The sequence below is a fragment of the Pelophylax lessonae genome, assembly GCF_965119305.1.
Source record: "Pelophylax lessonae genome assembly, chromosome: 7".
Taxonomy (NCBI): Eukaryota; Metazoa; Chordata; class Amphibia; order Anura; family Ranidae; genus Pelophylax; species Pelophylax lessonae.
This window is the reverse complement of record NC_138774.1, coordinates 226,230,104-226,302,192: the sequence shown is the minus strand read 5'-3', so window position 1 is coordinate 226,302,192 and position 72,089 is coordinate 226,230,104. Positions and strand designations below refer to the sequence as shown.

Below are 72,089 nucleotides of genomic sequence, written 5' to 3'. Positions count from 1 at the left end.
AGGCCAACAAGGCCCAGGCCTAGAGTGGCACTTTGCGGGGGGGGGGGAGCAAAAAAGCCACCCCGCATGAAAAAAACCCTGACATGTCCTCTGAATCCCGGCTCCCGTGTCTGTCTCTCGCGGCCGCCTCCTGCTAACATATGGCACTTTTCCACTGCAAGTACCGGCTAGTACCGGCTCGGCTCTACTCGGCTCTACTCGGCCCTGCTTGGCCCGGTTTGCTTTTCCACTGCTGGTACCGCATGGTACAGTGTTGGAACGGTTTGGTTTGGTACGGTACGGTATGGTTTGCTTTTCCACTAAAGTTAAGTGGGTGGGATAACAACGGGGTGGGTGGGATTCTCTGACCAATCAGTGGCTAGTAGTGACTGCATGCAAAGGATTGTGGGATATGGTACCAGTTTGGTACCTGTTGGAACCACAATCGAGTAGGTACTGTTTTTTCAGAGCCGTACCGTACCGTTCGGTTCCATGCAGTGGAAAAGCAAACCTATACCGTACCGTACCGAACCGTTCCGACCCTATACCATGCGGTACCAGCAGTGGAAAAGCACAAAAGCGTGTCGAACCTGTACGGTTCCATGCAGTGGAAAAGCGCCAATACAGTCCCCGGCGGCCGGTGGCTTGCAGTGGCACTTGGTGTCGGCAGTAAGGGGCGTGCTTTGCTAGGAGGGAGGGAGGGACTGGCTCCCCCATAGAGCCACCGGTGACTGGCCAGACTGGCTGCACTTAATTCAATTGGTCGGGGCGGACACTAATGCCCCGCCTACTCTCCTCCGTGCGGCATCCTTACACACTGTAACTTCTCATGGGGTGAGAGAGGAGGACAAGGGAACCCCCAGGCCAGGACAGCAGGTAGGAATCACGATTACAGTAGATTTTCACTGAATATGAACTGTTTAATGCCTTTGCATTGATTTCAGCATGCATGGAGCACTTTCACTGAATGTGAACTGTTTAATTGAGTTTGCATTGATTTCAGCATGTGCAAAGTGCTCCATGCATGCAAGTTTTACTGCAAATTGTTCCATGCTTTAACCACTTCTGGACCAGAAGGATTTGCCCCCTTAATGACCTGGCCATTTTTTGCGATTCAGCACTGCATTACTTTAACGGACTATTGCACAGACATGCGATGCTGTACCCAAATAAAACTTTTTTTTTCCCTACAAATAGAGCTTTATTTTTGGTGGTATTTGATCACCTGTGCGATTTTTATTTTTTGCGCTATAAACAAAAAAGAGGGACAATTCTGAAAAAAAAAACAAAAAAAACACATTCTGCTGTATAACATTACCCCCCCCCCCCCCCGCAAAAAAACAAAATCCCAATAAACATATTTTGATAGGTTTGTACAAAGGTTGTCTACAAACTAGGGGAAAGATTTATGTCATTTTTATTTTTTATTTACTAGTAATGGCGGTGACTGCGATTTTTAGCGGAACTGCGACATTGCGGCAGATAGATCGGACCCCTAACTGACATTTTTGTCACTTTTGGGGGGACCAGTGACATTGCTACAGTAATCAGTGCTAAAAATATGCACTGGTACTGTAATAATGACACTGGCAGGCAAGGGGTTAACCCAAGGGCGATCAAAGGGTTAAGTGTGAGCCTAGGGTAGTGTTTTCTAACTGTATGGGGGATGGGCTTGTGAAATTAACACAGAGATATGTGATCCTATATAGGAGGATAACAGGCACTCTGTGTTCATTCCAGAGAGAACAATGGTCTGTTGTGTTTACAACAGCTGGCCGTCGTTCTCCCTCAGCGGGGAGCGATCACGGGTACCTGGCTACAATCGCGGCTGCCGGCCAATGGATTGGCATCCTCGCTGCCTAGTGGGTGGCGCTCTGGCCCCCAGGAGCGCTCCCGTGTACCGACGTACCCATACGTTGGTTCGCGCAGCCGAGGCAGCCTGCCGTAGTATATCTGCGGTAGGTGGTCGGCAAGTGGTTAATCAATACATAATAATAAACACTAATAAGCTGTGATATTTTGAAACTGATGAGGCTGCACTGAATGCCACAAAATATACCAGTAGGCACTTTGTACCCACTTTTAATGTACAGAGAGGAAGAGGTGGATCTCTAAGAGGAAAAGGTGGAGCCTAAAGAGGAAGGAGTGTGGTTTACAGATGACAGGGCAGGTCTGAAACAGGAAGGGGTGTGGCCTTGACAGAAAGGGGTGGGTCGTAGCTAAATTAGGGGATGCATGAATTTAGTCAGGCCTAGGGCAGCACAAAACCTAAATACACCAGGGTAACAGGTACTCTTTTTACGAGAAATTACAGGTCTTTTAGACCCCCAATGTCACCCTTGCCCTGCACACCATCTAACCAAGCCCAGATCGGCTTGGTTAGAGGTGCCCCCTGGTTGTGCTGGCCAGGAAAGTGTGCAAATGAAACCAGAAGTGACATCACTTTCAATTTCATTGTTTGCATGTGAGATGGAGCCATGGATTTGCCTCCGTCTCACTGCAGTCTCTCTTCCTCCGCCGGCGGATGTTTTCCCAGTTGTCTTCAAGTACGCCCAAAGAGCTGAACTGGCAAGGGATCTGAGCCCTTTGGGGCCTCCTCTTGAGGATCCAAGTGAAAGTGGTCTGGCAAGTCAAGTCCGTACTTCTCCAGACCTGCAGATAATGCCCCTTCGACAGGAAGGTGCACCCTCACCCGTATCGCTGGTTCCCAGACCCGTGGACTGGTACAAGAACAAGTGGGTCCATAAGGTCATTTGGTCTGGCTACAAGATCCAGTTTCATTCTTACCCTCCGGTAAGGTTCTTCCTTCTGACGTGCGACTGTTCCCGGTCTGCTTACAGGCTCTTCTTGGGTCGGTGCAAGACCTTTTGCTTTACGGGTGATGGTCCCTGTTTTCAGGGGTTTTACTCAAATCTGTTTACAGTCCCCAGGAAGGAAGGCAAGGTGCGTCCAATTCTGGACCTCAAGGTGCTGAACTACTTTGTGCTGGTGCAGAAGTTCAGAATGGAGTCTGTTCGCACGGTGGTGGCTTCCCTGCATCAGGGGGATTTTCTTGCCTCCATCAATATCAAGGACGCTTACCTTCACATTCCAATATGTGTCGGCCCCCAGCGCTTCTTCCGCCTCTGCTCCTCGGGTCTTCAGGAAAGTGTTGGCCCTGGTGCCAGCATTGTTGTGCCAGTGGGGGATTGCGGTACTGGGCTACTTGGACGTCCAAGTAGTTTTTTTCTGCTCTGGTGGAAAACCTGGAAATTACCATACAAGCTTGAGGAAGTTTGGCTGAATTATGAATTTTCAGAAGTCTGTTCTGGTTCCGTCCACAAGCTGGACTATCTGGGTCTGACTCTGGACTCGACCTTAGCCAGAGTGCTCCTTCCTCAGGATAAACTCCAGAAACTACAGGCTGCAAATCGTCTCCTGCTGTCCAGCAGATGGTCATCCCTCTGGACTTCTATGCGGGTCCTGGGCCTGATGGTGTCTACCTATGAGGCGGTTCTGTTTTCACAGTTCAATACGAGGTCCCTGCAAGGGAGATTCTGGCCAAATGGGACAAGAATCTGCAGTCTCTGGACAATCAGACCCTGCTAAGCCAGGGAATGAAAGAGTCCCTGAAATGGTGACTTTGTTCTTGGGCGCTTTGGCTGGGCAAATCCTTCCTCCCCTTGTATTGGACAGTGATCATCACGGATGCCAGCCTGTCTGGTTGGGGAGATATCCTCAGCAAATATTCTGTTCAGGGGATCTGGACACTTGAAGAGTCCAGACTACTGATCAATGTCTTGGAACTCCGAGCTATTAAACTGTGCCTGGAACATTGGACAGATCGTCTTCAGGGATGTCCAGTGCATATTCAAGCAGACAATGCTACACCCTTGGCTTATGTCAGTCACTAGGGGGGCACAAGTGTCCTGGCAGCCCTGGAGGTAGCCGGCATTGTAAGGTGGGCAGAAAGGTTAGTTCCAGCCCTCTCCGCCGTACACATTCCCGAGGTGGAAAACTGACCAGGCAGATTACCTCAATCGGCAGGCGTTGGACCAAGGGGAGTGGTCCCTTCATCTCATCTGGAGTTGTTGCATCAGTTGTGTCTCCGGTGGTGCATTCCCGAGGAGGATCTGTTGGCTTCCTGGCTCAACAGAAAGGTGCATAGGTTTGTGGCTCGGTCACGGGATCCTCTGGTGGAATCCACAGATGTGCTGGTGGCCCCGTGGGGTCAGTATCGTCTGATTTACGCCGTTACTCCTGTCAAGCTTCTGCCAAGACTTCTACGCAGGACCGAGGCAGAAGGGATTCTGGTCATCTTAGTGACCCTGGACTGGCTTCGCCGGGCTTGGTACGCCGGTCTGGTGCCCCGGTCTGGTGCCCCGATCTGGTGCGGCTGTTACTCGGGCCGAGACCTGGTCACATGCCACCCCGCGAGATGTTTCACTCGCAGGCCAGCCCCCATCTGGTGGGGCTACATTGCGGCCAACCTAGCGCAGAGCTGAGGTCTGCATGTGCTCGCTGGCCAGACAGGGGTGACCACTGCATTTAGATTATTCAGCCTGTCGCCCAGTCCGGCAGTTGAGTGTAGATCTCACAGGAAAAAACAGGAGAAAAAAATTCTATCTAAAAGAAAAAATTGCCAGGACCAGAGATCCCAGCAAGGAACTAGGTCCTTACTCCTGACTAAGCAGAAAAAAACTGAGTACCTATAGCAGAAAGAGGGAGTATACCCCCTGGGACTGCCCATAGGCATAGCCAGACTTTTTTTCTGACTAGTGTCCTACTCCTGTAGGGGGCAGTATAACCCAATGGTTAAGAAGATTCGGAGCTCTGTCCATCAATGAACATCAGAGAAATGGATTTTACAATAAGTCAAAAATCCAATTTTTTTACTTTCTAAAATAAAACACATTCAATAAAAAAATCGAATTTCTTCATTATTTAGGCCAATATGTATTCTGCTACATATTTTTGGTAAAAAGAATTCTAATAAGCATATATTGATTGGTTTGTGCAAACGTTATTGCGTCTACAAACTATGGGAGGTTTTTATTTATTTTTATTTATTTATTATTTTTTTACTAGTAATAGCGGCGATCAGCGACTTACGGTGGGACTGCGATTTTGTGGCGGATATTCTTACACACTAAATTACACTTCTGACACTTTTCGTAAACCAGTGACACTAATACAGTGATCAGCGCTAAAAATATGCACTGTCACTGTACTAATGACACTGGCTGGGAAAGGGTTAACATTGGGGGCAATTAACCACTTGAGGACTGAGCCCATTTTTAACACATGTTGTTCACAAGTTAAAATCAGTATTTTTGCTAGAAAACTACTTAGAACCCCCAAACATTATATATATATATTTTTTTTAGCAAAGACTCTGAAGAATAAAATGGCGGTCATTGCAATATTTTTTGTCATGCGGTACTTGCACAGCGGTCTTTCAAACGCCATTTTTTTGGAAAAATTACAAAAAAATTACATTTCACTGTATGTAAAACAAACTAAACAGTAAAGTAAATCATTTTTTTTTTTATATTGTGAAAGATGATGCCACGTCAAGTAAATAGATACCTAACATGTTACGGTTTAAAATTGGGCACACCCGCGGAATGGCAACAAACTACGGACAATAAAAATCTCCATAGGCAACGCTTTAAAAAATTTTAACGGTTACCAGTTTAGAATTAGAGGGTAGCTCTTTTTTTAAAATGATTGCTCTCGCTGAGGCGATCGCAGCTATACCTCACATGTGTGGTTTGAACAGCAATTTCATTTGCGGGCGCGACTTACATATACTTTTCCTTTCGTGCACGAACTCACGGCGACGGGGGCAGCTAAAAATGTATTTTTTCCTATTTATTTATTTTTTTTTTTTAATTTTAGCACAGTTTAAAAAAAAAAAAAAAAATAAAATAAATCTGATCACTTTTATTGCTGTCACAACAAGCAATGTAAACCTCCCTTGTGACAGCAATAGGCAGTGACAGGTACACTTTATGGAGGGATCGAGGGTCTAAAAGACCCCAGACCCCTCCACTACACTACCATGTATTCAAAATGCCGAAAACTGCATTTTTGAATACTGTCACTTTTTAAATTCGGCGCCTTTAAGCAACCGAGTATCCCGTACGTGACGTCATGGACGCCGCCTCCAGGTTACGTCATCGGAGACCCGATCAAAGCCACATCCGTGTCGGCTGGTTGTTCGGGTCTCCCGGTGGGACAGGAGACCCGGGCAGAGCTGCGGAAGGCAGCAGGAGGAAGGGGGGGATCCCCTCCTGCTCGCTGTGGTAATGATCGAGCGTCTTCCGAGCTGCATCGGTCATTACCGCCGGAAAGCCGACCGCTGGCTGTAAAAAACGGTACTGGGGTGACGCCTCTAGCTGCAGGCATCACCCCGGTACAACCACTTAAATGCAGCCAACATAGACCTACGTCGGTTTGGGTTAAGTGGTTAATGGGGTAAATGTGTGCCTAGCCAGTGTTTTACTATACTGTGGGAGGTGCTTTTACTAGTGAAAGACATGGATCCTTGTCCCTTTGCAGAGACACAGGATTCATGCCTTCCCTGCCTTGTGTTTCTGTGGCTGCTGATGGGTGGGCATTGATTCAGCGTTATCCGCTGATCAAATCCTGCTGTGTGTAATCACAGTGGGAGCGAGCCACCAGGCATTTGCACCCCCTACCCGGAAGTGCAGGATCACCTAGTGTATATATACATAATCCTGCGCACAGATGCCACCCTGTAGTAGGAAAAATGCTATACGTTGGTCGGTAAATGGTTAAAAATATCCAAGGAATGTTTTAAAAATGAACATTTTCAAAGAAAATATAACTGTATATGGCCAGCTTTACCGATGTTTCACATGAAAACTTCTGTTGCATTGAAAAACCCGTTTATTGTAATGCCGTCATTTGCCTTTATCGGTCCAGTTCTCTTTATACACAATAATATTCTAATGTTTAGCACTGAAGTCATGGACACAGCAGGCTGCTTTTGGGATATGTATAACACTGATGTCCTTTCCACTGCTAACGTTCATAGCATTATATAGACACCAAATTGCTCAGAAATGTATGTAAATACGTACTGTACATATAAGAGAATAGGAAAATATCAACTATTATCTATTGAAGATCCACAGTCTAGAGCAGGGGTCTTCAAACTTCTCAGTACGAGGGTCTCAGTTTATGTTTTACAAGCTTTTGCCGGTCTAAATAATCTGTATTATAAATACATGTTTAAAATTTAAATGAATGAAATAACACACTCCTAAGAACTAACTTCACATCAGATGTTTCTCTTTTTGCACCTTTCATATCAGAAGCCCCCCCCCCCCACCATTACAAGTCAGAGTCCCCCCTTTCACATAAGAGTCCTCTACTCACAACAGAAGCCCATCATCACATCAGAGCTCTGTTTCACATCAGAGTTTCTCCCTTTCCCATCAGAAGCCCCTCTCCGCTTACAACAGACACTCACCATCACACAAAAGCCCCCTCATCTCAACAGAGCCCCCCCATATTAGAAGCCCCCCTTTTACATCAGAGTCCCCTGCTCACAACAGAAGCCCACTATCACATCAGAGCTCTGTTTCACATCAAAGTCTCCCCATCACCTCAGAAGCCCCTTTTTCATATTAGAGTCCCAGCTTTCCCATCAGGAACCCCTCTTTCAAATCAGAGTTCCCCCTTCCCCACCATAAGCCCCTCTTTACCATTAGAGTTCCCCCTTTTCCATCAGAAGCCCCCTCATCTCACCAGAGCCCCCCTGTTCAGAAGCCCCCTTTCACATCAGAGTCCCCTGCTCACAACAGAAGCCCACTATCACATCAGAGCTCTGTTTCACATCAAAGTCTCCCCATCACATCAGAAGCCCCTTTTTCATATCAGAGTCCCAGCTTTCCCATCAGAAACCCCTCTTTCAAATCAGAGTTCCCCTTTTCCCACCAGAAGCCCCTCTTCCTCTTTAACATTAGTGTTCCCCCTTTCCCATCAAATGCCCCCCTTTCCCATTGGTGTTCCCCCCTTTCCCATTGGTGTTCCCCCCTTTCCCATAAGAGTACCCCCTTTCACATAAGAAGCCCCCCCTTTACATCAGAGTTTCCCCTTTCCAATCAGAAGCCCCCATTTCATGTCAGAGTCCCCCCTCCTGCGTCAGAGTTCCCCTTTCCCATCAGAAGCCCCCCTTTTATATCAGAGTTCCCCCCTTTCCATCAGAAGCCCCCCTTTCACCTCAGAGTTCCCCCTTTCTCATCAGAAGCCCCCCCCCCCTTTTGCATTAGAGTCCCCCTTTCCCACCAGAAACCCCCCTTTCACATCTGAGTTCCCCCTTTTCCATCAGAAGCCCCCTTTTCATATTGGAGTTCCCCATTTCCCATCAGAAGCCCCCCTTTCCCATCAAATGCCCCCCTTTCCAACCAGAGTACCCCCTTCCCCATCAGAAGCTCCCCTTTTACATCAGAGTATCCCCTTTTCAATCAGAAGCCCCTATTTTTACGTCAGATTTCCCCCTTTCCTATCAGAAGCCCCCTTTTTCATCAGAGTTCCCCCTTTCCCATCAGAAGCCCCCTTTTCCTGTCAGAGTTTCCCCTTTCTCATCAGAAGCCCCCCTTTTGCATCAGAGTCCTCCTTTCCCATCAGAAGCCCCCCTTTTACATCAGAGTTCCCCTTTTCCCACCAGAAGCCCCTCTTTCTCATCAGAGTTTCCCCTTTCTCATCAGAGTTTCCCCTTTGCCATCAGAAGCCCCCTTTTCATATCAGAGTCCCACCTTTCCCATCAGAAGCCCCTTTCACATCAAAGTCCCCTGCTCCCAAATGAAACTGACCATCACAACAAAGCTCCACCACTCACAACAGATGCTTCCCCTTTCTCCTCAGAAGGCCCCCCCTCACATATCAGAGCCACCCCCCCCCCCCCCAATTTTATTTTAGAGTGTCCCTTTCACATCAGAAGCCCCCTCATCTTACCAAAGCCCCCCTCCCTTTCCCATCAGAAGATCCCAGTGTTTCCAGCTCACAACAGACGCTCACCATCACATTAGAGTCCTAGCCTTGAATCAGAAGCTCCCCATTATATCAAAGCCCTCTTGCTTTCCATCAGAGTCCCCCTTTCACATCAGAAACCCCTGATCACATCAGAGTTGTCTAGGGTCAGGTAAAATATGGTAGTGGGTTGGATGTGGCCAGCGGGCCATAGTTTGGATACACCAAGGTCTAGAGTGTTTGATTTAACTGTAATGCACAGTACAGGGTATGGAGACCCCAACCATGACCATTGCCCCTTTTTGGTTTGGTAAATATACCATTGGAAGTGTTTTGTTATATCTGCATAGTAGGTGCAAAAAAATAGCAAAAATATCTGTTGATCCAACCTCAGGTGAAACCCTAAAAAATCTGATAATTAAGCTGATATTGTCTGCACTCGGCCTGTGCTGTACTCTTATCAGTTACATTGTTCTCAGGTCTCTGAGTATTACCAAACCCCTCCACTTTATTTCATGAAGATAAGGAGAGGTGGATGTTCTGTAGTCCTAAAGCATTTCTGTAACTGTTGCCTTATGAGTTTAGGCGTAATCTCCCTTATCGTGTTGTGATGATGAGGAGTTATGTATAAATCTCCATCAGTAATTGTAATATTAATGTAAATATATATACGAGATATTGAGTTTTGATTTTACATTTAGTTCATATATGATTATCAATTATATGAAGTTGGGTGACTTCCGCCTACAGGCAATAGTGACTTGATTAACAAGTCCATTTAAAATGCATGTATGGGCTACCTGGGAGGGGTCTGCTATTTACACTGATAAACAAACTGTAGTACAGCCCGTAATTATGTCCCTTTTCCCAGACATTACGGGGCCAGAAAATAATTGATAATCTTCCATGACAGGTCATTCCTTTATCTCGCCCTCTACTTCAAAGACTGTCCCTTAAGATATGCAATGAAGATTGACTATCGGTTGAAGGGTTGGACAATAGGCCCGGGAGATGAACAGGTTCTCCCCCCAACAGAGAACCTAGGGGAGGGGGAATTTGTCCTATCCTGAACGAGATACGCCCACAGGGAGGAACAGGGCATGATAGCTGAACCAATCAGAATAGCCCTATACAAGGCAATGCAATATGGTTCTACATTAACCACTTTAGCCCCAGCCCTATTTCGGACACTTTTTGTTCACAAGTTAAAACCAGTATTTTTTCCTAGAAAACTACTTAGAACCCCCAAACATTATATATATTTTTTTAGCAAAGACTCTGGAGAATAAAATGTCGGTCATTGCAAAATTTTTTGTCACGCGGTATTTGCGCAGCGGTCTTTAAAACGCCATTTTTTTGGAAAAAATTTGAAAAATCACATTTCACTGCATTTAAAAAATACTAAACAGTAAAGTTAGCCCATTTTTTTTGTATATTGTGAAAGATGATGTCACGCCGAGTAAATAGATACCAAACATGTTACGGTTTAAAATTGCGCCCCCCCGTGGGATGGCGACAAACTACGGTCAATAGAGATCTCAATCTGCGACGCTTTAAATTTATTTAACGGTTACCAGTTTAGAGTTAGAGTGTAGCTCTTTTTTTTAAATTATTGCCCACGCTCTGGCGATCGCGGCGATACCTCACATGTGTGGTTTGAACAGCGATTTCATTTGCGGCTCGACTTGCGTATACGTTTTTTTTTGTGCGCGAGCTAACGGTGACGGGGACGGCTAAATTTTTTTTTTTCCTATTTATTTTTTCTTTTTTTTTAAACTTTATTACAGGTTTTTTAAAAAAAAAAAATCTGATCACTTTTATTGCTGTCACAAGCAATGTAAACATCCCTGGTGACAGCAATATGTCGTGACAGGTACTCTTTATGGAGGGATCGAGGGTCTAAAAGACCCTAGACCCCTCCACTACACTTCCCTGTATGCAAAACGCCGAAAACGGCATTTTTGCATACAGCCGTTTTTCAAATCTGCCGCCTTTTGCAGCACAGTAACCCGGACGTGACGTCATGGACGCCCCCTCCGGGTTACGTCATCGGAGACCCGATCGATGCCGTTTCCGGCATTCATCGGGACTCCATCCAGCCGGCGGACGTGCCGGCTGGGTGCTCGGGGCTCCCGGTGGGACGGTAGCCCCGAGCAAAGCCGCGGAAGGCGGCGGGAGGGGGGGGACGTCCCCTCCCGCCCCCCCGGGTAACGATCGAGCGGCTCCCGAGCCGCATCGATCGTTACCGACGGAAAGCCGACCGTCGGCTTCAAACAACGGTACCGGGATGATGCCTCTAGCTAGAGGCATCATCCCGGTATAACCCCGCAAAGTCTGATCACGTAGAGGTTACGTGACTGGTAGTAAAGTGGTTAACAAAGGTGTAGATAGAGTGACTTCCTGTTTGGCATGGGAGAGCAGGAGGAAACACTAAGGGTAACTATGAAGGAGTAAGGTTTACATTGTTTGTTCTCTTTGTGTCGGTTGTAGTGTGTTTGTATATGAGTATAAACTCTATACTTGTTCAGTTAAACTAGGAATATTTTACATTTTGTTTTTGTTTTTCAAGATGTTGTAAATTAAGTTAGGCTTTTAAACTATATGCCAATAAATAATTGCTGTGTTAAAGCTGTCATTCATAGTCGAAGAACTCTAATTTTTAACCCAAATATTGTCTGAGGTAAATTAAATCTCATATCTTTCGGGTAACAGTAACCTATTCAGAATATGGGTGGTATGAAGGATGCCACACCCTGTTAGTTACAATTGCAAAATACAGTACTAAAGCACGTGGGCTTTCAGGGGCAGCAAATCAAATAATGACAACCATATATCAACATACATCATTTTATTTTTACATAATATAAAAACATTATATATACAGTGGGTACGGAAAGTATTCAGACCCCCTTAAATTTTTCACTCTTTGTTATATTGCAGCCATTTGCTAAAATCATTTAAGTTCATTCTTCTTCCTCATGAATGTACACATAGCACCCCATACTGACAGAAAAACACAGAATTGTTGACATTGTTGCAGATTTATTAAAAAAGAAAAACTGAAATATCACATGGTCCTAAGTATTCAGATCCTTTGCTGTGACACTCAAATATTTAACTCAGGTGCTTTCCATTTCTTCTGATCATCCTTGAGATGGTTCTACACCTTCATTTGAGTCCAGCTGTGTTTGATTATACTGATTGGACTTGATTAGGAAAGCCACACACCTGTCTATATAAGACCATCCAGATCACAATGCATGTTAGAGCAAATGAGAATCATGAGGTCAAAGGAACTGCCTGAAGAGCTCAGAGACAGAATTGTGGCAAGGCACAGATCTGGCCAAGGTTACAAAAAGATTTCTGCTGCACTTAAGGTTCCTAAGAGCACAGTGGCCTCCATAATCCTCAAATGGAAGACGTTTGGGACGACCAGAACCCTTCCTAGAGCTGGCCGTCCGGCCAAACTGAGCTATCGGGGGAGAAGAGCCTTGGTGAGAGAGGTAAAGAAGAACCCAAAGATCGCTGTGGCTGAGCTCCAGAGATGCAGTCAGGAGATGGGAGAAAGTTGTAGAAAGTCAACCATCACTGCAGCCCTCCACCAGTCGGGGCTTTATGGCAGAGTGGCCCGATGGAAGCCTCTCCTCAGTGTAAGACACATGAAAGCCCGCATGGAGTTTGCTAAAAAATACCTGAAGGACTCCAAGATGGTGAGAAATAAGATTCTCTGGTCTGATGAGACCAAAATAGAACTTTTTGGCCTTAATTCTAAGCGGTATGTGTGGAGAAAACCAGGCACTGCTCATCACCTGTCCAATACAGTCCCAACAGTGAAGCATGGTGGTGGTAGCATCATGCTGTGGGGGTGTTTTTCAGCTGCAGGGACAGGACGACTGGTTGCAATCGAGAGAAAGATGAATGCGGCCAAGTACAGGGATATCCTGGACAAAAACCTTCTCCAGAGTGCTCTGGACCTCAGACTGGGCCGAAGGTTTACCTTCCAACAAGACAATGACCCTAAGCACACAGCTAAAATAACGAAGGAGTGGCTTCACAACAACTCCGTGACTGTTCTTGAATGGCCCAGCCAGAGCCCTGACTTAAACCCAATTGAGCATCTCTGGAGAGACCTAAAAATGGCTGTCCACCAACGTTTACCATCCAACCTGACAGAACTGGAGAGGATCTGCAAGGAGGAATGGCAGAGGATCCCCAAATCCAGGTGTGAAAGACTTGTTGCATCTTTCCCAAAAAGACTCCTGGCTGTATTAGATCAAAAAAGGGGCTTCTACTAAATACTGAGCAAAGGGTCTGAATACTTAGGACCATGTGATATTTCAGTTTTTCTTTTTTGATAAATCTGCAACAATGTCAACAATTCTGTGTTTTTCTGTCAGTATGGGGTGCTATGTGTACATTCATGAGGAAGAAGAATGAACTTAAATGATTTTAGCAAATGGCTGCAATATAACAAAGAGTGAAAAATTTAAGGGGGTCTGAATACTTTCCGTACCCACTGTACATGCATACATACATACAGGTGTACCCAAAACAAATATCCAGCCCTCTACAATCTTATTACAATTGTAAGTCAAAATAACCAACTGCTCTGTCCAAAATGGGTCATGTACAGTACTATAAATAAATTATATATAGAGAGGGAGGAGAAGAGGGTCACCGATGAGCTCTACACGTTTCGTGGTTTAAGCCACTTTATCAGGAGAAGTACATATCAGAGACTATATTACAATCTATAAAACAAAAAAAAAAAACAGTAAGTGTACACAATAACAGAATATATCAATCCTATATAAATACAAATACACATTACTCCTAGTATGCTCCAGTGGTCTCGATTTTGGGATGACACATTGTTCTGGGGGTGTCTCTCCCCCTCTGGGGGGTCTTGGGCTGATGGCAGGGGCGTAACTACAGGGGTTGCAGGGGTTGCGATTGCTACCGGGCCCCATGCTCCAGGGGGCCCAGTAGCAAACCAGTGGGTGAACTTCCAGGATTGCAAAAGTCACACTTGCGACCGGGCCCTGGCATTGCACCACTGTGGGGAGGCCCCAAGATTGCAGGAAGGGAGCCCACTGCAGAACTTGTGAAAAGATCCTGCTGCGGGACCGTAATAAAAGGCCATGCAACGAGAGTAAAGAGCCCCAGGATTAGTGGGAAGAGCCCTGGGCTTGAAGGGAAGGGCCCCTGCCAGGGATCTGGGGGGGCCCTTCATGGTTTCTTGCATCGGGGCCCTGAAGGCTCTAGTTACGCCTCTGGCTGATGGTTATGCCTGGTTAGCCACATGCATCTAAATAAAGAAGGTAATATTGGTAAAAGATCCTCTAAGAAGTATCTGTCACGTACCTGGTGGGTAGAGCCTGGTTTATGCAGAGGAAGGCCTCTCTTACAGCTCTGACTTGGGGCCCCTGGTAGAGTATACAGGTAGCGCAGGAATGCAGAGCTGCACGATTGCCAGTGGACGTGCAAGCTGATAGGTTACTGGTTGAGGAGGATACCAGATGGTAGCAGATGTCCCAGGAGCAGATGGACAGGTGTTAGCGACTTGTTAGCTCCAAGGGGCCTAGAAGACAAGCAGAGTTAGACAAGCCGAGTCATACACAGAGCGGCAATCAGATCAGGTACAGATGAGGAGACAGGAGAATGGTCAAGGAACAAGCCATGGTCGATGCAGGTGGAGAGCAGGAATAGTCAAGAGCAAGTCGGGTCAGTATTTCAAGAGCAGATGCAGGTACCAGGGAACATGACAATCACAGAACCCTGTAGACGAGACAGCACTGATCCTGGGTGCTGATCTAGCCTAAATAGACCATTTGGTGCCCTCATCTGTCTCGGTATGCGTCGCGCACATTAGTTTGCGTTTCGGCACATATTGGTTCGCCTGCGCGTGCGTGCGTTTTTATATTATGTAAAATTTAAATTCTGTATGTTGATATGTGGTTGTCATTATTTGATACCTGGTGCCTTAAAAGCCTACGTGCTTTAGTATTTTGCGATCATTTCTGTAATCTGATGACAACACTGATCCTCCATAGGTACAGTATGATGACTGAGAGTTTAATGAGAAGTGTGTGACTGGCAGAAAACTAATACAGCCACCACATCTAAGGGCTGGTAAATTGAAATATGTTTTTAGGTTTAAATACATTCTAAAAGCAAGAGATATTTTCTGGATGATGGGTCTAAAGTATATCTCCTTTCTTTGTCTTTTTTAAAAGGGACACCTGGAGACGGGAAAAATAAGCAAATGAGTCAGTTCTACTGCCCAGCCGCTGAATTAATCAGATTTGTCAACTTAACAAACAATGGTGGGGAGGACCACTTCCACATAAGGTATTTTTTTTTAGCATAGCATACAATTTTAGCAAGTATAATCTCTCATCAGTTGCTTTAAATGTGACGGGATCTGAAGATCTACTAAACCCAGAGGACACTCTGAGACAACTGAGATTCTAGACCCAAGGCAGTTTCCAAAATGATTGGACCAAAGGGCAGGGCCATAAAACCAGAGCCAGGACAAGGTCACCTAGAGCCCACGGCAAATCAGCCAAAATGCGTTTCCCCTCAAGATGCATGAGCATTTTATCTCAGCAAAAAATCCCCCCCCCCAAACAAATAAATAAATAAATTAAGCACCAATCTGCATGCTTACCCCCAAGCATGAATTCACCCTTCTCCCAGGACAAATCAGCCCTCTGCTTTGCCCCTCATAAACAAAACCTGCCCCCCCATAAATAAATCACTCCTCCTAGCACAAATCCTCTACCCCTCACATTTCCTCTACAGATACACATCCTCTTCCCCCCACTACAAATCTCCCCTTCCAGCATAAATTCACCCCCTGCCAATTCTCCCTCCTAGCACAAATCCCCCCCCCCCAATTTTCCCTCCTAGAACAAATACCACCCAGTCATCCCTACTAGTACAAATCCCCCCCCCCAAAATCCCCTCCTTGTACAAATTTCGCCCCCCCCCCCCCCCTATCATATCACCTCTTCTAGCACAAATCCTCCCTCCTAGCACATATTAAATTCCCCCATCCCCCCTCCCAACACAAATCTCCCAAAATTACCACTTCAAAATTTCCCATACTAGAACAATTTTTACACCCAACACCCCCAAATTCCCCTTCCTAACACAAATTGCCCCCCCCCCCAATCTCCTCGCGACACCCATCCCCCCCAGCTCACACGATACCACAGTGCCCAGGGCAGTTACCCTTCCTGCCCACCTCTTGTCCTGGACTTGCATAAAGCATGAAAGAAATCCACCTCCTGAACACAAGTTCGATTACAAAGTTTGGAATGGCTAATTTGTGATCTATACATCCAGTTGGAGGTGTGATAAGTTTTGGTGGTATAAATTAACTTGAATTTATTTGTCCCAAAATGAAATAACAGAGGGCATATATGAGTCCTCAAAATCCTACCAATATTGTGTTGCCAGTTGTGGCACTATTGATCACCTTTGGGATGAATTGGATTGCCATATACAGACGTGGTCTTCTCCTTCAACACCACATCCAACCGGACTTCACCAATGCTCTTTTGGCCGAATGGGTACAAATTCCCACAGGCACCCTTCAAAATCTTGTTGAAAGTCTTCCCAGAAAAGTGGAGGATGTTATGGCTTCCAAAGGGGGCGAACTCCATGTTAATGGCCATGGTTTTGGAATGGGGTTTCCAATAAACTCATATAGGTGAGATGGTCAGGTCCACAAACATTTGGCTTTATACTATATTAGAAACTGTCATTTTTAATTTGTACTAATTACATTTTTCCTGTTAAATTTTCAGAAAGTTTATCCTGAAAAACTAAGTCTTTGTTTCGTATCTTTAGTGTACAAAGTTAAAATATGTGGGTGAATGTCTTTAAGTTTTGTAATTCCCCTAAAGTGAGGATCCTTGCCAATGTCTGCTGCGATTTTTGAGGGAATCCCTCCTGTGTCTAACCTTTTACTTTATTACTTTATTGTCTCTTTAAAAATAAATAGTAAAAATACCATTCTTCCCAGTAAAGGTTTTAATACTCTGTAAATGTTTTTTTATGGTGCTAGTAAAAGTAAAACAGGGATTTACTTTTGGAAGCTGATACAACCAAGGAACTTTGTAAAATGTTTATATGTAGCACCACGGACATGGTGATGACATCCAAAGGTTTTGTTGGCATTAACAAAAAGGTTTTAGTTGGTCTTCTAGCACGTGGTCAAAGCAGATGCCTCTTGCAGATTTATGTTCCCACGCCGCTGCTGCTTATTCCTGTGAATATATCAGGAGCTTTGCTGGGGTTCTAAAATTCGTTGGGCATGCCTCTGTACCTAGACTGAACAGTTGTGAGACTTATACCATAAGAAGGGTTGCCAGAAACTAAGAGTTTTTAATTTTACCAACATTTTTGCCAGTAGGAAAGGTGAAATTACTGTGTTTTTTTTTTAGGGTTGGTTTTGGCTTATGGAATTGCCTAGAACTTCCATTGACTATCCTGGACCTGTTTTTTGTGTCAATCACTAGTTATGATATTTTGGGCACAATTCACTAAGCGATATTTTGCCGCATCTGAGTATGCGGTAAAAAAATTCACATTGTTCAGAAAAAAGAAAAACGTTTAACTCACAAGGAAACTCTACTTTAAAATCTCGCATACGTTATCTTTCCAAAGTATGCCTTAACTACTGCATGAAACGCGTTAACGCGGTAAGTTATCGCTGCAATGGCATGACCAGGGGCAATGGCCCAGGGGGCAAGTAAAAACCAGAAGCCCATGGTGGAGCACCGCTCCCACTATCCCTCTTCCTGGCCTCCTCCTGACTCCCATTCCAGGCTGAAGCTCCGCTTTAGGTACTCTCTACTGACTGGGTTCCTGACCTGGCCAGCAGGGGCAGATGGGGGGAGCTGGGACAGCTCGGTCGGGGCTGGCCGGAGAAAGGAAGTCTTCAGGGGGGCATAGAACTTGCCTCTGCTCAGACACAGTTTACAACATTTATGCTGGGGAGGGGGGCCTGCGCGCTGTCCTTGTCTTTATCTCGCACTCAGTAGGTCAGCGGTGGGGACTTTTTACTTCTCTTCATCAGGAATCCATTAGGCATGTCTGTGGTAGAAGCAGTGCAGCATTTTATGGGGCATCAGAGTGGCCCGGGGGGCATTTATCCCCCTGCCCCCTGGCCCAGTCCTCCCCTAGGCATGACTTCTCTGTTTTGAGGGTTTAAGGTACCTTATGAGTTGGGTATAAAGCTCCATTATAAGTGGCTTGGATAATCTGAACTTCTGCAGGCTTTCATCATCCGTGAATTGATCCAGCAGTGTGCACTCCTTTAAAAGGACCACTTAAGATCTCCTCCTCCTCCTCCTCCTCCTCCTCCTCCTCCTCTTCTTCTGCATTGCTTTAAATTCCAGAAGACTGGATTCAAAGAGCTCCATCATCTTTGCTTTGCCGTCTGCCAGCCTCCAGAGACAACTCCTGACCAAAATTTAGCTGACACCTGCTCCAGCTTGCACTTTCCCACCTATTTTTTAAACCAATCACTGGGGGGGTCTAACCATTGCCATAGTTATCGCATAGTTATTGCAAGCTTGCAGCAGTACTTAATTACTGCATGCATTCATTTATTTCCTTTTGTAAATTGACTTTAATGCCTTTTTGTGTGGTATTTACCAGGCATTTTTGGTGTTTGGGCTCAATATATCGCATACGAGCGATAGTGAATTGACATTTTCATTATCGCATGCGTTAAGGGGTCACGTGACGATCATAACGCATGCAATAACCTTTAGTCAATTGTGCCCTTATATTTGTTTTCACTAAGGAAAAACAAAAAAACACCAACCCCCCCCCCCCCCCCAAAAAAAAAAAAACGTGAAATAGAAAATAAAATAAAAAAATGACAATTTAGCCAAGGTTTACTGTCACTCACCGGCCACTTTATTAGGTACACCTGTTCAATTGCTTGGCAACACAAATTGCTGATCAGCCAATCACATGGCAGCATTAGAATGGGGAAAAAAGGGGATATTAGTGACTTTGAACGTGGCATGGTTTTTGGTACCAGATGGGCTGGTCTGAGTATTTCAAAAACTGCTAATCTAGTGGGAATTTTACACACAACCATTTCTCTGGTGTATGGAGAATGGTCCGAAAAAGAGAAAAAATCCACTGAGTGGCAGTTGTGTGGACGAAAATGCCTTGTTGATGTCAGAGGTCAAAAGAGAATGGGTTTGAGATGATAGAAAGGGAACGGTAACTCAAATATCTACTCTTTACAATCCAAGGTATGCAGAATACCATTTCTGAACGCACAACCCATGGAACCTTGAAGCAGATGGACAACAGCAGCAGAAGACCACACCGGGTGCCACTCCTGTCTGCTAAGAACAGGAAACTGAGGCTACAATTCGCTCAGGCTCACCAAAATTGGACAACAGAAAATTGGAAAAACATTGTCTGGTCTGATTAGTCTTGATTTCAGCTGTGACATTTAGATGGTAAGGCCAGAATTTGGCATAAACAACATGAAAGCATGGAACCATCCTGCCTTGTACCAACGGTCCAGATTGGTGATGGTGTAATGGTGTGGGGGATATTTTTCTTGGCACACTTTGGTCGCCTTAGTACCAATTGAGTGTCGTTTAAACGCCACGGCCTGTCTAAACATTGTTGCTGACCATGACCATCCCTTTATGACTACAGTGTCCCCATCTTCTAATGGCGCCTTCCAGCAGGAAAATTCACCATGACACAAAGCTCCAATCATCTCACCACTGGTTTCTTCAACATGACAATGAGGTCACTGTACTCCAATGGCTTCCACACTCACCAGATCGCAATCCAAGAGAGCACCTTTGGAATGAGGTGGAATGAGAGATTTGCATTATGGATGTGAAGCCAACAAATTTGCAGCAACTGTGTGATGCTATCCTGTCACTATGGACCAAAATCTCTGAGGAACATTTCCAACACCTTGTTGAATCTATGCCACCAAGAATGAAGGCATTTCTGAAGGCATAAAGGGGGTCCAACCTGGTACTAGCAAGGTATACCTAATAAAGTGGCCGGTGAGTGTATGTGCGGGTTTGGAATGTGTGCATAATCACGCATGTTCTCGATCTGCAGGCAAAACGTGCTGCCTTTTAGCAGAAATGTGGGGGTGCTAATAATTCCTAATGGCACTCCCACACAACAGCAAAATGCCTGCGGTGCATTTTTAAAAAGGAATCAGTGACTTCTTTCGCTGTGTTCTCGGGGGTACAAAATTAATGGATTGCTGAACCTGTGATGTACAAGCACAAACGCGCATGCACAAGTGTCAGGCTAGGCAAACAGTACACAAATGTGAGAAATACAAAGAACCCAAAATAAATTACCCTAAATAAAATGCCCCCCCCCCCAAAAAAAAAACATCCAGCAAAATAGAAGATATATTGTTTTTCTTTTGTTATCCTGATATATGTAATTGTTATTCATGGGGAACCAGGAAAAAACAATTATAGTCTTTTTCATATATCCCTGTAATAACATTTAGGGCGGGGTACTCCTTATTTTTGGATTATTTTTTTTGGCACCGTCTTTGGAATACTAAGTAGCCTAAGCAGCAAAATTGGAAACATTTCACTGACAGCAAAAGTGCAAATTTAGTGTCTAAATCAATTTCACCAAAATCAAACCATTCACCCCTACTAGCTACTGGTAGGGAATAGAATAGCAGCTGGCAGGGCTCCGCCATACAACCAGTAGTGAAGTGAAACTATATCAAAGAGGGGCACAGAATCATTTTTTTCTAAATAAGAAAGTTAACCAATTGTCAATACTAAACAAAGGGTGAAATCCCAAAAATATTTGGGATTTTATATAGCGCTTACTGATACTACCTGGGAATGGACAACTGCTTGTCAATATCCTAGGTTGAAAATTGGTAGACATATAAGTGAAATGCTGAGTGATTCAAATTAATATAAGGAATTAACCTAAAGAGAATTGATAAGTATGTGCGTGGTAAAGGGATAATTGTGGATAAATAAATAAATTAATATCACAATATATATATATATATATATATATATATATATATATATATATATATATATATATATATATCAATAAGGAATAAATCACAATAAAAACCATATAGCTGCCTTAAAGTGCAAAATAGTGCCAAAAAATAGTCCAATTATAAAGTGCATAAGTGACTTCGGTGAATATGCAGATAAAACTTGAGTGCCAATGAGGGAAAGTGCAGGTGCTTTGTGCTGGGTCCTCCAATAGTCCGAATGCTGGTACTTGTGGTGTCAACCGCGTGGAATAATGGGGAGTATACACTCACCAGAAGTTGTGGATCTTAGATACCGTACGGTATTAAGACCTAATGAGCCTTATGGCCACCTAGGCCCGGGAGGGGACTGCTGGGCTTTGTGGTCCCATACGATCCGGAATCCCTCTCCTGGATGGCCTGGATGCTCAGGGTCCGATCAGGGCAAAGAATAATAAAAGCTCCAAATGGTGCAGTACCGTTAAAATATTCTTTAATTGAGTATTGCGGGGTTCACAGTACATAAAATCATAAAAAATAGGGGGGTACGTCAGCCAAAATGGTGCCTGCGAGTGGAGAGCGATAACTACCGGCTCCCGTGAAGTGCAGCGTGCTTTCCACCTTACGCGCGTTTCGTCAGTGCATATGACGTCTTCAGAGGTGGAGCCGCACACTAACTCGGGACCTTAAATATGGTAGTCGTCGCCCCTCACTCCTCCCAATCAGGAAGTCTGCATGTGTAGAGCGTCCTCTGTTGCCAGGCAGCATATAAAGAGAGGAAAACATTGCGAGAACTCCGTGGTGGGGATTACTTTTGGCATTTGGAAGCGGCTTCAATTAAATAAATACATTGGCATCTTAATGCATAACGGGCAAATATAAAATAGCAATCCATGATCCTAATATTGAATATATTTATATGCAGTACTAGTGTAAAAAATATTTTTAAAAATTGGATATATATATATATATATATATATATATATACATATATATAACAATAATTAATATAAGTAATATTTAAATTAGAATTATGAGGTGAAATATAAATAAAATGATAAATACAATTAGTGAATTGTGAATGTGATGAATTAATATGGACTAGATGATAAATTAGTGGACTAAAATTGGTGAATATATATATGTGCTTAATGCAAATAAGTTTTATTAAATTTAATATAAATATGATATGAATATAACTTTTTAGTATATCGTGGAATATGAATATAAATTTAAATTACATAGGGATCTCGCCCAATAAAAGATCATTAAATGTAAAGTATATTTATAATAAAATTTATACCAAATTTTTAATAAAAAAATAAATAAATAAATACATCTCTAATGTAAAAGAAGAACGGCATCATGAGGGATAAAATCTTAATGAATATGGAGGTTGGAATTATGGATCTGAAATGAAACAATTCAGGTCCATGTCTATGTTCATTCCCAACGGCTGTAGCGTGGATAATTGATATATCCACCTGGACTCATTTTGGGATACAGCCAGCCTCATATTTTTCCCCCTCCAGTTGTATTCTATTTTGTCAATCCCACACACAGAGAGGAGGGTGGGATCCTTTTTGTGTACTATTCTAAAGTGGTTGGATACACTGTGGTTTTTGAAACCCTTTTTAATATTATCAATATGTTCGCCTATCCGTACTCTTAAGTTTTCTAGTTGTTCGTCCCACATACTGGAGCCCACATGGGCACGTGAGCAGGTAGGTCACATGGGTGCTGTCACAGGTAATGAGTTTCTTGATGTTGTAGATCTTTTTTGTAGTGTTGGATTTGAAGTTGACTGTTTTACGTTTTACATTTTTTATCGTTTTACACGTCTTGCATCTACCACAGGAAAAAAAAATCCTTTTTGGTAAAAGAAGGTTATTCGTTTTTTTGGGGAGTCAGGTACATTCTTTACTACAAGGTCCCTCAAATTTCGTCCTCTTTTATAAATAAATTTGGGACGAGTCGGTAACACATTCTTGAGCTTATCATCCCTCAGTAGTATGGGCCAGTGTTTGAGTATGATGTGTTCGACTTCCTTGTATCTGGTACTGAATTGTGTGATGAATGTGAGAGCGTAATCTTCCGTCTTTTTCGGCTTCTTTTCTAGTAGTTGTGCTCTGTTCATATTTTTAACTTCTTCCTTAACTTTGCTCAATTTGCTTTGTTTATAACCCTTTTCTCTAAATCTCTTAATTAAAATGTCGCTTTGTAGATCAAAGTCTTCCTGTGTTTTGTAATTTCTCCTCATACGCATAATCTGTCCTTTAGGGATTCCTTTTATCTAATTAGGATGGTGACAGCTGTGAGTAGGGATGTAGCCATTCTGATCTGTGGGCTTGAAATAGGTTTTTGTGTAAAGTCCATCTTCTCTTTGGGATATAGTGAGATCCAGGAAATTGATTTCCTGTTTATTCCAGGTGCCTGTGAATTTGATTTGGTATTTGTTGATGTTAATTGCTTGTAAAAATGTTTTCAGGGATTCCTCAGTTCCTTTCCAGACGATAAATATGTCATCTATAAATCTTTTATACATCTTCAACTCTTCTATCTTTTTTCCAAAAATTTCCTCACTCTCCCATTTACTAAGGAATAAATTGGCTACACTCAGCGCATAACCTGCGCCCATGGCTACTCCTTTATGCTGGCGATAATAGGATCCTTGATGCCAGAAGTAGTTTTTCTTCATCGCCATTTTCAACATTTTGAGGATGAATGTCTTCTGTTTTTGTCCCACCTGAGATTGGTTATTTAGAGCCCATTCAACAGCTGACAATGCATCCTCCTGAACGATATTAGTGTAGAGGGATTCTACATCTATAGTGGCAAGGATAGCTTCCCCATCCCATTGTGTGGAATCCAATAAATTGATCAAATGCCTACTATCCTTCAAATGTGATGGATAAGTTTCCACCATCGGTTGGAGGTAAGTGTCAAGATACTCGCCTAACCGGGAAAAAAGGGAATTTATTCCGCTGATTATTGGTCGTATGGGTGGTTTTTCAGCATTTTTATGTATCTTTGGGATTTGGTATATGATTGGCAGCCTCGGTGCCTCTGGAAGAAGATATTTAAATTATTTGTTATTTAATATACCCTTTTTATGTGCCTTTTTGAGATGCTTTTTTAGTCTATTTCTGTATCTGGTTAAGGGATTATTCTTCAATTTATGTAGGTTTCTTCATCCTGTACAAGTTTATTTAATTCTTCATAATAGTCATCCTTTTTCAGGATCACAATGCCCGCCCCCCACCCCCCCCCCCCCCCTATCTGCTGGACGGATGACCACGTTTCTTCTTTCTTCGAGTTCTTTTATTCTTGTGATTATATTTTGTTCGGGTTGATGCCATTTCTTCTTTACCTTCTTGAGATCCTGTTCCACTAATGATTTAAAAGTTTCAGTAAAATGATTGTTAGTGCATTTAGGGTTAAATGTGGACTTATTACGGAGTCCACTATGTAAAAATACTTCCTGTTCTATCTCTTTTTCCACAGGGCGGTTGTTTTCCCCAATATAATGTTTCTTTATGTTTATCTTTCTGACACATTTTTGAATGTCCACATAGACATTAAAAGAGCCTAATTTCTGATCTGGGGCATATTTCAGACCCATATCGAGTACCGCCATTTCTTTATCCCAAAAAGTAAGTCCACTAAGATTAAAAATCCCTTGTCCTATTGGTTTCTTGTCCTTTTTGCCCCTACTTCCTCTGCAGCCTCTTCGTTTCTTGCCCCCTCTCTTTCTGTTTGTGCCGGCTGGTAGTGAGGACAATGGTGTTGGGGAAGTTGAGGTGGGGTTTGCCAATAATTTCCCCTTCCCCTGCGTCCCCTTCCGTTGTAAGGGCAATTCCACCCTTTGTTCCCTCTGTGGGGACGGTAATAATAGGGTTCCCAGTTTCTTGGTGGGTTCCAAGCTGGGGGTTCTCTGTTCTCCCATCTGGGAAAATCCCATACGTAGGGGCGATCTGGTTTATAATATTGGTCTTGAGTGTCCTCTAGGGGTTGGTAGGAATTGTGTGTCGTCACATTATACTTATTTGTGGAATGCCTAGTTCAGCCGGGTTCTTTGTGATAATATGGTGTTCTTTGTGGTTTAGGTTCACCTCTGGGTCTAGAAATTGGGGTTCTTATTTCTGTTTCCTCTAGGGTTGTGGGTGGTGGTAAATGCTGTTGTGTAGGGTTTTCTCTTTCGATAGAAGAGGATCTGGATTGTAAGTTGCTATCTACTTTTATCTCTTGCCATTTATAGACCAAATTACGGTTATAGTCCCCTATATCTCTTTGATATTTTTTGATTTTTTTATATTGTGTGTCCTTATTCAATTTGTCCAAAAATTATTTTAGATATTTGTACTTATCTTTATATTCATTGGTACCAGTAAAAGGCTCAAGTTGTTCTTTTAGGCTATTTATCATTTCATTCAGTCTGGTCATTTACTTTTTCCTCCTTTTTACTATGAGTTCTAGCAGATTTTTTTCACAGGTTCTAAAGAAGGCGTACCATTTCTCCTCAAGGCTTGTGCCTTCCATCCCATCATTGGGTGCTAGAAATCGAAAACGTAAAACAGTCAACTTCAAATCCAACACTACAAAAAAGATCTACAACATCAAGAAACTCATTACCTGTGACAGCACCCACGTGACCTACCTGCTCACGTGCCCATGTGGGCTCCAGTATGTGGGACGAACAACCAGAAAACTTAGAATACGGATAGGCGAACATATTGATATTATTAAAAAAGGTTTCAAAAACCACAGTGTATCCAACCACTTTAGAATAGTACACAATAGGGATCCCACCCTCCTCTCTGTGTGTGGGATTGACAAAATAGAATACAACTGGAGGGGGAAAAATATGAGGCTGGCTGTATCCCAAAATGAGTCCAGGTGGATATATGAATTATTCATGCTACAGCCGTTAGGAATGAACATAGACATGGACCTGAATTGTTTCATTTCAGATACATAATTCCAACCTCCATATTCATTAAGATTTTATCACTCATGATGCTGTTCTTCTTTTACATTAGAGATGTATTTATTTGTTTTTTTATAAAAAAATTGGTATAAATTTTATTATAAATATACTTTATAAAATCTATACTGGGAAAGGTATCCCAAAGAGTGAAACCCACAGCTGGAACCTGAGGTGTACAGGTAGGTGCTGGGGTAAGAAAACATGAGAAAGAAAAAAACATATAAGAGAAGGGGAAGGGAGAAGAAAAAGGAGGGAACGGAAAAAGGGGAAGGGAAAAGGGGGAAAGAAAGGGGGGGGGGAAGGAAAGAAAAGGAGGGAAAGAAGGATAAAAATATGGGGAGGAAAGGGATAGGGGAAGGGAAACAAAAAAAGAGAAGGGGGGGGGGGAAAGGGGAAAAAGAAAAAGGGGTAGGGAACTGGGAAAAAAATGGGGAAGGAAAGAGAAAGGGAAAGACAGATGAAGATGCGAAAAAATGGGAGGGCTAGTGGGACTTTAAAGGTACCAGGTAGTTCAAAATAATAAGTACATAGTTTAAAAACTAGAAATATTTATTGACATAACATCTTTAAAATACAAGACAAACAATACAACATAGATGCAAGTATTTTGACATATACAAGAAGAACAATGTATTGAACATAAGGCAATGATGATAATGAAGATAAATAGGTCCAATGATGAGCATTAAACCAATCCCGACATGTTTCGCGGGCAGTGATGCACCGCTTCTTCAGGGGAATAAGAATGTGTCAATGTACAGTGCCTATATGATACAGTGACAAACAAACAATTGTTATTAGTTCAAATACATATATGTCTAACATCAAAAACATGAGGTGCATGCTAATATGGAACATCAAAGGGCATCCAGGGCCGTCACCATAGAGAGATCCACCACCAAACCAATTGGATAGAAAGCTCCCCAGAAAAAACGTCTCACCCGCGGATGTGGAGGGGCATAGGGGGTGGGATAGAGATGTAAGTGTGGTGAGCTAAGGAAGCTTCCACCGCCCGGTGAACAAGAAAGAAAAGCCTGTTTATAGGTCTAACATATATACCTTATTCAGTGTCTGAGATAGACACGTTTGTATAGTCAAAATGAAAAAGGTTAAGGGCAGGAGGTGTCAAACATGGCGGCCAAGTTGGAAAATACCCAGCGGGGTAATGATCTGTTGGGATGGAAATCAAACAAGTAGTGCATCTGTGATCCAAAATGCTGTGTATTATATCTCTGTTAAATGATTAAAAAATAATAAGCGAAGGGGGGGCTTTACCTGCAAAGATGGAGGATAAGTCCTTCTTGGTAAAGATAGGTAACTGGGGATCTGAATAGAGCCCAGGTATGAGCTATTGCACTTGTATTACTTAATCAGAGGGGTAAGGCCAGCCATCACAGACATCTAAATAGCCTATATTGGAGAGATCAACATATTACAAGGTGAAAAGAGAACCCATCTATCATCTGATAACAGGTACGCCAATATGGTTCTAAGTATCTTACCCGCGTGGGACCGCCATGTCCGCACACACCAATTCCTGAGTGACTGAATGAGACGCTTGATCCCCCTAATATGGCCCTCAACCCGACACCACGCCGCGCATGACGTCACGCGTAACGTGGGCGGGTCAGGTCCTCAACTGCGCGCGCATCCGAAGAGGCGCATGCGTAGTGTCGCTCAGACCGGGCCGCAAAGGACAGCCCGGAAAGCGGCCACAACAACGCCGGACGGACAAAACATCCGGCCAGCGGTGTGTGAGAGGACCACACATCCGCTGAGACGTCTGGAGAGCACGCCACCCAGTGGCAGGAGGAAAAACCACATACATGGATAGTGCCCCGGATGCACTTCGATCGCCAAAAAAGATCATAGCATGCATGTAAACAAATATGACAATGGACATGATAAGGAGATAAAATAATGGCAAAAGAACACCTATGGATTTTTGTGTAGAGTATAAAGTTATAATCCTCAAAGTTAATAGTTGTTATAAAGGAAACTTATAGGAAACAATAAGTTCCCCATAGTTTCTACAAAAGGATACCATGTTATGGAGAACTGAGATCCTCCAGTACACGGGAAATTTGACATGATAAGAAATAAAACATATCATAATATTAAGTATTAACTGCTACAGCAATTGGAGATGTAAACTCCCAGAGAGACATCAACTCGAAGAATGAGGATATAAAGTTTTCAATAATGAGAGTGATTGGCAGACTCACCATTCTCCAGAGTCACATCTGCGGTGCCACAGGGGGTGGATGGTCCAGAGATGAATCGTGGGCAAATAAGGGGCAGGGACGTCCAGCAACTAACATCGACCGGGCTCAAGAGCAATCCAAAAATGTATATAAAATGTATATGAAAAAAGGGGAGAAAAAAAGAAGGAATAGACCATTGGGGAAAAGGACCACTTTAACCCAAGAAAGGTTTGTAAGTCAGAACCTCATTGATCCCAGGGGGTATGGTAGCCTCCAGGGACTCTATCCAATACGATTCCCTTTGTAGAATCCGTTTGTCCCAGTTTCCCCCACGGGGATCCTGGGGGATCACTTCCAAAGCAAAAAACGAGACCATGGAGTTATCATACTTGTGGCAAAAAGCTATGTGACGTGTGACGCTCGTTTGTATTGTACCTCCCTCAGAGTGATAGATATGATCACCTATACGCTTGCTCAATTTCCGAATGGTCTTGCCGACATAGAATGCCCCACAGCAACAACTCATGAGGTAAATGACCCCCTGAGTGTTGCAGTCGGCACGATGTCTGGACTGAAACCACTTTCCACTGGGCAAGCGAATACCCGTACCGACCCTTATCCAGGGACATTTATCACAAGAACCACAGCGGTATGTACCCCTTGGGAGACCCACCTTGGTAGATTCTTTTGTATAGTGACTTTTAGTTAAACAGTCTCTAAGGGACATTGATCGTCTAAACACCAGACTGGGTCTGGCACTTAGATATTTGTGAAGAGTAAAGTCTTGAGTAAGAATCGGCCAGTGGCGCTTCAGGATCTTTCGCAAAACATTATCGAGAGCAGAGTATGTGGTAATAAATCTGACACTTTTATCATCTTTTTTGGAGGTGGTTTTGTAAAGCAAATCAGCTCTCGAATAGGTGATGGCTCTATTGTAAGCCTTCCTGAGCAGTGTCTTAGAATATCCTCTGGCAAGGAGTCGCTCACGGAGCAGGCCAGCCTGGACATAAAACTTAGCCTCCATGGAACAATTCCTACGGAGCCTTAAATATTGGGCATAAGGGATGCTTGCAATCAAGGGGGCGGGATGGGCACTTGCTGCGCTGAGAATGGTATTACCCGCACTAGGTTTGCGATAAAGGTCCGTGTCAATGAGGCCATCCGGGGAGAGGCTGATGTTCAGATCAAGGAATGAAATCATGTGCCTGTCAAACGTGTAAGTAAATTTAAGATTTAGATTGTTATGATCAATGGCTTTCAAAAATAATGAAAGTTCATCTACTGTACCTGTCCATATGATCAACAGATCATCAATGAACCTGTACCAAATTAAAATGTGAGACATCCACTGTTCCATTCTCTCGTCCGAAAAGACCAGCCTCTCCCAGGCACCCAAATATAAATTCGCATAAGAGGGAGCGCAGCAAGTGCCCATAGCTACCCCCTGGACCTGCAAGTATGTTTGTTCCAAAAAGGTAAAATAATTTCTCGTGAGGATGAATCTTAGTAACCGGAGGACAAAGTCCATCAAGGGCCAGGTCTTATAATCCTGTTCCTTGAGGAAAGATTCGGCCATCCGGATGCCCTGGTCGTGCGGGATACTGGAGTATAATGCCTCAATATCAATTGCTACAAGCAGGGCATCCGGAGGGACCTGAATCTCCTCAAGGTGTTTGAGAAGATCGGTGGTGTCCCTGATGTAGGACGGGAGTGCAAGGACATGAGGAAGTAAGAATGAGTCCACAAATTTGCTGGCGTGCTCCGTGAGCGACTCATTGCCAGAGACGATGGGTCTCCCAGGAGGGTGCACCAGGCTCTTGTGCACCTTGGGCAAAGTATAAAAGGTCGGAGTTTTGGGATATTTGGTAGATAGGAAGTTATACGTATCCCTGTCTATGAGGCCCTGAGAAAGGGCCTCAAAACACAGGGACCTATATTCACAAATGAAATCCTCAATGCAACCAGGCTCAATGGGCAGGTACCATTGCCGGTTACACAAGACTTCTAGACACATGGTTTCATACTGGGGAGGAGTCATTACAACTATGTTACCCCCCTTGTCTGATTGTTTTATAAGGATATCTTTATTGTTTTGAAGTGAGGATAGAGCCAGGGCCTGATCTCTAGTGAGGTTTCTAGGGATGGGGGGCAAAGAAGTCGTTTTTAAGTCTCTGGACACCCGTTGAACGAACGTCCAGATGTTGGCATTGTTCGATAGATCAGGAAATTTCTCTGATTTCGGTTTGAAAACCTTTTTTGAAATAATTTCTCAAATTATTTCAAAAAAGGTTTTCAAACCGAAATCAGAGAAATTTCCTGATCTATCGAACAATGCCAACATCTGGACGTTCGTTCAACGGGTGTCCAGAGACTTAAAAACGACTTCTTTGCCCCCCATCCCTAGAAACCTCACTAGAGATCAGGCCCTGGCTCTATCCTCACTTCAAAACAATAAAGATATCCTTATAAAACAATCAGACAAGGGGGGTAACATAGTTGTAATGACTCCTCCCCAGTATGAAACCATGTGTCTAGAAGTCTTGTGTAACCGGCAATGGTACCTGCCCATTGAGCCTGGTTGCATTGAGGATTTCATTTGTGAATATAGGTCCCTGTGTTTTGAGGCCCTTTCTCAGGGCCTCATAGACAGGGATACGTATAACTTCCTATCTACCAAATATCCCAAAACTCCGACCTTTTATACTTTGCCCAAGGTGCACAAGAGCCTGGTGCACCCTCCTGGGAGACCCATCGTCTCTGGCAATGAGTCGCTCACGGAGCACGCCAGCAAATTTGTGGACTCATTCTTACTTCCTCATGTCCTTGCACTCCCGTCCTACATCAGGGACACCACCAATCTTCTCAAACACCTTGAGGAGATTCAGGTCCCTCCGGATGCCCTGCTTGTAGCAATTGATATTGAGGCATTATACTCCAGTATCCCGCACGACCAGGGCATCCGGATGGCCGAATCTTTCCTCAAGGAACAGGATTATAAGACCTGGCCCTTGATGGACTTTGTCCTCCGGTTACTAAGATTCATCCTCACGAGAAATTATTTTACCTTTTTGGAACAAACATACTTGCAGGTCCAGGGGGTAGCTATGGGCACTTGCTGCGCTCCCTCTTATGCGAATTTATATTTGGGTGCCTGGGAGAGGCTGGTCTTTTCGGACGAGAGAATGGAACAGTGGATGTCTCACATTTTAATTTGGTACAGGTTCATTGATGATCTGTTGATCATATGGACAGGTACAGTAGATGAACTTTCATTATTTTTGAAAGCCATTGATCATAACAATCTAAATCTTAAATTTACTTACACGTTTGACAGGCACATGATTTCATTCCTTGATCTGAACATCAGCCTCTCCCCGGATGGCCTCATTGACACGGACCTTTATCGCAAACCTAGTGCGGGTAATACCATTCTCAGCGCAGCAAGTGCCCATCCCGCCCCCTTGATTGCAAGCATCCCTTATGCCCAATATTTAAGGCTCCGTAGGAATTGTTCCATGGAGGCTAAGTTTTATGTCCAGGCTGGCCTGCTCCGTGAGCGACTCCTTGCCAGAGGATATTCTAAGACACTGCTCAGGAAGGCTTACAATAGAGCCATCACCTATTCGAGAGCTGATTTGCTTTACAAAACCACCTCCAAAAAAGATGATAAAAGTGTCAGATTTATTACCACATACTCTGCTCACGATAATGTTTTGCGAAAGATCCTGAAGCGCCACTGGCCGATTCTTACTCAAGACTTTACTCTTCACAAATATCTAAGTGCCAGACCCAGTCTGGTGTTTAGACGATCAATGTCCCTTAGAGACTGTTTAACTAAAAGTCACTATACAAAAGAATCTACCAAGGTGGGTCTCCCAAGGGGTACATACCGCTGTGGTTCTTGTGATAAATGTCCCTGGATAAGGGTCGGTACGGGTATTCGCTTGCCCAGTGGAAAGTGGTTTCAGTCCAGACATCGTGCCGACTGCAACACTCAGGGGGTCATTTACCTCATGAGTTGTTGCTGTGGGGCATTCTATGTCGGCAAGACCATTCGGAAATTGAGCAAGCGTATAGGTGATCATATCTATCACTCTGAGGGAGGTACAATACAAACGAGCGTCACACGTCACATAGCTTTTTGCCACAAGTATGATAACTCCATGGTCTCGTTTTTTGCTTTGGAAGTGATCCCCCAGGATCCCCGTGGGGGAAACTGGGACAAACGGATTCTACAAAGGGAATCGTATTGGATAGAGTCCCTGGAGGCTACCATACCCCCTGGGATCAATGAGGTTCTGACTTACAAACCTTTCTTGGGTTAAAGTGGTCCTTTTCCCCAATGGTCTATTCCTTCTTTTTTTCTCCCCTTTTTTCATATACATTTTATATACATTTTTGGATTGCTCTTGAGCCCGGTCGATGTTAGTTGCTGGACGTCCCTGCCCCTTATTTGCCCACGATTCATCTCTGGACCATCCACCCCCTGTGGCACCGCAGATGTGACTCTGGAGAATGGTGAGTCTGCCAATCACTCTCATTATTGAAAACTTTATATCCTCATTCTTCGAGTTGATGTCTCTCTGGGAGTTTACATCTCCAATTGCTGTAGCAGTTAATACTTAATATTATGATATGTTTTATTTCTTATCATGTCAAATTTCCCGTGTACTGGAGGATCTCAGTTCTCCATAACATGGTATCCTTTTGTAGAAACTATGGGGAACTTATTGTTTCCTATAAGTTTCCTTTATAACAACTATTAACTTTGAGGATTATAACTTTATACTCTACACAAAAATCCATAGGTGTTCTTTTGCCATTATTTTATCTCCTTATCATGTCCATTGTCATATTTGTTTACATGCATGCTATGATCTTTTTTGGCGATCGAAGTGCATCCGGGGCACTATCCATGTATGTGGTTTTTCCTCCTGCCACTGGGTGGCGTGCTCTCCAGACGTCTCAGCGGATGTGTGGTCCTCTCACACACCGCTGGCCGGATGTTTTGTCCGTCCGGCGTTGTTGTGGCCGCTTTCCGGGCTGTCCTTTGCGGCCCGGTCTGAGCGACACTACGCATGCGCCTCTTCGGATGCGCGCGCAGTTGAGGACCTGACCCGCCCACGTTACGCGTGACGTCATGCGCGGCGTGGTGTCGGGTTGAGGGCCATATTAGGGGGATCAAGCGTCTCATTCAGTCACTCAGGAATTGGTGTGTGCGGACATGGCGGTCCCACGCGGGTAAGATACTTAGAACCATATTGGCGTACCTGTTATCAGATGATAGATGGGTTCTCTTTTCACCTTGTAATATGTTGATCTCTCCAATATAGGCTATTTAGATGTCTGTGATGGCTGGCCTTACCCCTCTGATTAAGTAATACAAGTGCAATAGCTCATACCTGGGCTCTATTCAGATCCCCAGTTACCTATCTTTACCAAGAAGGACTTATCCTCCATCTTTGCAGGTAAAGCCCCCCCTTCGCTTATTATTTTTTAATCATTTAACAGAGATATAATACACAGCATTTTGGATCACAGATGCACTACTTGTTTGATTTCCATCCCAACAGATCATTACCCCGCTGGGTATTTTCCAACTTGGCCGCCATGTTTGACACCTCCTGCCCTTAACCTTTTTCATTTTGACTATACAAACGTGTCTATCTCAGACACTGAATAAGGTATATATGTTAGACCTATAAACAGGCTTTTCTTTCTTGTTCACCGGGCGGTGGAAGCTTCCTTAGCTCACCACACTTACATCTCTATCCCACCCCCTATGCCCCTCCACATCCGCGGGTGAGACGTTTTTTCTGGGGAGCTTTCTATCCAATTGGTTTGGTGGTGGATCTCTCTATGGTGACGGCCCTGGATGCCCTTTGATGTTCCATATTAGCATGCACCTCATGTTTTTGATGTTAGACATATATGTATTTGAACTAATAACAATTGTTTGTTTGTCACTGTATCATATAGGCACTGTACATTGACACATTCTTATTCCCCTGAAGAAGCGGTGCATCACTGCCCGCGAAACATGTCGGGATTGGTTTAATGCTCATCATTGGACCTATTTATCTTCATTATCATCATTGCCTTATGTTCAATACATTGTTCTTCTTGTATATGTCAAAATACTTGCATCTATGTTGTATTGTTTGTCTTGTATTTTAAAGATGTTATGTCAATAAATATTTCTAGTTTTTAAACTATGTACTTATTATTTTGAACTACCTGGTACCTTTAAAGTCCCACTAGCCCTCCCATTTTTTCGCATCTTCATCTGTCTTTCCCTTTCTCTTTCCTTCCCCATTTTTTTCCCAGTTCCCTACCCCTTTTTCTTTTTCCCCTTTCCCCCCCCCCCTTCTCTTTTTTTGTTTCCCTTCCCCTATCCCTTTCCTCCCCATATTTTTATCCTTCTTTCCCTCCTTTTCTTTCCTTCCCCCCCCCCTTTCTTTCCCCCTTTTCCCTTCCCCTTTTTCCGTTCCCTCCTTTTTCTTCTCCCTTCCCCTTCTCTTATATGTTTTTTTCTTTCTCATGTTTTCTTACCCCAGCACCTACCTGTACACCTCAGGTTCCAGCTGTGGGTTTCACTCTTTGGGATACCTTTCCCAGTATAGATTTTATACAGATTAGGGATGTGGTACCTTTTGTTTATAACTCTATAAAACAAACACACTTTTTCTATAAATATACTTTACATTTATTGATCTTTTATTGAGCGAGATCCCTATGTAATTTAAATTTATATTCATATTCCACGATATACTAAAAATTTATATTCATATCATATTTATATTAAATTTAATAAAACTTATTTGCATTAAGCACATATATATATTCACCAATTTTAGTCCACTAATTTATCATCTAGTCCATATTAATTCATCACATTCACTAATTGTATTTATCATTTTATTTATATTTCACCTCATAATTCTAATTTAAATATTACTTATATTAATTATTGTTATATATATATATATATATATATATATATATATATACAATTTTTTTTATATATTTTTTACACTAGTACTGCATATAAATATATTCAATATTAGGATCATGAATTGCTATTTTATATTTGCCCGTTATGCATTAAGATGCCAATGTATTTATTTAATTCAAGCCGCTTCCAAATGCCAAAAGTAATCCCCACCACGGAGTTCTCGCAATGTTTTCCTCTCTTTATATGCTGCCTGGCAACAGAGGGCGCTCTATACATGCAGACTTCCTGGTTGGGAGGAGCGAGGGGCGGCGACTACCATATTTAAGGTCCCGAGTTAGTGTGCGGCTCCAGCTCTGAAGACGTCATACGCACTGACGAAACGCGCGTAAGGTGGAACACACACTGCACGTCACTGGAGCCTGGGTGGAACGCAAGCCGGTAGTTACTGCTCTCCACTCGCAGGCACCATTTTGGCTGACGTACCCCCCTATTTTTTATGATTTTATGTACTGTGAACCCCGCAATACTCTATTAAAGAATATTTTAATGGTACTGCACCATTTGGAGCTTTTTTTATTCTTTGCCCTGATTGGACCCTGAGGATCCAGGCCATCCAGGAGAGGGAATCCGGATCGTGTGGGACCACAAAGCCCAGCAGTTACCTCCCTGGCCTAGGTGGCCATAAGGCTCATTAGGTCTTAATACTGTACGGTATCTAAGACCCACAGCTTCTGGTGAGTGTATACCCCCCATTATTCCACACGGTTGACACCACAAGTACCAGCATTCGGACTATTGGAGGACCCAGAACAAAGCACCTGCACTTTCCCTCATTGGCACTCAAGTTTTATCTGCATATTCACCGAAGTCACTTATGCACTTTATACTTTAACTATTTTTTGGCACTATTTTGCACTTTAAGGCACCCATATGGTTTTTATTGTGGTTTTTATTGTGATTTATTCCTTATTTATATATATATATATTCAGATATTAATTTATTTATTTATCCACAATTATCCCTTTACCACGCACATACTTATCAATTCTGTTTATGTTAATTCCTTATATTAATTTGAATCACTCAGCATTTCACTTATTTGTCTACCAATTTTCAACCTAGGCTATTGACAAGCATTCCCGGGTAGTATCAGCAAACGCTATATCAAATCCCAAATATTTTTATACCTTATATCCTATAGCAGCTGCTATCACCACTCCCCTCTCCCCCACGTGTATTTATTTATTTAACTAATCCCCCCCCCCCCCAATTAGGACATCCACAGGCGCGAGGGATATACACCCTTTGGAGTATATTCACTTTTATTAATTGCCAATACTGACACTTCTCTCCTACATGCAAAAATCATAATTTTTTTTTGCTAGAAAATTACTTAGAACCCCCAAATATTAAAAATGTGTTTTTTTTTTTTTTTAGCAGAGACCCTAGGGAATAAAATGATGGTCGTTCCAACTTTTTATGTCCCACAGTATTTGCGCAGCAATTTTTTCAAACGCTTTTTTTTTTTGGGGGGGGGGGGGGGAAATGTTTTATAATTAAAAAAAAAAAAAAAACACTAAAATTAGCCCAGTTTTTTTTTTGGCATAATGTGGAATCTGATGTTACGCCGAGTAGATAGATATCTAACATGTCGCGCTTCAAAATACACATGTGGGCACGACGCACGTTAGCGCTCGCTTCTGCGTGCGAGCACGCGGAGACGGGGGGCTTTAAATTATTTTTTTTAAATGGTTTATTTTACTTTTATTTTTATACTTTGATGCTTTACCTTTACGTTTTTTTTTTTTATCACCTTTTTTCCTATTACAAGGAACGTAAACATCCCTTGTAATAGGAATAGGCATGACAGGTCCTCTTTACAGCGAGATCTAGGGTCTATAAGTCCCCAGATCTTGCCTCTAGCCTGGAAAGCCTAAAATGTAAAAAAAAAAAAAAAAAAAGATCTCGGCTTCCTAGCCGAGGCAATGGCAGTGTTTACACTGCCGAGGCCGGATGTGACGTAATAACGCCTCTGAAGGTCATGGAGAGCTCTATCGTAAACCGCCAGCTGATTCAATCCCTGGCTCACCGATCACACAAGCAGGCTGGTAGAAGCACTGGAGGGCGGCAGGAGGGGGGAGATGTCCCCTTCTACCACCTGTAAAAGAAAGAAGATATCTGAGTGATGTCTGTAGCTGCAGGCGTCATTATGATATCCCCACTCAAAGCCCATTACGTTATATGATGTCGTCGGGCGGGAAGTGGTTAATATGGTTTTAAACTCTTACATATACCCAGTGAAGTGACTGGCCTAAGATGATACACAGAGATTACACAAAGCCTCCACCATACAGCAAGTTGTACCTGTTTATCTGCAATCTTCTCTTCCCTACATCCAGAATTTATAAAGCTTGTCTGATCTGTTAGAAAGTAGGGGGCTGTCCTAACACATTGCAGAGCTCAGTGAGGAGAGCTCTAAGGGACACCCCTCCACACAGCTACAGGAACACAGCTGAGGCTGTCAAACACAGGCTGTGTGCTGAAGCTCCCTCCCCTGTCACCTTTTTTCTGGTGTCAGAAAAACCTGTCAGAAGTGATTCATGCTGACATCAAAGGAACGGGGCAGCAGACAATAATACTTAGTAATCTGGACTGATATAGTTTATACTTTTCGCACTGATTCCGGCAAAGTGTCAAAAGTGTCACTTCGTGTCCGACTGTCCGTGGCAATATCGCAGTCTCGCTATAAGTCACTGATCGCCGCCATTTCTAGTAGACCGGAGTGTATGGAGCGAGCAAGGCCTGGGGGGAGCTTCAACCTGGGGGAGTTCCTGAGGAGGCCGGAGACCATCCTGAGGATCCTCAGCGCTTTCTTTGCGCTGATCGTCTTCGCCTGTATCCTGACGGATGGCTATGTCAATGTGACGGGATCTGAAGACCTATACTGTATCTTCAATCACAACAATGACGCCTGCCACTACGGAGTCAGGATCGGGGTGATCGCCTTTTTCGGCGCGGTTGTCTTCCTGGGATTGGACGCTTACTTCCCGACGCTCAGAAATATCCAGACCCGGAAATACATTGTACTGTCTGACTTGGGCTTTTCAAGCCTGTGGAGCTTTCTTGTGGTTTGTGGGCTTCTGCTTCCTGGCCAATCAGTGGTCTTTGACGGATACGGCACACATATTAACTGGCCATGACAACGCTCGAGCAGCCATTGCCTTCACCTTCTTCTCCATCCTGTCCTGGGTTCCTCTTGCTCTCTTGGCCTACAAGAGATACAAGATTGGAGTGGACGATTTTAACACGAGCTATGTGGACCCGAGCCTGGACACCGCCTCGCCATACTCCAGCTACCCTGACGCAGTCAGCGACAACTACCAGAGGCCGCCCTTCACACAGAGCGCAGAGATGGAAGATGGCTACAAACTGCCAACGTACTGAGCCAGACGCCGCCACATCGGAAGACAACATGGCCGCCCAACCAGGTGGCCTCAGACACAGATTTCTTGCAGGAGCCAACAGATGTTATTCTTACAAAAATTTGCCAAAAATGAATACCTCTTATTGAGGCTTGAGCCGACTTGTGTGTGCCATCTAGAAGCACATTGCTACGTAGTCCAGAGCACTCCGGGGTGCAGTAATCCCTGTGCAACCAATCGCTCCTAATTCTTGCCCATTGGGCTTTTTACATCAGGGCCATGTTCACCTGAGGCAACCAATCAAGTTGATTGGTTTCAGCTGGCATTTTGTACCAGCCAAACTTCTGTTAAGTGAATTCCGATTGGTTGCTCTGGCTTACTGTACCAGCCCTTCTTCGCTCCTTGCACTGTATATTTAATGAGCCCCATATTAACAAGGCCAATTGCTCTTCACCTTCTTACACGCCATAGTTGTCATTCCCTTACAATTTTCTGTTTGAAATCACATGACCTTTTCCGATGTCATGAATAAGTAGATTTTATTTTGATTTTAGTTAAATTTGGGATTGCTCCAGAAGAGATACAAATAGGAGGGGGTCTCTTTTTGTTTGGTTTTTATTTTTGAGCTGGTGGCAGTTTTGCACTTTGTTCATCGGTTCCTTATGTATAGCCATTGTCGTCACCACCGCCATGTCAGCCATTATGTAAGCTTAGCCAATATCCTAGTTCAATCGATTCATTCACTAGTATTATCACTGAGGTGCCTACAACAGCTTGGTGGAGGGGATTGCTTGGCATTTGTTCATTAAAGAGACCTTGTCATGTCTGTCAGGAATAGACAAGGTAATTTGCTCCCCTCTCCAGTGTCCTATGTCTCCTACCTCCCCTCCGTTCTCTGTAATAAAAAAGGTATTATTCTTCTCTCTCTGGTACCCTTAATTCCCTGTAATAGAAGAGGTATTATACTCCCCTCTCTGGTATCGTGTCTTCTACCTCCTCTCCATTCTCTGTAAAAGAAGAGGTATTATACCCCCCTCTCCGGTGTTCCATGTCTCCTACCTCCCCTCCATTTCCTGTAATAGAAGAGGTATTATACTTCCCTCTCCAGTGTCCCATGTCTCCTACCTCCCCTCCATTCCCTGTAATAGAAGAGGTATTATACAGTACTTCCCTCTCCGGTGTCCCATGTCTCCTACCTCCTCTCCATTCCCTGTAATAGAAGAGGTTTATACTTCCCTCTCCAGTGTCCCATGTCTCCTACCTCCCCTCCATTCCCTGTAATAGAAGAGGTATTATACTCCCCTCTTTCCGGTGTCCCGTGTCTCGTACCTCCCCTCCATTCCCTGTAAAAGAAGAGGTATTATACTCCCCTCTCCGGTGACCCTTGTCTCCTACCTCCCCTCCATTCTCTGTAATAGAAGAGGTATTATACCCCCCTGTCCGGTGTCCCATGTCTCCTACCTCGACCCCATTCCCTGTAATAGAAGAGGTATTATACCCCCTTCTCCGGTGTCCTGTGTCTCCTACCTCCCCTCCATTCCCTGTAATAGAATAGGTATTATACTTCCCTCTCCGGTGTCCCATGTCTCCTACCTCCCCTCCATTCCCTGTAATAGAAGAGGTATTATACAGTACTTCCCTCTCCGGTGTCCCATGTCTCCTACCTCCTCTCCATTCCCTGTAATAGAAGAGGTATTATACTTCCCTCTCCGGTGTCCCATGTCTCCTACCTCCCCTCCATTCCCTGTAATAGAAGAGGTATTATACTCCCCTCTCCGGTGTCCCATGTCTCCTACCTCCCCTTCATTCCATGTAATAGAAGAGGTAGTATACTCCCCTCTCTGGTGTCCCATGTCTCCTACCTCCCCTTCATTGCCTGTAATAGAAGAGATATTTTACTCCCCTCTCCGGTGTCCCATGTCTTCTACCTCCCCCCCCATTCCCTGTAATAGAAGATATATTATACTCCGCTCTCCGGTGTCCTGTGTCTCCTACCTCCCCCTATTCCCTGTAATAGAAGAGATATTATACTCCCCTCTCTGGTGTCCTGTGTCCCCTACCTCCCCTCCTGGGTGCATTGCAGGTACATAGGAGGTCATACTTCATGAGCAATGGCCTTTGTCCTTACAGTGCACTCAGGTTTCATCTTTGGAGTCCTGTAGTGACAATAGGGTCGGAGGAAGGAACCACGGCAAGCAATTTAGAATAGCTATCCATCTGTTGAAACAAGTTAATGTAGGAGACACGGGACATTGCAGGGGTGTATGATACTTCTATTATGGGGAGTTTGATTTTGTGTTAAGACCTGACAGGGTCTCTTTAAAAGTTTGCACATGTCGCTGTGGTGATTCAGGAAATTCTCTTCCTAGGCTACACACAACCAGCATTCATTACTACATTTAGGATAGTTGAATACATCATCCACAAGGCTCAAGTGACTAGTGTCTCTAGGTGGCAAGTGAGATTTTCTCCATAGTGGGGACATATGCTGCAATAAAAACCCAACAAGAGGTTTCTCTCCCAAACCAGGAAATGTTTTGGCTGGGGTTCCACTTAATTTTTTTTCGATTTTATTTTTTTAATGCATTTCTTAGCTTTGTCCTGGTGATTTTTAGCCACAATTTCAGGAACTGATACTGCTGATCGTTGTACATTGAATAGTCTGTTGCCCTATGTTTTTGCAATAAACGTTAGTAAATTGGGGTTTAGTTATTGGAGAGCGGTGAATTGTTGCTGTCGATGTTTAGCTTTCTGTAGAATTTCAGAAAACCAAAGCAATGGGTGGAGTCTATGGCGACACTGCCGCTCCCTTCTGACCTCCATAGAACCACTGGCTCTACTTGATGCCAAACTGATACTAGGCTGAAGCCTCCCTGAGCTCTCCGTGAGCCAGGGCTGATCCTCTGATCCGACTCTGGGGGGCGCCGTGTATAAACGGCCGTCTGGTTGCTGTTTCAGGGGTGTGAATGGATAGAGATGATTGTAAATCTGGTTTCGGGGATTGAGAAATGGATCATGCATTTTTCCTGCATGTCACATTGCACTGGTTTAAATGTCAATAAAGAATTTTGTTCACCCCAAAAAAAATAAATAAATAAATAAATAAAAATTCCAGTATATATCAGATAGTTTGTAGATGCTATAACGTTTGCGTAAACCTATCAATATACGCTTATTGGGGTTTTTTTTTTTTTTTTTACCAAAAATATGTAGCAGGGGTTAAAGTGTATATTAAGCCAAACAATTCCAGTTTTGAATAGATTGGGGAAGATTTAAAAACTCCTGTTGGGTTTATACTGCCAGTTAAAAAGATTTCCTTTTACTTCCTGTCCTGCTGGCAACTGTGACCCCAAACAGGAAGTGAGGAAAAGATCTTCAGCAGGGACCCAGACAGAAATAAAAATCTAAAACAAATATAAATGAGGTGTTGGGTCTAATCAGTAGCTTATGGTCAAGGCACAATGGCTCCGGTGAGGCCACCCTAATAAAAATAAATAAATAAAAAAAGAGTAATGAATAGCATACAACTAAAATGAAATGATCCACCTGGATTATCTAATGTGCCATTCTTAAAATATACCAGCTTCAATGGTGTAGTCATATCTTAGCAAATAAGAATCAGAGGGTCAGCGGCTATAAATAAGTACCTGTCTCACTTCGGGTGAAGCTCTACTACAAAGTTCCCATGATTATCATCAGCCGCTGTCACACTTATTCACATGTGATAATACTTTTCTCTTCCACTGCTCCTCTATTCATAGTAAGGATTTCCATGTGTACAACTCTGTCTTCGGTAATAGGCAAGAGACATCATTGACTGCCATTTATAACCTTGGTCTATTTTCTAGTACAAGGTTTCTCAACCAGGGTTCTATGGAACTCTAGGGTTCCTCCAGAGGTTGCTAGGGGTTCCTTGAGCAATTTTGCCTCTCAGATAAGTTCCCACTGACACCATTTTTCTTTTTTGCTATCTGCAAGAGAGTAATTCCTTCCAGTGACCACAAGTGTAAGGAATGTTCCCCTCACTGGTCATCTCACTAATGTATCATTAGTTGTAGGTCTAGTATTTTTCCTTGAGACCAGAAAATTATGTCAAGGGTTCCTCTGTGTTGAAAAGGTTAAAAAAGGCTGTTCTAGTACCATTTTATTATAGATCCTAGGGTACATTGAAGCAACTAACATCCATGGTATCACGTTTACACTTTGCAAGCTCATTGGAAATAGCCATTTTAATACTTACATATTCTTAGCTTAGCTTAGATTGTAGCCATATTAGTGCACTTGCAGTAAATGAGTTTTAAAGCAAGACCACACTGACCTCTGTAGCTGCCGGCAGTGTGGAACAACTCATCCTTTAATTTCCCAGCTGAAGCATGGATGTTGTTGCTGGGTTCCCCAGCAGCTCTACTTACCCTCTCAGAAGTAACTTGTCAACTCAGCTACCCCTCCCTGCAGTGACTCAGCATTTCAGCTACCCCTGCTTTCGAATCTCAGCAGTGACTCAGAAGTTCAGCTCACCCTGGTAGTCCCATTTGTAATTTGGTAGCTTAGGTTCTCTATGCTCCACTTCCTAGCAATGACTCAGTTTCCCCCTAGCCATGACTTGGCAGCTCAGCTCAACCTACTCCTAACTCCTAGCAGTAAATCAGCAGTTCAGCTTTACCTGCTCCCATTCCTAGAAGTGACTCGGCAGCTCAGCTCCACCTATGTTGTACTTCCACTCCCAGCTACAGACTCTTTACAGTCACCTCCTGTCTACATGCGCTCCAGCAATGGTTGCATGCCATTTCTCAGGATGGGTTTCATGATGGTGAAAATGGTGGACCATGTCAGTGTAGCGGGTGCCACTCTGCCACCCGCAGGCTCTGCACCTCCCGCTGGCCACTGCAGGACTTTACACACTGACAGGCTTGCCAGGACACAAAGCCTGTCAGCTACTGCATGGGAATGTGCCCCCTGCCTCTCCTCTTCACTAATGCAATGGATACGGCACTTGCAGAAAGTTTGGCCACCCGTTCTGTGCCCTCCCCTGCTTTCCTATTGGCAGGGGAAGAGAGACAATAAAGAGAGCTGCAGGAGCAGCAAAGTATTTTGGGATATGTAGTCTCCATAAACAATGGCCCCATAGCCTTCTATGGGGGCAGAATTATCCACCCCAGCAGGCTCACAGGCAAGAGGAGGACTGGGACAGAAAAATGCTGCCGGGGAGCTGGGAGAGACACCACGAGGCGAGGTGAGGAGAGACCAGACCCAGGGGAAGAGGTGCCACCATCCTGAGTCAGTGTGACAGTCCTTCCACAGCCCCAAGAGTCAGTTGGTCGCAGACATCCCTCCAGAGAGGGACGCCAGGGGCATCTCCAGGTGTTCTTGAGGACGTGAGGCGTTCCAGTTGCCAGGTAGCCGGTCGGGGTACCTGAAGAACCTGCCTGATATAGGACACTTCGCTTAGGCCTTGGTGGGTGGGCACTTACCTATTTTACAGAGATACAGAGACACTGCATGCACACAATGTTGCCTACCTACACTAAAAGAACCCTATGCTGCACCCATCCTCTGACAGGCAGTCAAAGTGTTCTTTCTTCTCCAGGAGTTACGCAGTACACTTTGCATCAGTCCTATCAAACAGGATTTCTAAGTGCACCAACTAAAGTGGCTAGCTGAAGATTCAAGGCCTTCTTCCATGGGACTGAAGTTATTGGTGCGATACAGGCATACACACACATGCCCTGGGCTTCCTATATGTAGAACATGAGTGGGGTAGTCTGACTTGCAAGGTACGCTTTTGACCAGTGTATTAGGGGCAGTGTATATGGGTTTGTGGGCCTGTGGTGTTAGGGGACAGAAGGGAGAGGTCTGACATAAGAGAGGGTAATTTCTCTGCTCTCCTCCTGACTGGACTTACATAGTTACATAGTTACATAGTTAGTAAGGTTGAAAAAAGACATCAGTCCATCCAGTTCAACCTATGCATCCAGTTCAACCTATGAATGTGTGTGTGTGTTTGCTTTTAATCGTACATTGTATACCCCTGTATGTTGTGGTCTTTAAGGTGTCCATCTACTAGTTTTTTGAAACTATCGATGCTCCCTGCTGATACGACTGCTTGTGGAAGAGAATTCCACATCCTTACTGCTCTTACAGTGAAGAACCCCTTACGCACTTTAAGGTTAAACCGCCTTTCCTCTAGTTTTAGTGAGTGGCCACGTGTCTTATTGTACCTCCTTTCTCTGAATAGTTTGTTCCTTATGCTCGGGTCACCAGTACAGTATTTGTACATTGATATCATATCCCCCCTCAATCGTCTTTTCTCCAGAGAGAAAAGGTTCAGTGCTTGTAGTCTTTCCTCATAGCTGATGTCCTCCATTCCCCTAATTATTTTTGTTGCCCTTCTCTGGACTTTCTCCAGTTCCAGCACATCCTTCCTGAGGACCGATGCCCAGAACTGGACAGCATACTCCAGATGTGGCCGGACCAGAGTCTTGTAGAGTGGGAGAATAATCTCTTTATTTCTGGAGTGAATCCCCTTTTTTATACATCCCAGTATTCTGTTGGCTTTGCTTGCGGCGGCTTGGCATTGCATGCCACTGCCAAGCTTGTTGTCTACCAGTACCCCCAAGTCCTTTTCCATCCTAGACTCACCCAGAGGTTCCCCCCCTAGTGAGTAGCTTGCTTTCTGGTTTCTGGCACCCAGGTGCATTACTTTACATTTTTCAACATTAAACCTCATCTGCCATGTAGTTGCCCACCCCGTTATTTTGTTCAGGTCTGCTTGCAAGGTTTCCACATCCTGCATAGAAGATATTGGCATGCCTAATTTAGTATCATCTGCAAATACTGAGATTGTACTAGATATCCCCTCCTCTAGATCATTTATGAATAAATTAAACAGGATTGGTCCCAGGACAGAACCCTGGGGGACCCCACTTTCCACACCCGCCCAATCCGAGTACTCCCCATTAATCACCACCCTCTGTACTCTCCCCTGGAGCCAGTTCTCTATCCAGGTACTCACCTTATGGTCCATACCTACCTTCCTTAGTTTGTACAGTAATCGTTTGTGGGGAACGGTGTCAAAGGCCTTTGCAAAGTCCAGATACACCACATCCACAGGCTTACCTTTATCTAGGTGGCTGCTCACTTCATCGTAGAAGGTTAATAGATTGGTTTGGCAAGAACGATTTTTCATGAATCCATGCTGATTACTACTTATAATACCGTTTTCATTACTAAAGTCTTGTATGTGGTCCCTTAACATCCCCTCCAAAATTTTGCAGACTACTGATGTTAGGCTGACCGGCCTATAGTTACCCGGGATATATCTCGGCCCCTTCTTAAATATTGGTACCACGTTGGCTTTTTTCCAATCAGCTGGCACCATACCCGTCTGTAAACTATCCTTAAAGATCAAGAATAATGGTCTGGCAATCACCTGGCTGAGCTCATTAAGAACCCTCGGGTGCAAGCCATCCGGTCCCGGGGATTTATTTATGTTAAGTTTCTCTAGTTTAGCTCTAAGTCTATCTTCTGTTAACCATGGCGGCACTTTCTGAGGTGTATTTTTGGCCTTACAAGCTGGGTTCGTGTAGCCCCCCGATTCTTTTGTGAAGACTGAAGAGAAGAAATTATTTAACACTTCCGCCTTTTCTCTGTCCTCAGTGGCCATATTTCCCTTATCATCTTTTACGGGGCCAATGTGTTCTGGCCTCGCTTTCTTACTGTTTATATACTTAAAGAACTTCTTAGGGTTCTTTTTACTCTCCTCCGCTATATGTCTCTCGTGTTCTATTTTAGCCGCCCTGATTTCGTCTTTACATTTCTTATTACACTCTTTGTAATGCTTAAATGCTGCCAATGACCCCTCAGTCTTGTATTTTTTGAAGGCCTTTTCTTTAGCACTAATATACATTTTTATGTTGGAGTTTAGCCATCCAGGGTTTATTTTTGCTCTTTTAAATTTATTTCCCTTTGGAATGCACTGGCCAATCCCCCTGTTTAGTATGCTCTTGAAGCACTCCCATTTTTCCTCCGTGTTCTTTGTTTCCAGGGTTCTATCCCAATTGATATTTTCTAGCAGCGAGCGCAGATTTGGGAAATTGGCTCTTTTGAAATTCAGTGTCCTTATATTACCCCTCAGCTTCCTATTACTGTAATTAATACTGAAACTTATTGACCTATGGTCACTGTTTCCTAAGTTGTCCCGTATTTCTATATCCGAGATCAGGTCTGTATCGTTGGTAATCAGTAGGTCAAGTACCGCATTGTTTCTTGTCGGTGCATTCACCATCTGACCCATAAAATTGTCCTGCAAAACATTTAGGAACTGCCTAGCCTTGGCTGAGTGCGCGGTTCCTTCTGCCCAGTCTATATCTGGATAATTAAAGTCCCCCATTATAATGACATTTCCCATCCTTGCTGCCAATCCTATCTGTAAAAGGAGGGCCGCCTCACCCTCCTCCCTCTGGTTGGGGGGTCTATAGCATACGCCCAATATTAACTTCCCCGCCGTGCCATCCCTTTGAAGCTCTACCCATAGGGATTCTGCCTCATCCATAGCTCCATTATTAATATCATCCCTCATATTTACCTGTATGCTGTTCTTAATATACAGACATACCCCTCCCCCTTTTTTACCTTCTCTATCTCTGCGATAAAGGGAATACCCCTGAATGGTCGCCATCCAGTCATGGGAGCTGTCAAACCAAGTCTCAGTTATCCCCACAAAATCTAAGTCCTCCTCAAACATCAGCAGCTCCAGCTCTCCCATCTTGTTGGCCATAGAGCCCAATGAGTGGTGACCAGTCGGTTGCAGAGTTTACATTGGGTTCTATCCCTTTTAGCCAAGAGCAAAAAGCTAATGCTGATGTGGGCAAAGGATCACCACAACTGGAAAATTTGAGCTTGGTGTGATGAATCTCCATTCCTGGTGAGGCACACAGATGGTAGGAAAGGCACTGGATCTGAATCCAATAGAACACATTTGAGATGTGGTAGAACAGAAGTCTCCTGTGATGAATATGCAGCTGACTGTGTGCAATACTGTCAACATGGACCATAATCTCTAAGGAACATTTGTGAAATGAGGAAATTAATGCCATGTGGAATTGAGACTGTATAGAGAGGAAAGGGAGACTTGATGTTGAATTGGTCTTCCTAATCAAGCGCTCAATGAGTCGTGGCATAGTCAAGATATGCTGTTTCACTCGGTTGCCTAGACCAAAATATTTTAAGAGGCACTTGGAACTTTCAACATGGTGATGTTACAACCATAGGTGGAATATGTTTAAAGGCTAAATTCACAGATTCCACAAAATAACCAATATAGTCAAGGGGCTGCAGTAGATATTAAAAAACTGTGCAGCTTTGTAAATGGTTCATTATTTCTGTTGTCATACCATTGGGTCGTTTGGACCCACTGGAAGCTTGGCCGGGGGGGTCAGAGCCCCCCCCCCAAATCAACCCCCCTATGTTGAGGGCATGTGGCTTGGTATAGTTCTGGAGGGGGGAGGCTCACACTTGTCATCCCACGTTTCCTGACCTGCCCAGGTGCATGCTCGGATAAGGGTCTGGCATTGATTTTGGGTGATGACCCCACGCTGTTTTTTTTTTTTTATTTTGGCGTGGGGTTCCCCTCAAAATCCATACCAGATCCGAAAGGCCAGCATTGTTTTGTTTACATTTCATCTGTCAGTTGGGAAGCCCACTGACAGCTGATAAGTCATCGGTTGTTAAGGATGCAGCGACAGGCTTCCTGGCCTACTGCTTAACAACCAGCTATTATTCACACAGAATTCAAATCATTTGATCATTTTTTGACTGATCGGAATTCTAATCGTTCTGAAAATTTGGAATTTGTTAGAAACTAATAAACAAAACTAATTTTAATGAATTTCAACAAAATTCATTACTATTCATTAGTATTTCATTTGGATACATCTAAATTTCAGAATAACCAAAAATTAATCTGAATTTGTATTCGGACTGAAATGAATGTCTAGTTCCTGTTTCCTGTCTGCAGTTAAGCAGCAAGGCCCATGCAGACTGGGCACTGTCTGTCTGTTCTGTAGGACTATATACAGAATTTCTAACACCTAACAGCAGTTGTTGGAAGCTTTAACGACAAGATCAATCTACTCCCTTAGAGTTGAGGATCTTTGTTCATGTGGTTGGGTACCTTCTGAAATGAAGGAAGGGGACTAATGCTTGTTACAAGCTATCTGTTTACTTTCTCCACTCGAGCTATCGTGGCTAAGTTGCATATGATTGGTTTCAGTTTTTCCATGATGTTAATTTTTCATTATACAGAATTTAATAAATTTAAAGTTGTGTAATAGTTTTAATAGGTCATTCCAAGACCAATAATAAAAGACAGCGGCAAATAAACATCCACAAATTAATCTTATGCTTTTTGAAAATTGTTTCCAATTTAAAATAACGCTTATTTGTGGTTTATGCACTGCGCACATTGCCATGTTTTTCTTATTGTAGGGAATGACAACAATGTGATTGACCCACTAGCCATTCAGAACCTGCTAACATATGATTTGTTTTCTCTACTAAATGCCCTACAAATGTAGTCAATAACACTACAAAACAAACTACATATGCACGGCAGATGTTTTACTCATGAGCTTTTCCTTAATTTTTAACAATGCCAACAAAACCCATTGTTTTTCTTCTTTGGAGCTAAACCCCATCCAAGAATTTAATGGAGGAATCCAAATATATTTAAATCCCAATCTTTTTCTAATGTCACTCATACAGCCTTTCAGACCTAAATGTGATAAAAATCTATATTAATTCTAAACAATTCTCTGGATCTCATTGTCTTGAAGAACAGCTGGGGAAAACAATTTTACAGAAGCATTATTTTAAATTATAATATACAATATGGCCTGAAATGTACTTTAATGTGGAATGACAGATTTTTTTTTTCTATTGTTGTCAGACTCAAGTTTTCATCAAGTCTAAATCTTTAAATAAATATAAAAAGAGTTCCAACATAACATTTAACCTTTAATGCTATATATATAGAGAGAGAGTAATAACTTTTAAACATTTTTCACAAATAACAATTCTACTTAAAATGATTAGTTATTATAATTGTTATTAATAATGGCTGAAGAGTCAAGTGATAAAATACCATTTGCTACTGCTCCAGTAAAAATCACTTTTACATTACCATTCCAGTCTATGGCAGTCATAAGAAAAAGATCATCTTAGTTTAGCTATGAAGGTGAGATACAGGTAGACCAAACTTTCTCAACCTTTTTAACACGGTGGAACCCTTGAAATAAATTTCCGGTCTCTGGGAACTCCTGCTAAAAATGACTATATCTACAACTCATTAAACATTAGTGTGATGGTCATCAGGAGGAATTACTCCCTTGCAGATAGAAACAAAATGAATGGTGTCAGTGGGAACTTGTCTGAGAGGCAGAAATTGATCATTGCTCAAGGAACCCCCTAGCAACCTCTGGAGGAACCCTAGTTGAGAACTGCTGGTGTAGAGGGTTCTTTTTACAAATTTCTGACCTAAGAAGCTTGTTGTTCCTGAAGCATTGGATTAATGGCAGATGGGCATTTTAAAAAGTCTTTCAAACTTGTCAGTAGGGATGAGCTTCGAGTTCGAGTCGAACTTAAGTTTCGTGTTCGTGTGTTCTCTGAACACAAACAAAGGAAGTTGAAAGGCCTTCAGCTGTTCGGAATTAGGAAGTTAAGGCCTCTATAATTTGTCCAAAGGAAGTCTATTGATTGCTGCCTCCTGACGCTGTGTGGGCATTGGGAGAGGAGGACAGTCAGATGTGTGCCCCCTGAAAGCTGTGTGAGCATGGGGAAGACCTCCTGAAGCGATGTGCGCTGAGGAGGGTAACAAGTGTGAAGACTACTCGAGGTGAGGTCTTGGATCGTTTCTATGTGAAAAGAAACCAATGGACATTTCCTGTGTGAAGGGGAAATTAATTATGACTGAAGACGACTCAAGGTGAGGTCTTGGACTATTTCTATGTGGAAAGAAATAAATGCACTGTTTGCTATGTGAAGAGACAAGCAAAGGAATGGTTGCTATGTGAAGAGTGTGAAGAGACAAACAAAGGGATGTTTTCTATGTGAAAGGAAAGTCCAATGAACATGTGCTGTGAGAAGAGAAAAAATATGGACTATTGAGTGTCTGCTGTAGGATCAGCAAAGTTTGCCCAACAGTAGGTTGGAGACAGACTCCGTAGGTAGGTTCCTGTATGTGAGAAGGTAGCCGCCCACAGTGACAAGGATTTATTTTATTTATGTTTATTTTGAATTATGCTGTTTTTGAAGCTTGCACTTGTGTGAAGAAAATTGCAAGAATAAAACCTTACACTGTTGTTTTCAACCACTTCTGGGCTATCTCCCTGTGTAACGAACCCCCCCCCCAAGGGGTCATCCACGCCCGCCACCGAGCTAAAACCCCACATATGGTGGAGGTATGCATTGGGCAGAAGCAGAGATCCCTGCAAAGAAGTGCATATGTTCTATGAACTTTGTCTGGTGCATGAGATTGCACAATCTGTGTGTGCAGGAGAGGAGATCCTGAAAGAAAAAAAAACCTACTTGTTTTAAAGAGACAGTGGTCTCAAAATTTTTGATGAACTTTGTCTGGTGCATGAGACTGCACAAACTGTGTGTGCAGGAAAGGAGATCCTGCAAGAGAGAGAAAAGCTACTGGCTTTAAAGAGACAGTGGTCTCAAAATTTTTTTGCTGGACTGTGAAAAATTTATTGTGGAGTTATTGAAGATGGGGCGATCAAAACGCCTAAAAGATGAAAAGATAGCTGAAATGAGAGACCGGATTCTATGGATGGAGGGGATGTTACCGCCTGAACGAGCCCCATCCATGCCTGAACAGAATCCGCTAAAGAGAAAGGTTGTTGTCCCTAGCAACACTGAGGAAAATGTGGATTTTCAGCGGAGCTTTGCAGCTCAACAAAAGGCTCACCAAGAGAGCATGGCAGGCTGGAAACAGAGACGTCAGCAGCCAATGGAGGCCATCGGTTTGGAGGAAATCGAGTATGTGTGCAGGGCTGAGCTGGATGCCTTGCAATGGAAAATGGAAGAAAAGGAACACGCCCTGGAGTTGCTTAGGATGGAGCATAGAAACTTGCAGGCTCAAGTGTTACAGTGGGAAGAATCCACTGCTCTTCTTTTTTCCGAGTTCCAAAAACGTAGAGAGACTATATTGGAGAAAGATACCATCCTCATGGAAAAGGAAATTGAAATTCAGACTTTGCAGAAGCAAAGTATGTGTGATATGTTGGAGTTGCGTAATCGGCTGAAAAAAAGTCTTCAGTCTTTGGAAGCTACAAAAATAGACCTGCAGGATGCGCATGAACAGAATGTCGCTCTGAAAACGACATTGTCTCTCAGCGACAAGGAGAAAAGAGAGAGAGAGGCTAAATTACTGAGTACTGTGTATGAGCTCACCACTTTGAGCAATGTGGTAGATGAATTGCGTACGGACTGTGAAAGTTGGAAAGATGAAGCCCAACGTGTCCAGCAGCAGTTAAAGGAGAAAGAAGCCTGGGTGGCAGAATTACAGTCTCATTCCCAGAAGCCAGCCAATGAGGTGAAGGCTCTTATGCAGGGAAAAGGAGATTCTAAACACAAGAGAAAAAAAGTAGAGGCACAGCTGCAGGAATCGCAAGTCAAGGTGTCAGAAGGTGACCGATTGTGTGCTAAGCTGTCCGAGAAGGCAAACCGACTGCAGGTTGAGTTGAACAATGTCACAAATCAGCTTTCTCAAGCAGACAGCAAATCTAGAGAAATTGCCAAAGATTTCTCTATCTTGGAATCGCAGCTGCAAGACACGCAGGAACTCTTACAGGAAGAGAGGTGTCAAAGGCTTGAGTTTGAGCACAAAACCCAAACAAATGGAAGATGAGAAAAATGGCTTCCTGGAACTATTAAAAAAGGAGGAGGAAGCAAAGAAAAACCTATCGGAGCAAGTCGCAATACTGCAAGCTCAGATAGCGGATATGAAAAAACGCATGGAAGAAAGCGTTGGTTCATTAGAAAATGTTGAAAATGTGAAAAAGAGGTTTGATCAGATGCTTGGTGAGGAGAAGACTGTGTCTGCAAAATATGCAGAAGAACGCGACCGTGCAGAAGCGGAAGCGTGTGATAAAGAGAGCAAAGCCCTGTTCTTGGCTCGCTCCTTGGAGGAAGCTCTAGAGCAGGGGTGGGGAACCTTTTTTCTGCCAAGGGCCATTTGGGTATTTATAAAATCATTCGGGGGCCGTACAAAATGATCAACTTAAAAATGTGCCTTTTATATTTGGTCAAAAATGTAATTAACTCACCCCTAATGTGATGGCTGCAACTACTTCTCCTTGGTGAGGTGTGTGATGTTAGCTGGTATTGATGATGTTGCTACTCACAACTGGTTTTCCAGGTTTGCGTCAGTCAGTCTGGAATGCAGTCGACTTTATGGTGGTAAGCTTTGAAAAGAACTGCTGGCGGGTAATGCTGGTGGGTATAGCTGGCTGGTACTGCTGGTGGGTACAGCTGGCTTGTACTGTGGGTAGTGCTGGCTGGTACTGCTGGCTCAGGCTGGTACTGCTGTGGATATTGCTGATTCAGGCTGGTACTGTGCTGTAGGTACTGCCTTGGATACTGCTGGCTAAGGCTGGTACTGTGCTGTGGGTACTGCTGGCTGGTATTGCTGTGGGTACTGCTGGCTGGTACTGTTCTGTAGGTACTGCTGGCTGGTACTGTTGTGGGTACTGCTGACTCTGGCTGGTACTGTTGTGGGTACTGCTGACTCTGGCTGGTACTGCTGTGGGTACTGCTGGCTCTGGCTGGTACTGCTGTGGGTACTACTGGCTCTGGCTGGTACTGCTGTGAGTACTGCTGGCTCTGGCTGGTACTGCTGTGACTACTGCTGGCTCTGGCTGGTACTGCTGGTTCTGGCTGGTACTGCTGTGTGTTATGCTGGCTAGCAGCAGCGCCGCACTGGAGGGGAGGAAGAGGCGTTGTTTCCTGTATTGGTCACAGGCGGAGTGCATTTGATATCACTCCGCCTGTGACGTACTCAGACTGTCAGAACAGAGTCGGAACTATACAGGAAGCATTGGCTCCGTTCTGACAGATCAGCTGAGAGACACAGACTCCGCTGCACGGGGGGCCAGACCAAATGACTTAGAGGGCCGCATACGGCCCCCGGGACGTAGGTTCCCCACCCCTGCTCTAGAGTGTAAGGTTGAACTAGAAAGAGTTAACAAACAGCTGTGTACAGAAATGGAAGATTTGGTCAGCTCCAAGGATGATGTTGGGAAAAGTGTTCAGGAGCTAGAAAAGTCTAAGCGAGCCTTAGAACAGCAAGTGGAAGAAATGAAGATTCAGTTGGAAGAACTTGAAGAGGATCTGTCCCAAAGAGGGGATAGTGTGCCTGATGCAGTTTATAAAAGGATCAGTGTTTTGGGGTCTGTCCTGAGTGAGCATCAGAAATTTGATGACAGGTTGTTTGAAGCACCCCTCTGGATTAAACAGTTCCTTCAAAAACGTCAAGCCCTGGAAAATGTATCATTAGAACTTCAGCAAACAAGGGAGCTGTGTAAGAAATGTGATGATTTCTAGGTTCAAGCTGAAAACCTAGTGGAGAAAACTAAAGCAAGTGATATAAAGCTTGGAGAAAAAAGCAAACACCACCTAGTGGAGAAAACTAAGGCTGTTGGTGAAAACGTGAAGTAAATGAATAAGTGTCTTTCAGGGAATATTTCCAAAATGGAACTGGTGAAAGACAGGTGGCAGAAGTTTGATCGTGATCTTGAGATGCATTCCATGTGGAGTTCAGATAGAGAAAAGGAACTAGGTGACCTTGAGCGGTCAAATAGTTGAGCAGAGATGCAATTCAACCAAAGCAAGGAAATACTAAAGGAGCTACAAGGGAAAAGTAATGCAATTGCAGAAAGCGCATTGAAGAAACCTGTAATAGACTGTGTTGTTGCTTTTGACCCATATGTTGGTGGAAGGAAAGTTGATGATGTCGCTGGAAAAATGAACAGGGGTCACTTTGAAGAAATGGGTGACAGCCTGTTGTCGCAAATGGAAGGCCTTCTGCACAGCATCTTAGAGCAAGCCAAGCTCAAGAAGGCATTTCTTGGAACAAAGCCAAGTGAAGCAGAGGTTCTCAAAGTGTTGTGGAAATCATTTGTTGATTGCAGAGAGAGGCGTCTCAAGAATGTTGAAGACTTTAAGACTAGCACAATTGAGTTGCCTATGGATCATGGTCCTCCTTGGTGGTTAGGACAGATGGTTATGCAGGACAAACCGGAGAAGGAGCAAAATGATGCCAAAAATGCAGTTGAAGAATGTGTATATGAGATGAGGGACAAGTTGTCTGACATTTATGAGAAATCTGTCAATGAAGATGACAGAAACAGTTTCATCCTGAAGCTTGAAGATACAGAGAATTGGCTATATGAAGATGGAGAGGATCAGCCAAAACAAGTGTATACAGACAAGCTAACGGACTTAAAGAGCCACCCCTACAAGCATTTCAACAAAGGTTAGCAGTTGTTAATGAACCGGGGAGGGAAATAAATTCATATCAGCATGAAAGACAGTGGCTGAATGAAAAAGCAAAGCAGATTGCTCAGAAGGATGAATCTCTGGCAGCTGAAGCAGACAAAGAATCGAATGGACGGAACATTACTTGGGAAGATACTAGGAGGCTTGTCAGTGAGAGTCAAGAGCAGTGCCTGACACATGCGTGCCTGGAAAACTGTGTCCCAACCCTAGGGTTGAAACAAGAGGGGGGGTTATTGGCAGGAAGTCAGGTAAATCTGTGGATGTAGTCACAGACAGGAGATACATTTCCACCTGGTTTAGAAAGTTCACCAATTACTATAGGGTGTCGGCTGAAAAGGTAGCCAGGACGGCTTAAAGAAGTTGAAAGGCCTTCAGCTGTTCGGAATGAGGAAGTTAAGGCCTCTATAATTTGTCCAAAGGAAGTCTATTGATTGCTGCCTCCTGACGCTGTGTGGGCATGGGGAGAGGAGGACAGTCAGATGTGTGCCCCCTGAAAGCTGTGTGAGCATGGGGAAGACCTCCTGAAGCGATGTGCGCTGAGGAGGGTAACAAGTGTGAAGACTACTCGAGGTGAGGTCTTGGATCGTTTCTATGTGAAAAGAAACCAATAGACATTTCCTGTGTGAAGGGGAAATTAAGACTGAAGACTACTCAAGGTGAGGTCTTGGATTATTTCTATGTGGAAAGAAATAAATGCACTGTTTGCTATGTGAAGAGACAAACAAAGGAATGGTTGCTATGTGAAGAGTGTGAAGAGACAAACAAAGGGATGTTTTCTATGTGAAAGGAAAGACCAATGAACATGTGCTGTGAGAAGCGAAAAAACATGGACTATTGAGTGTCTGCTGTAGGATCAGCAAAGTTTGCCCAACAGTAGGTTGGAGACAGACTCCGTAGGTAGGTTCCTGTATGTGAGAAGGTAGCCGCCCACAGTGGCAAGGATTTATTTTATTTATGTTTATTTTGAATTATGCTGTTTTTGAAGCTTGCACTTGTGTGAAGAAAATTGCAAGAATAAAACCTTACACTGTTGTTTTCAACCACTTCTCGGCTATCTTCCTGTGTAACAAACCCCCCCAAGGGGTCATCCACGCCCGCCACCGAGCTAATCTCCCACAATATATATATATATATATATATATATATATATATATATATACAAGCCCGACTGTATAAATTGTAAATAAAAACAGAATGCAATGATGTGGAAGTTTCAAATTTCTATTTTTTTTTTAGAATACAACATAGATGACATATCAAATGTTTAAACTGAGAAAATGTATCATTTTAAGGGAAAAATGAGTTGATTTTAAATTTCATGGCATCAGCACATCTCAAAAAAGTTGGGACAAGGCCATGTTTACCACTGTGTGGCATGCCTTCTTCTTTTTATAACAGTCTGCAAATGTCTGAGGACTGAGGAGACAAGTTGCTCAAGTTTAGGAATAAGAATGTTGTCCCATTCTTGTCTAATACAGGCTTCTAGTTGCTCAACTGTCTTAGGTCTTCTTTGTCGCATCTTCCTCTTTATGATGCGTCAAATGTTTTTTTTGGGTGAAAGATCTGGACTGCTGGCTGGCCATTTCAGTACCCGGATCCCTCTTCTACTCAGCCATGATGTTGTAATTGATGCAGTATGTGGTCTGGCATTGTCATGTTGGAAAATGCAATGTCTTCCCTGAAAGAGATGACGTCTGGATGGGAGCATATGTTGTTCTAGAACTTGGATATACCTTTCAGCATTGATGGTGCCTTTCCAGATATGTAAGCTGCCCATGCCACACAAAACTCATGCAGCCCCATACCATCAGAGATGCAGGCTTCTGAACTGAGCGCTGATAACAACTTGGGTTGTCCTTATCCTCTTTAGTCTGGATGACATGGCTTCCCAGTTTTCCAAAAAGAATCTAAAATTTTGATTCGTCCGACCACAGAACAGTTTTCCACTTTGCCGCATTCTATTTTAAATGAGCCTTGGCCCAGAGAAAATGCCTGTGCTTCTGGATCATGTTTAGATATGGCTTCATTCTTGGCCTTTAGAGTTTAAGCCGGCAACGGCAAATGGCACGGGGGATTGTGTTCACCGACATTTTTTTCTGGAAGTATTCCTGAGCCCATGTTGTGATTTATATTACAGTAGCATTCCTGTATGTGATGCAGTGCCGTCTAAGGGCCCGGAAATCACGGGCATCCTGTATGGTTTTCCGGCCTTGACCCTTACGCACAGAGATTGTTCCAGATTCTCTGAATCTTTAAATGATATTATGCACTGTAGATGATGATCACTTCAAACTCTTTGCAGTTTTTCTCTGAGAAACTCCTTTCTGATATTGCTCCACTATTTTTCGCCACAGCATTGGTAGAATTGGTGATTCTCTCCCCATCTTGACTTCTGAGAAACACTGCCACTATCCTCTCTAATGTGCCACTCTTAATCATGTTGCCACTTGCCAATTAACCTAACAAGTTGCAAATTGGTCCTACAGCTGTTCCTTATATGTACATTTAACTTTTCCAGCCTGTTATTGCTACCTGTCCCAACTTTTTTGGAATATGTAGCTCTCAAGAAATTCAAAATGAGCCAATATTTGGCATGACATTTCAAAATGTCTCACTTTCAACATTTGATATGTTATCTATATTATATTGTAAATAAAATATCAGTTTATGAGATTTGTAAATTAGTCCATTCCTTTTTTACTCACAATTTGTACAGTGTCCCAACTTTTTTGTAATTGGGTAGTATATATATTGTTAGCTCAAATCTTGTCAGGAGGCAATCAGGATGATATTACAGCCCTTCAGTTGCTAACCCCCCTTAATAGATAATGAATTCACCCTCCGTCCGGCCGGGAGTTATGACAACACATAGCACTCAAACTTAGTGCAGTCACAACTAATTTTATTGCAAGTGTAGCTCTTATTTAAAGCACATTTGTTGAGCAGGAAAGACTGCTCCAAACCGGTTTCCAATTCATCAGTCAAATTACATATCAGACAGAACAATACATGAAAGGGCCTTTGCTTTTGCCATGCATTTGTGTCAATGTGAGGTGTTCCCGTATAATAATTTGTGTCCTGTGACAGAGTCGTCCCGGCTGCATTCAGTTGTCATGTGTTAATGTAAGCAATTGTCAATTGTTTATGCAACATGTAATCTAAATGCTAAGTATCCAACTGACAAGTGTTCGAATGAATGAATCAACAGGTGGTTTAACATGTCGTCTAAATGCAAAATACAGCTGTCTGATGTCCCGGGCCGTATGAATGAGTGTCAGTCTGGATCGTTAAATCTGTAATTGCAGGGGGCCACATTCTATCGTAGAATGAGCCCTAACAAATGTAATATGAAATATAATTTTTGTAAGGCACGTTGATACACTCTTTCATATATATACATATATATATATGTATATGTATATATATTTATGTATCAGTTATTGCAGGATATATATCAAGCGGTGCAGTTTAATGTAGGGCTGATTCTTATGACATTTAAAATTGCTCACGGCTGTAATGTATTGTCGGCTCACCTCAATACAGATAAACATGAAAAAAACGGTGTGGGGTCCCCCCTCCTGAACCATACCAGGCCAATTTCCCTCAACATGGGGAGAGTGCTTTGGGGTGTTGATGGGGACAAGGGTCTCTTCCCGACAACCCTGGGCTGTGGTTGTGGGGGGTCTGCGGGTGGGGGACTTGTCAGAATCTGGAAGCCCCCTTTAACAAGGGGGCCCCCAGATCCCGCCCCCCCCCTATGTGAATGGATGTTGGTACATCGTACCCCTAAACATTCACCAAAAATGTGTACAAATAAAATAAAGACAAAAGCCAGTTTTTGACAAATCCTTTATTAAAAGAATAGTGTCCCCCAATGTAAATCCATCGCCAATCACATCGCCCGCCGCCGCACCTGAAAGATAGAAGAAAAAAAAACGCTCCCGCCTCTTCAGAAGCCTCCGGCGTAATGAGCTGCTGGAGCTGTGACAGCTCTTTTATAGGAAAGGGGCGGGGACACCACCTGTGACATCAGTAGTTTATTCACTGCACCTGAGCAGTGCATTATGGGGTGCTCGTGACGTCAGATTCCTATAAAAGAGCTGTCAAACTCAATCAGCTTATTTTGCGGGAGGCGTCTGAAAAGGCAAGAGCTTCTTTTTTTTCTTCTATTTTTCAGCTGCGGCAGCGGGCGACGTGATTGATGATGGATTTACATCGGGGGACACTATTTTTTATTTTTTTTAATAAAGGACCACCCGCAGGCCCCACAACCAGAGCCCAGGGTTGTCAGGAAGAGACCCTTTTCCCCATCAACATGGGGACAAGGTGCTTTGGGGGGGCACCCCAAAGCATCCTCCCCATGTTGAGGGCAAGTGGCCTGGTATGGTTTCTGAAGGGGGGCTGCTCGCCCATCTAACCCCCCCCCCCCTTTATCCTGTCCAGCCAGGCTGCTTGCGCGGAAGCAAGCAAAGTCCTGTACATGTACAGCGCTCGCCTGGGGGGAGCTAGGGGGCGAGCGCGTGCTGCGGGGAAGCCAATGCGTGTGACAGGCGTCTCCGATGGCCGTGGGCCACCTGCTATCTCCCCCCCGTCTGTCCTTCTCCCTGAGATGATCACAGAGACCATGCGATCCTGCTATATAGGATTGCATGTCTCTATGATCATCTCACAAGCCCAACCCCCCCCACAGTTAAAATCACTCCTCTAGGCTTACATTTAACCCCTTGATCACCAATATTATTAACCCCTTCCCTGCCAGTGTCATTATTACAGTAACAGTGCATATTTTTAGCACTGATTACTGTAGTAATGTCACTGGTACCCCCAAAAGTGTCAAAAATGTCAGTTAGGGGTCCAATCTATCCACCAAAATGTCGCAGTCCCGCAAAAAATTGCAGATCGCCGCTATTACTAGTAAAAAGAAAAAAAAAAACAATAAAAATTACATAAATCTTTTCTGTAATTAGTAAACGCAATAACTTTTGTGCAAACCAATAAAAATAAGCTTATTGCGATTTTTTTTACCAAAAATATGTAGCGGAAAACAAATTGGCCTAAAATGTTAAAAAAAATTTGATTTTAAATTTTTTTTTTGGGGAATGTTATATAGCAGAATGTGAAAAATATTGTTTTTTTTTTTTCAAAATTGTCGCTGTTTTTTTGTTTATAGCGCAAAAAATAAAAATTGCACAGGTGATCAAATACCACCAAAAGAAAGCTCTACTTGTGGGAAAAAAAGGACATCAATTTCGTTTGGGTACAGCGTCGCACAACCAGGCAATTGTCAATTAAAATAACGCAGTGCCGAATCGCAAACTAGGGCCTGGTCATTAGGCAGCAAAATCTTCCGGTCTTAAAGTGGTTAAGGGGACCCCCAGGCACGATATTTAAAGGTATTTTTCATTTTTATTGTTTCACTTTAAGCATCATTAATATCACTGCTCCTGTAATATCACTCCTCCTCGTTTAAAAAAAAAAAAAAAAATGTTTGCATTGGTACATGTCCCCTAGGGCAGTACCCATACCCCCATACACTTTTTTTGGGCAGTAACTTACATTTAAGCCTTTAAAATGGGGACTTTTGATTTTTCATGTTTGACTCCCATAGACTTCAATGGAGTTCGCATGTTCTGGCAAACTTTTCCCCTGTTCGCAGTGTTGTGGTTTGAACCGGGGGTTGTTCGGCTTATCACTACTTGTCAGCCTATCCTCTCTAATTTGACAAATTTGCCTGGTCTTCTTATATTCTAGGGGTTTCCAAAGTTTCCAAGCAAAGGACTGGTTTTACAGTTCTGCTGACTTTAAGGGGGCCAAACTGTGGCCAGTGAGAGTAAAAATTGCCCCAGCATCAACGAGAATAGATAATGTCTCAGGCTTGGTGGTCAGTGGTAGTAGAATAAAATTACAGAGCACCTGAAGTCAGGGGAGGAACAGTGCTCCATTATTGGTGTCAGCAGGAGCGAAAGTGCCCTATCATTACTGTTAGTGGGAGGACTAGTCCCTCATCATTAGTGTCAGAGTAAGTTTGGCTGTACTTCTTCTCTCCTAGTCCAGGGGTCTCCAAACTTTCCAAACAAAGGAATTTTTTTACTGTTCTTCTGACTTTAGGGGAGCTGGAATGTGTCCAGTGGCAGTAGAAAATGCCCCAGCAACTCCAGCATCAAGGGACTGGAGTAGACAATGTCCCAGGCTTGGAAGTCAGTGGGAGTAGAAAAAAATGATATAGCACCTGTGGTTATTAGGAGGGGGAATAGTGATCCATCATTGGTATCAGCGGGAGGAATAATGTCCAATCATTGGTATTCATGAGAGGAATAGTGCCACATTGTTGGTGTCAGTGGGAGGAATGGTGACCCATTATTAGTATTCATGGGATGAATAGTGCCAAATTGTTGGTGTCAGTGGGACGAGTAGCACCCCATCATTAGTGTCAGTGGGAGGAATAGTGTCCCATCATTAGTATTCATGGAAGAAATAGTGCCACATTGTTGGTGTCAGTGGGAGGAAGAGTGTGCCATCATTAGAATTCATGGGAGAAATAGTGGCCCATCAAAGGTTTTAAGCATAGGGGCTCATCATTGGTATCAGTGGAAGGAATAGTTTCCTATCATTGGTATTCATGGAAGGAATAGTGCCACATTGTTGGTGTCAATGGGCGGAGTAGTACCCCATCATTGGTATAAGTGGGAGGAATAAATCCCTATCATTAGTTTTAGTGGGAGGAATAGTACCCTGTCATTGGTGTCAGTGGGAGGAATAGTTCCCCATTGTTGGTATCAGTAGAAAAGGCAATGCTCTATTGTTGATATCAGTGGAGGGAATGGTGCCTCATTATTGGTGTCAGTGAGAGGAATAGTGCTTCATATCAGTGGGAGTAACAGTGCCCCAAGGGGGGGGGGGGTTAAAGGCAGGAAAAGGGCTGCAATTTGGAGACCACAGTCTAAGTCTAAAGCCTCGTACACACGCACCGATTGTTGGCCGTAAATTTTCGGCCAACGTCCGATCAGCTGATTGTCGGTTTGTTAGTATGATGCTCATGACAACCGACTGCAACTTTTCGGCCGAACAAAATCTGGTGTGCATGCTATAAAATATTTGTTGGCCATCAGCATAACAGCCGATTGTTCCTCAGTCAGTACAGATTTCGGCTGACAAAAATGTGATGATCAAGACTGGGCATGCTCAGAGAAGAAAAAACACACGAAAAGTAAACCAGAACATGACATCGCTTCTGCAGTTGGTTGTTGTTGGCCGACAAAATTCGTGTGCAGTCTAGAGCACATTTCAACCAACACAACAACACTGGACAACAGACGGCCGATCGTTCGGTCAACAATCGGTGCGTGTGTACGAGGCTTAAGTCAATTAGCCCAATAACACTCCTAAAGGGGAAATAGTCCTACCAATGTAATGGTTTCCCAAAACAGTTATATTCAAGCCATGCCATGAATGATAACTGTCACAGTTGCATGTGCTCTCAACTGAACTGTCAAGCTGGTGTCATAGCTGATCACATGTGTACTACCATAGAAACTTCAGATCCAATAGGCTAAGATGGCACCTTTCTTAGCTTTAAAGAATACTGCCTACCATTTAAATGGCATGTAGATGTATGGGGTTGCAGACATGTCAAGCCCGAGGCAGCATTTGTACCCCCCCATCACATTTGCCAAAGGCGACCCATTCAAGTTAAACTAGGCTCACGGTTGCAGGATCATATTTGTAACGGAACAGGGCACCCCTAAGCAGGTACCTCCGTTGACAGATGCTCCTAGTGCTTCCCTAGGGGCTCCAAGCACCCCACCAGACACCGTAACCACTTCAGACTCCACGAACCGCCGCAGCTTGGTTAGGGTCTTGGCATCTTCTACCCACCCTGGACCTATGACAAGGCTCCAGGTTCCTGTGGGTGAACCTCTCTTTCCCCAGAGAGTGCGGCACGAACAAGCTCTTACACAAGCTCTTACAAGAGCTCAGTGATTATCCAAGGGAGTATGAAGGACATAGCAATCCCTTGCAGCAGGTTCCCCCAATAAGAGACAGAACTCTAGATTGAGGTGAAGGAACTCAAAACAACTTTATTGAACAAGACTTATATACAGAATTTGGAACATCCCGCCCCCAACAACCACTTTCCTATTGGTCAATTGTAAAGTACCTGTGGTCTCCTTCAGGTCCTCCTTAGCCATGCAAATGAGGACTTGAAAATGAGTCAGCAGGGATTGGTCAGATAGCTTGACCAGAAGGACTGCCATGTGCAATGAGACAGAAGCCCCCAGGGGGCAATCAATGTACACAATAGCCAGACACAGAACAATGGGAGGTCATTAGCACTTACAATGAGACAGGGCAATCCACATTCCCAATACACAAACAAAAGGAAAACCTTGCTGACATTGAAAGATATGTAATATACACAGCATTTAGGAATTACAGATTTCATGGCAAATGGGAATAAATCTTAATATTTCTATATGGAGATATTGCTGGCAAATATGAAGCAATCCAAACCATTACTTATCTGTCTTTAAATTCCAGTGATGGTGAATACCATCACAATATTTGACTTTGTTTTACTGCTCCCTCTGAAAAGTGGATTTCAGTAAAGGGTTCAGGGAGAACTGACCCGCGGATTAGGCCTGTGCACACTACAGTTGTCTTTGCTGTAGTTTGATGTGAGAATTGACCTGGGTCACCAGATACCTCTTTATTGGTGTATAGAAATTCTCACCTTTCACTTTTCCCAAATATAGCTAAATGCAAAATTAGTCACAGGACTCGATGACAGCAGTTATTTTCAGTTGGGGAAAAGGCCGTTTTAATTATTCAAAATGTGAAACTCATACGTGTTTCTGGAACACAATCTTTGGGTACATTGAGAGATTGCAACGGGGTAATGATTAGCAAGTTCCAGTATATACTGAATTATTTATTGATTATGAAATGCTTGTTATAAGAATTAGGAAATATGGTAAGTGCAATCTGGCAAATTATCAATGTTTTCCTTATTGCTATTGCATAATGTACATATGATGGGGAAAATCCATTTCATTTTGATTTACCAACGTTTACTTGGTTGCATTCAGTTTTCACTCCATTACCATCTTTGAAGGATTGGACTAATATCTTGTCCGTCAAAGTGGATGTATGGTCATGCTGAAGGTTCTAGTATTTACATACTCTTAGCATACTCTTAGCAAACATTATATGAGTTTTAAATTCAACCATCACTGACCTCTCTGGCTTCCCAACAGTGACTCAGCAGTCTTCTGTGTAAACACAGTGCAGGGGCTCTGGGAGAGAGGTCCAGGGTGAGATGAGCTGTTGAGCAAGGGCTTGTTTAGAGTTGCAGTTGAGGGCAATAAAAAAGTGTGACTGAACGCAGGGCTGCTGTTAGAAATCATGGGGCCCCATACAGCCTAGCTGACAGAACAGTGAACCAAGCCTAACAGGCGTGTTCAGTCTCCAGCAAGATATTAAATAACCACTTGTCGACCAGCCGTCATACTTTTTACTGATGCAGGTCGGCTCTATTACGTGAAATACCTGCAATCGCTCCCCATGGAGACAGAAGGGCAATCTGCCGATGTAAACAAGGAAATCCTGTGTTCCCACTATTTAGGAACAGAGGTCTTTGTGTCCATCCCCCACACAGTTAGAAAGCACCCCCTAGGGACACAATTAACCCTTTGATCGCCCCCCTGGTGTTAACCCCTTCCCTGCAAGTGTCATTAATACAGTAACAGTGCATATTTTTAGCACTGATTACTGTAGTTATGTCACTGGTCCCCCTAAAAGTGTGAAAAATGTCAGTTAGGTGTCTGATCTGTCCGCCGCAAAAATCACGAATCGCCACCATTACTAGTAAAAAAAAAAAATAATAATAATGACATAATCTTTCCCCTAGTTTGTAGACGCGATAACATTTGCGCAAACCAATCAATATCCACTTATTGCGATTTTTTTACCAAAAATATTTTGCTGAATATATATTGGTCTAAATTGATGAAAAATGTACTGTTTTTGCAGAAATTAGTTCAATGTTCACCTTTTTTTTAAACTTCCCATCATTCTTAAGTCCAGGGAAAGGAAGCAGATGCATCCTGGGAGCTCAGACTCCATCTTGGAGACTGAAAGGAGGAACCAGCTATCAGAGCACATGTTGGACCAAAACTTTCATCCGCTTGCATTTCCTAAATGCAGCATCGCTGGTCAGAATTACTTACCGCCATCTACAGCCTAGTTTCATCCTATTTCTGTACATTTCATATACTTTTCACCCCCACCCTGTTTAGTTAACCACTTACCACAAAGTGACGTAGATCTACGTCGGCAAACTTTTGCGGTGTTATACCGGGATGATGCCTCTAGCTAGAGGCACCATCCCGGTACCGTGGTTTACAGCCGACTGTCAGCTTTCCGTCAGTAACGACCGATGCGGTCCGACCGAGCCGCTCGATCGTTAACCGGGTGAGCGGGAGGGGGACTTTGAACGGGCGTCCGCCGGCTGGATGGAGTCCCGATCAAAGTCGGAAACGGCTTTGATCGGGTCTCCGATGACGTAACCCGGAGGCTGCAAAAGGCGGCAGATTTAAAAAACGGCTGTATGCAAAAATGCCATTTTCGAAGTTTTGCATACTTGAAAGTGTAGTGGAGGGGTCGAGGGTCTTTTAGACCCTCGATCCCTCCATAAAGAGTAGCTGTCACTGCATATTGGTGTCACAAGGGATGTTTACATTGCTTGTGACAGCAATAAAAGTGATCGGATTTTTTATTTTTTTTAAAACCTGTTATAAAGTTAAAAAAATAAAATAAAATCAATAGGAAAAAAAAATATATTAGCCGCCCGCGTCACCGTTAGCTCGCGCACGAAAAAAAACATATGTGAGGTATCGCGCGATCACCAGAGCGTGAGCAATAATTTAAAAAAAAGAGCTACACTCTAACTTTAAACTGGTAACCGTTAAAAAAATTTAAAGCGTCGTCTATTGAGATCTCTATTGACCGTAGTTTGTCGCCATCCCACGGGTGTGCGCAATTTTAAACCGTAACATGTTGGGTATCTATTTACTCGGCGTGACATTATCTTTCTCAATATACAAAAAAATGGGCTAACTTTACTGTTAAGTATTTTTTAAATGCAGTGAAATGTGATTTTTCAAAATTTTTCAAAAAAAATGGCGTTTTAAAGACCGCTGCGCAAATACCGCGTGACAAAAAATATTGCAATGACCGACATTTTATTCTCCAGAGTCTTTGCTAAAAATATATATATAATGTTTGGGGGTTCTAAGTAGTTTTCTAGGAAAAAATACTGATTTTAACTTGTAAACAAAAAGTGTCCGAAATAGGGCTGGGGCTTAAGCGGTTAATAAAGCTTCAAAATTACACTTAGTTTGGCTTATTGCAGAATAGGAGGGTTTAGCTGCATGATGTCAAGTTACACACAGGGTATACCTGTGGCAGGGACAGAACAAGACGGCTCCAGCCGCATGAACAAACCACTCCTTCATGAAACCAGAATACGTGTGAGAATGAGCCCTTAATTATGTTCTTGAGGCAAAGAAAGAGATTGAGGACACAGACTTCCAGGGGCAGGTTGGGCCGGGGGGCAGGGTGGAAATTTCCCCCCAGGCTGCCCTAACTTATATTCAAAACGGCTGGCAGCCGCTGCCCACTGACAATTTTTTTTTGTGAAGGAAGGAAGTCGGGCTGGGGCACAGCCAGTGGCCTAGTGTGGGTTGTCAGCACCAGGGGCAAGGCAAGTAATTTGCGCCCCCTAACCCGCAGGATTTTAGCACTCGAGTCTCTTCCACTAGATTAAAGAAACCCTTACCCCCTAAGCACATGTATTGTTTGTTATGAAAATACTGATGTAATTAAAGTAAAATGCATCTAAATACCAGTTTGAATGACCATCATGCCCCCTTTCAATTCAGAGAGACCAGCGTGCCCCCTTTCAATGCAGAGAGACCAGCGTGCCCCCATTCAATGCAGAGAGACCGGCGTGCCCCCATTCAATGCAGAGAGACCAGCGTGCCCCCTTTCAATGCAGAATGACCAGCGTGCCGTGCCCCCTTCAATGCAGAGAGGCTTACCTGCAGCGGCGGCTTCTCCTCGGTTTCCCGTGTCTCCTCGAGTCCTACCGCCTCCTCCTCGGCCAATGGCATGCGTTCACCTTTCGACCAATCAGGAAGCGGGTCTCGGACCCACTTCCTGATTGGCCAGGAGGAGGATCCGTGTGACAATAGCGAATTTTCATTCGCTATTGTCACACAATGGGTTGGTTCGGGGCACACTGCTCTGCGCCCCGGGTCCACCCTTTTTTGAAGCCTATTAGAGCCTCTGGCTCTAATCAGGTGATGCAAAAAAAAACCCACACTGTGACAGCGCCAGGCTGCTGACTCACTCGCTGCTAAACTGACTGAGCAGTGAGGAGAGGTGGCATAGGTGGGGCTTGGCTTGCAAGGCCATCCCACCCTACACCAATGGACAGGTGAGGCACAGTCCAGTCCCGCCCTGACCCGCCCTTTTCAGCCATAGGGTGGCCGCGCTGAACATCTCCCAGCCTAAAGATGGAGGCAGCCGCAGACAGTGTGTGAACTGTGTATGTCAGAGTCAGACAGACAGAGCGACACTGCGGATGCGCACATCCAGATGTTGCACCCGGTGCGGCCGCCCCCCCTGCACCCCCCACGCTACGCTACTGGGCACAGCCGCGACGGCCGCCAACTAACTGTAGGCAGAGGGGGGGCCCATGGCTGGCCGTACTATGAGTCTCGATGGGCTGCCTCAGAGGGTAAGGGGTAGGGGGGACGAACGCTGCTGGATTACACAGAGCGGGCATCTCCCTCTTACCCGGCAGCTGTTGTCATACGAATTCCTGCCTCCTGGACCAGCTCCTATGATAGACAGCACACTGGTGGCGTCTATCATAGGAGACGGTCCAGGAGGCGGGACTTCGAATGACAGTGGTCACGCTGGCTAAGCGGGAGATCCCCCGCTCTGTGTAATCAAGTGGCTCTCCTCCCTCTGCATTAGATGGGCACTGGTAAAACTGCATTGGATGGGCACTTGCATTGGATGGGCACTAATCAGGTTGCATTGAATGGGCACTGGTAAAACTGCATTGAATTGGCACTAATCACGCTGCATTGGATGGGCACTGGTGAGGTTGCATTGGATGAGAACTAATCAGGCTGCATTGGATGAGCACTAATCAGGCTGCATTGGATGGGCGCTGTTGAGGCTGCGTTGGATGGGCACTAAGCAGGTTGCATTTGGATGGGCACTGATGAGACTGGATGGGCACTGATAAGACTGCATTGGATGGGCATTGATCAGGCTGCATCGGATGGGCACTGATCAGGCTGCATCGGATGGGCACTGATCAGGCTACATTGGATGGGCACTGGCAAGGCTACATTGGATGGGCACTAATCAGGCTGCATTGATGGGCACTGATCAGGCTACACTGATGAAGCTGACCTGATGGGCACTGGTGAGGCTGCATTGATGGGCACTGATCAGGCTGCAATGATGAACACTGAGGAGGCTGCAATGATGGGCACTGATGAGGCTGCATTGGATGGGGACTAATCAGGATGCATTGGATGGGCATTGATCAGGCTGCATTGGATGGGCACTAATCAGGCTGCATTGATGGGCACTGATCAGGCTGCATTGATGGGCACTAATCAGGCTGCATTGAAGGGCACTGATCACGCTGCATTGATGGGCACTGATCAGGCTGCATTGATGGGCACTGATCAGGCTGAATTAACCACTTTAAGACCGGAAGGATTTGCCCCCTTAATGACCAGGCCCTATTTTGCAACGCTGTACCCAAACAAAATGTATGTCCTTTTTGCCCTCATATAGAGCTTTGATGGTATTTGATCACTTGTGTGATTTTTATTTTTTGCGCTATAAACAACAAAAGAGCGACACTTTCTGCTACATGACATTCTCAAAAAAAAAAAAACAATTAACATTTTTTAACATTTTAGGCCAATTTGTTTTCTGCTACATATTTTTGGTAAAAAAAAATCACAATAAGTGTATTTTGATTGGTTTGCGCAAAAGTTATCGTGTTTACTAATTACGGGAAAGATTTATGCCATTTTTATTTTTTTTTTTTTACTAGTAATGGCGGCGATCTGCGATTTTTTACAGGACTGCGACATTGCGGCGGACAGATCGGACCCTTAACTGACATTTTTGACACTTTTGGGGGTACCAGTGACATCACTACAGTAATCAGTGCTAAAAATATGCACTGTTACTGTAATAATGCCATTGGAAGGGAAGGGGTTAACCCTGTGGGTGGTCAAGGGGTTAAGTGTGAGCCTAGGGGAGTGATTCTAACTGTGGGGGGGGGGGGGCGTGGCTTGTGAAATGATCACAGAGACATGCAATCCTATATAGCAGGATCACATGAGCTCTGTGATCATCCCAGGGAGAAGGCACTGGTGAGGTTGCTTTGATGGGGAGGCTTCATCGATGAGCACTGGTGAGGCTGGATTGATGGGCACCGAGGAGGCTGAGCTGAAGGGCACTTAGGAGGCTGGGCTGAAGGGCATTAATGAGGCTGCATTGATGGACACTGGTGAGACTGCATTGATGGGCACTGATTAGGCTGAATTGATGGGCACTGATCAGGCTGCATTGATGGGCACTCGTGAGGCTGCATTAATGGGCACTGATGAGGCTGAGCTGATGGGCACTGATGAGGCTGCATTGATGGGCACTGGTGAGGCTGCACTGATGGGCACTGATCAGGCTCCATTGATGGGTACTAGTGAGGCTGCATTAATGGGCACTGATCAGGTTGCATTGATGGACACTTGTGAGTCTGCATTGATGGGCACTGATGAGGCTGAGCTGGTGGGCACTGATGAGGCTGCATCGATGGGCACTGATCATGTTGCATTGATGGGCACTCATGGGCACTGGTGAGGCTGCATTGATGGGCACGGCTGAGGCTGCATTGATTGTAGTAATCAGCCTACATTGATGGGCACTGGTGAGGCTGCATTGATGGGTACTGGGGAGGCTGCATTAATGGGCACTGATCAGGCTGCATTGATGGGTACTGATCAGGCTTCACTGATGGACACTGGTGAAGTGGCATTAATGCATTATTTTTGTTAAACTTCCTTTGTTGCTATTAACATTAAATTATGTTACCATGTTGTATCATAGTTGTCTTGCTTCATAACGTCAATATCTGTTCTAAAACCAGGTGGGCATGGATGATGAGCTGATTCGGTGGTTTAATGGGCCACTTGGCTGGACTTGCCCTCTGGGCCTAAGGCTTCCAGCCCTTCCCTGCAGACTCCAGTCCTCAATTCTATATCTGCAACCTCAGCTGCAGAGTGAATGAACAGGAAGTGCTCTATACAGACACTCCCTGTTCATTCACAAACGAAAGCATTGTAAACACAGTGAGGGCTACAGGGGGATTCGTCCCAGTAATTGCACCCATTCCTGTTTCTCTGGGCACCCCTGTTGAACTTATGGGGCCTGGACCCCATACAGGTGGGCAGGTGCTACCCTCTTATCAGCAACCCTGGAGCCATGTTTTTAGTGCCCCCCCCCCCCCCAAAATGCCCAGCAACTGCATTGTTAAGTCACTGCTGGAAGAAGGGAGCAGGGTAACTTCAGCTGCTGACTTACTGGTAGAAGAAAGAAGCAGGGGAGTTACTGGTGAGAAGGGGAAGCAAGAGAAGCTGAGCTACTGGTGTGACAAGGGGAAGCAGGAGAAACTGAGCTGCTGAGTTACTGGTGAGAAGGGGAAGCAGGAGAACCTCAGCTACTGGTGAGAAGGGGAGGCAGGAGAAACTGAGATGCTGAGTTACTGGTGATAAGGGGAGGCAGGAGAAGCTGAGCTACTGGTGAGAAGGGGAGGCAGGAGAAGCCGATCTGCTGAGTTACTGGTGAGAAAGGGAGGCAGGAGAAGCTGATCTACTGGTGACAAGGGGAAGCAGGAGAACCGGAGCTACTGGTAAGAAGAGGAGGCAGGAGAAGCTGAGCTGCTGAGTTACTGGTGAGAAGGGGAGGCAGGAGAAGCTGAGCTGCTGGTGAGAAGGGGAGGCAGGAGAAGCTGATCTGCTGAGTTACTGGTGAGAAGGGGAGGCAGGAGAAGCTGAGCTACTGGGGAAAAGGGGAATCAGGAGAAACTGAGCTGCTGAATTACTGGTGAGAAGGGGAAGCAGGAGAAGTTGAGCTACTGGGGAGAAGGGGAAGCAGGAGAAACTGAGCTGCTGAGTTACTGGTGAGAAGGGGAGGCAGGAGAAGCTGAGCTACTGGTGACAAGGGGAAGCAGCCCCCGCTCCTCATAAGCGCCAATTGTACACGAGGAGCAGGGGGGTCGGGTCCTCAAAGCGGAACTTCCCCTTTTAGGTGGAGTTCCACTTTGGGTAAACTGATTTATTTTTTCCTTACACCCTTAATTATTGCCAATTAGAACTGTTTGGCAGTATTTACATCTTCCAGTATTGTGCATTCGTTAATGGAAGTGTACTCCCACCCCCCCCCCCCAAATATAACAGATGTCCTTACAAGAAATGTGTTCCCACACTGAGCACTAATTGAATACTAGTATTTCACTACTTTTATCAAATAAGCTCTTAAGTTTAGTGTAATACATTTTACTTGGTTTTTATAGGTCATAGCCTGTACTCTAATGATCAAGTTACTATTAGTTATCCTGTTAATCCAATAAGAGGTAATATATATATAATATTAAGGAGCGCACAGGTCGGTTTTCACCACCGCCAACATTACTTTCCAAAGCCAACAAATGTCTGCGAGCTAAATATATGCCATGCCCACATTTCAATCTTACTTACGCTGCCCACGACCCCTCTTTGCTGCGCGCCCAAACACCTCCGAATCATGCCTGAAAACTTTAAATACTCGGTTTTAGCCCTGGAGAGCCTTTCAGAGGAATGGATCTGCATT

General features: G+C 44.0%; 1 pseudogene across 1 annotated transcript; it reads left to right on the top strand.

Annotated features, from left to right (window-relative positions):
• The first annotated feature begins 30,690 nt into the window (after positions 1-30,690).
• LOC309560598 (putative synaptogyrin-2 like protein) lies at positions 30,691-38,647 on the top strand (annotated as a pseudogene). The gene is made up of 2 exons: positions 30,691-31,074; positions 37,922-38,647. The product of its transcript is annotated as a putative synaptogyrin-2 like protein (transcript).
• Positions 38,648-72,089: the final 33,442 nt, after the last annotated feature.